Here is a 60,948-nt window from a genome sequence, read left to right as displayed (position 1 = left end):
ACATGAGCTACCTAGTCTGGGGTGTTTACCTGGACGAAGCTCCAATCGGGTAAGAAGTGTGTTTTCACTACAAGAGAACATGAGCTACCTAGTCTGGGGTGTTTACCTGGACGAAGCTCCAATCGGGTAAGAAGTGTGTTTTCACTACAAGAGAACATGAGGTACCTAGTCTGGGGTGTTTACCTGGACGAAGCTCCAATCGGGTAAGAAGTGTGTTTTCACTACAAGAGAACATGAGGTACCTAGTCTGGGGTGTTTACCTGGACGAAGCTCCAATCGGGTAAGAAGTGTGTTTTCACTACAAGAGAACATGAGCTACCTAGTCTGGGGTGTTTACCTGGACGAAGCTCCAATCGGGTAAGAAGTGTGTTTTCACTACAAGAGAACATGAGTTACCTAGTCTGGGGTGTTTACCTGGACGAAGCTCCAATCGGGTAAGAAGTGTGTTTTCACTACAAGAGAACATGAGGTACCTAGTCTGGGGTGTTTACCTGGACGAAGCTCCAATCGGGTAAGAAGTGTGTTTTCACTACAAGAGAACATGAGGTACCTAGTCTGGGGTGTTTACCTGGACGAAGCTCCAATCGGGTAAGAAGTGTGTTTTCACTACAAGAGAACATGAGTTACCTAGTCTGGGGTGTTTACCTGGACGAAGCTCCAATCGGGTAAGAAGTGTGTTTTCACTACAAGAGAACATGAGTTACCTAGTCTGGGGTGTTTACCTGGACGAAGCTCCAATCGGGTAAGAAGTGTGTTTTCACTACAAGAGAACATGAGCTACCTAGTCTGGGGTGTTTACCTGGACGAAGCTCCAATCGGGTAAGAAGTGTGTTTTCACTACAAGAGAACATGAGCTACCTAGTCTGGGGTGTTTACCTGGACGAAGCTCCAATCGGGTAAGAAGTGTGTTTTCACTACAAGAGAACATGAGCTACCTAGTCTGGGGTGTTTACCTGGACGAAGCTCCAATCGGGTAAGAAGTGTGTTTTCACTACAAGAGAACATGAGCTACCTAGTCTGGGGTGTTTACCTGGACGAAGCTCCAATCGGGTAAGAAGTGTGTTTTCACTACAAGAGAACATGAGCTACCTAGTCTGGGGTGTTTACCTGGACGAAGCTCCAATCGGGTAAGAAGTGTGTTTTCACTACAAGAGAACATGAGCTACCTAGTCTGGGGTGTTTACCTGGACGAAGCTCCAATCGGGTAAGAAGTGTGTTTTCACTACGAGAGAACATGAGCTACCTAGTCTGGGGTGTTTACCTGGACGAAGCTCCAATCGGGTAAGAAGTGTGTTTTCACTACGAGAGAACATGAGGTACCTAGTCTGGGGTGTTTACCTGGACGAAGCTCCAATCGGGTAAGAAGTGTGTTTTCACTACGAGAGAACATGAGGTACCTAGTCTGGGGTGTTTACCTGGACGAAGCTCCAATCGGGTAAGAAGTGTGTTTTCACTACAAGAGAACATGAGGTACCTAGTCTGGGGTGTTTACCTGGACGAAGCTCCAATCGGGTAAGAAGTGTGTTTTCACTACCAGAGAACATGAGGTACCTAGTCTGGGGTGTTTACCTGGACGAAGCTCCAATCGGGTAAGAAGTGTGTTTTCACTACAAGAGAACATGAGCTACCTAGTCTGGGGTGTTTACCTGGACGAAGCTCCAATCGGGTAAGAAGTGTGTTTTCACTACAAGAGAACATGAGCTACCTAGTCTGGGGTGTTTACCTGGACGAAGCTCCAATCGGGTAAGAAGTGTGTTTTCACTACAAGAGAACATACAAGAGAACATGAGCTACCTAGTCTGGGGTGTTTACCTGGACGAAGCTCCAATCGGGTAAGAAGTGTGTTTTCACTACAAGAGAACATGAGCTACCTAGTCTGGGGTGTTTACCTGGACGAAGCTCCAATCGGGTAAGAAGTGTGTTTTCACTACAAGAGAACATGAGCTACCTAGTCTGGGGTGTTTACCTGGACGAAGCTCCAATCGGGTAAGAAGTGTGTTTTCACTACAAGAGAACATGAGCTACCTAGTCTGGGGTGTTTACCTGGACGAAGCTCCAATCGGGTAAGAAGTGTGTTTTCACTACAAGAGAACATGAGTTACCTAGTCTGGGGTGTTTACCTGGACGAAGCTCCAATCGGGTAAGAAGTGTGTTTTCACTACAAGAGAACATGAGGTACCTAGTCTGGGGTGTTTACCTGGACGAAGCTCCAATCGGGTAAGAAGTGTGTTTTCACTACAAGAGAACATGAGCTACCTAGTCTGTGGTGTTTACCTGGACGAAGCTCCAATCGGGTAAGAAGTGTGTTTTCACTACAAGAGAACATGTGTTGTGGCTGGACGTAACCCGGTGGTAAAGCGCTCGTTTGATGTTTGGATTTGATATCCGTCGGCGGACCCATTGGGCTATTTCTAGTTCCAGCCAGTTCACCACGACTGGCATATCAAAGTCTGTAGTATGTGCTATCCTGTCTGAGGGATGGTGCATATAAGAGATCCCTTGCTACTAATGAAACAAAATGTAGCGGGTTTGCTCTCTAAGACTATATGTCAAAATTACCTGTTTGACATCTACTAGTGGATGATTGATAAATCAATGTGCTCTAGTGGTGTCGTTAAACACAACAAACTTTTATTTCTTGTGCTGGAGTGTCGTTAAACATATATTCATTGTTAATCCCTTACCGGTGTAAGAAATGTAGCTTGAAAACAAAAGTGGCTCGGATCGACATTTTCGGTTTTTGGAGTGGATGAGGTTTTTAAAAAAGAGGTTTGTTTTGTTGCGGAAGTGACTATTTTGACGGGCCGACCATGGACAATCGATCTTACACCTTAACTACAAAGTGTAAGGGGGAAAACGTCACTGCTGATACGTAAACCACTAGTGTTGCTACATTTATTTGAAAAACATAAACACACAACCCCTAAAAAAACAAAAAACAAAAAACAAAACAAAACAAAAAACAACAACAACAACAAATAAAAACAAACAAACAAACAAACCACCCATAACAACAACAACTAAACAAATCAAAACAAAAACAAAACAAAACAAGTCAAAACAAAACAAAAACAAATCAAAACCAACAAAAACAAAAACAAAACGAATCTAAACAAACAAAAACAGAAAACAACAAAACAAAACAAAACAAAACAAAACAACCAATCACATAATACGCACAGATCGTGAATCAGTTGCACAGACTGATAACCGTCCAATAGGTAAAACTATGGCTGTCGTTCAACCTATTGCACCCGAGGGGGACCCTTTATCATTGCCCGTATCGTCGACTCCACACTCGCACAAACTATTCTATAGGATCCGCTACATTTGAATTTCGCCCCAAGTTGTGTACTGATATCAGAGTTGTAAGTAGCTAGAAGCTACAAGTTAGGCGAGATGCGATCGCATTTTGATAACAATGGATATTAGCTTATACGAGTACTGGTATATTACTTACGTGTACATACAGTTACAAGTGTTTTAAAAATAGAGGTATTTCACCCTCATAAAAAGATGGCTGATTTTTTTTTTTTACAAACACAATGATCATTATGTGTTATATAAAATGTTTAAAGTGCGTAACATAATCCATAACATACATGAATATTACAAATCTTTCCTTAGCATATTCAATACGGTATTTCGGCTCTAGACTGGTTCCAAAAGAAACAATAATTGAGGGTATGCCAGCAGACGATAACTGGGATTGACCACGATATATGGTTCGAACGTCGGTCTAAAACCTTTCGACAGCTTTCATAAATAAATACACAGAAGTCTGAATGCTCACACGGATGGATATTACACTATTTTAAGCAAAGAACTTAAACTATTTTACAGATATGCTTGCTGAAGTATCTTTAATTAGAGAACAAACAACGCTCACCTCTGCGGAACCGCTGTAAACATTTGTATTGGTAGAAGGGGCAGTGACCAGAGTTTAATATCATAGAGGGTACTAGACGAGCTACTATATATATTAAGCTTATGTCCCGAACAACTTAACGTTGTCGAGAACTTTACAGAATGACAAATGAAACTTATTTCACGAGGGACTTGCACTTGATAATACGAATTTGATATTCTATTTATTACTCCCAGCCTGGATGCGTTTATTATTATATTTTTTTTTTTAAATTGCCCTGGTTATGAGTTCCCGCTGGGGTAATAAAATGCTGTATTATTCCAACTTAATTATCACACATAAGAATCACCTTTTCTCTATGGCAGCAACAATGTTTCCTTGAGGGAGAAAGGAGAAGTCATTATAATATGTATCCATAGTCATATCCTCTTATATATATAAAAAGGAAGGAAATATTTTATTTAACAACGCACTCAGCACATTTTATTTACGGTTATATGGCGTCAGACATATAGTTAAGGACCACACAGATATTGAGGGAGGAAACCCGCTGTCGCCACTTCATGCCCTACTCTTTTCGATTAGTAGCAAGGGATCTTTTATATGCATCATCCCACAGACAGGGTAGTACACACCACGGCCTTTGATATACCAGTAGTGGTGTACTGGCTGGAACGAAAAATAGTCCAATGGGCCTATGGTATTTTTTATTATTATTTTTTTTTTTTTGGGGGTTGGGTTTTTTTTTTGGTCGTTGGGGGTTTTTGTTTGTTTTGGGGTTTTTTTTGTTTGTTTTTTTGTGTTTTTTTGTGGGGGGGGGGGGGGGGGATGTAGTGGCGAGACGTGGCCCAGTGGTAAAGTGCTCGTTTGGTGCATGGCCGGTTTAGGATCGATTCCCGTCAGCGGGCCCATTGGGCTATTTCTCGCTCCAAACAGTGCACCACGACTGGTACACCAAAAGTCGTGGTATGTGCTATTCTGTCTATGGGATGGTGCATATAAAAGATCCCTTGCTGTTAATCGAAAAGAGTAGCCCATGACGTGTCGACAGCGGGTTTTCTCCCTAAATATCTGTGTAGTCTTTAACCATATGTCCGACGCCATATAACCGTAAATAAAATATGTTGAGTGCGTCGTTAAATAAAACATTTCCTTCTTTTTTGGATTTATACGACACCTCCATAGCAAATTGATTAATAATCATCGGCTACTGGACGTCAAACGATAAATCTGACATGTAGTCTTCAGATGAAATCCACTATCTTTTTCGTTTCGTGGCAAAGGATTTTGTTTATAATATTATACACTTTCATGCAGATAGACACCTACCAGGGCCTTTGATACACCAGTTCTGTGTCATTGGTTAGGACGGGAATATAAAAGACAGAGCATGGATTTGAAGTGTACCCATTTCGGACTGCAATAAGTAAAGAAAATGAATATTTGTATAAAACACCCGCAGCATATTTTAAGCTATAGCCATTTTGGTTTAGGCCAAATATCGAAATAAACATAATTATTACGTTTATTTTTACATTTGGCCTAGATAGTTAGAAAAAGAAACCTGTCCCAAATTCAGCCAGCACACGTTTCGCTAACGATCGCGAACTATTTGATTGGTTCGCGAAGTGGTAGTTTGGTTTACTGTGCAGCGTAAAAATCAGTCTAGTGAACGTTAGCGAGAAGCGGTTGACTGAACTTACGCATGCAGCACGCAGGCTAATGTTACTCGATAAATCATTATTTATATTTATTCACTCACCCAAATTTTAAAAATTATTTTCATTTGTTCCGCCGACAAATACAACCCTTTTTCTTTAAATGTGCGTTCTTCTATATGGAAATTCAAAAGAACCCCTTAGATATTGTTGTCTAGATACGGACCACCTGGGGCTTTAACTCGAAGCAGTCGTAAATATTTTGGTGTTACATGTTCGTCACGACATCACTTCGACAGTCGTGGGGAAAGTTTAGTAGTATAACCCGAAATACACGTAGCTTTGGCGTAAAGCATACGTTAAGCTAGAAAAACACAACTGTAACTCAACAGTCTAAAACACTTACGACAAGGGGATTCCCCTGCTGGCATCAATGATACCCACTGAAAATGTCTGTAGCGTTTACTGACAACAAATGGGTGGGTGTAGTTCAGTGGTAGAGTGCTCACTTGATGTTCGATGGGTGAATGCAGAATCAATCGCCATCGGTGTACTTGTCTTTTTTCCTATTCAATTTGTGTCCCATGACTGATATTTCGAAGACTTTTTGAAAGGCAGCAGCGACCCAGTGCCCCCTCTCCTACCCCCCCCCCCCCCATCGCGTCCATAAGTGTCGAAATAACCATGTTATATATCACATAGTAATTTAACAAATATGCTGAAGTGTTGTTAAGTAAATTACAAATCATCTTTTAACATTGCACACACTTCAGTAATGATTGGGCTATATAATGATATAGGGTTTTGTTTAAAAGGTTTAACCCCAGAAACAAGTTTGGTAGTGTCAGGGTTAGAGGGCCTGATATCACTACCTTACAGTCATGTTATAGGTTATAGGTTCGCCTTTTTAATCACACAAACTAATGTTACGTCCATGCTACGACTGGTCTGGGATACAACTGAAAAATTTCGTAAATCTGGAAATTTACGCCTGTCCTAGATAAGGACTAAAATTGCGAGTGGTTCGTGTTACACACCTAACCTTTTAGTATTGCTCTCCGACTACCGTAAGTTTAGTAGGCCCTTCCGACTGCTTCGAGTTACAAGCCCCTAGAAAACTAGCAACGCTTCACGAAATATGCTCTGAAAACATCGGCTACTCCATTTGTCCTCTGGCAATAGTCTAGCCTACTTATTAGCAGGGCAGGAGCGGATCCAATGAGAGGGTGTTGGGAGTGCGCACCTCCAGAAATTAGAAGTGATAAAAAAAAAAAAAAAAAGTTTAGTAAATGAATATAATGTATTTATTCGTTTTTAGATGGAAACATAACATTGGGCAGTTTGATATTTCTGTGGAAGATTAATAACTATTTTTTAAAGGCGTACAACCTATTTCCAGCCTTAGAAAAGGACATTAAGTTTATTTAACATACAAAATTGCAACACATTTGGATAATGTTATAAGAGAGAGAGAAGCAAAAATATGTGATGTTTAAACTGGGAAATATCGTCTAAAAATAACTAGAGCTCGTCTCGATAACGACTATTTCTCAAACGTTCAAAAATGGCTTTAATAGTGAAAAATGGTTCGTAGTGTTTAAAAAGTAGGGTCTGTCACTTTAATAGCATTATATTATAGCTTTAGTAGTGCTGGTACATGCTACTGTATTTTTTAATACTAGAGGTATTCTCTTTTAAATCTTGCACCCAGTCCCTCCTTAAAAACATATTGCATCCGCCCCTGCAGGATAGAAGCAGATACCCCACCCTGTATATAAAATATAGCTGCATTTATTAAAAAAATCTATAAATCAATTCAATCGATTTGTTCTTTTTTAAACTACACCACACATTCGTGATTACAATCGCTTGTAACAGCCCGGAGGTTTACCTACAACTTAAGTATGATGTCACATAATGGCGGGCCTCGGGCACTATGACATTTGGAGAGTGCTCAATGTAATGTCTACATTTTACACGAAAGGCCAACAATGAGGGTCGTGAGACTTCATAGGATAAAGGTAAAAACTGTGTTGTTTGCCGTCTTCTTTTGTACGGGATTATGTTTCGTATACAACAGCTGGTCTTTAGTAAGTGGCTTTGAGTCGTCAGGGAGTCTGTCGGACAGTCATTTGACTTTACGATTCAAGAGATTTGCTGAATATCGGCGAACGGAGAAGCAAAGAACGGGTCCCGGCGAACATGGTGAGCCAGTTCATTTGGAGGGTGAGGAAAAAGAAAAGGCCATGCGTCTCATGTCAGTTGAAGCCTTCAACAGGATCGCCAGTGACAAGATATCTTTAGAACGAGCGGTACGAGATATGCGCGACCCGAGGTCAGTACAGTAGGAGTTTCCGTGTTTGTTATTTTTAAGGATATAGTACAGGCGTATCGAGTTTTCACCGTCCTGATTTAAAACAAAATTATGGGGTATATTCAATACATAGTGCAACGAATTTCCCTGCCACTCCAGTGGCGGATCCAATGTCAAACTAAACAGGGGTGATAACGAAGTTGTGATGCTGGCGGATGACGAAGGGTGGGTGGTAGTAATTTAAAGATAAATAAATAAAAATCCCAGGTAGGGGCTGGTGGTTTTCTAGGGAGGGGGTGTAACGCTTAAGAAGGGCACCCACAGTATTCTGAAGTACATGTTTTATCTAACTGGTAATCTATCACAGAAATATCAAGCTGACCAAATTTAAACACGTTCCCCAGTGGCGGATCTAAGGGGGGCCGGGGCCCTCCTAAATTTTTTAACAGTTATGCTTTTATTGTATTTTTTGGAACGTTTATAGCTTTCGGCCACATGTTATTGCCTCCCTTCCCCCGAAATAGATTTTCTGGATCCGCCACTGTTCCCAACTAAAAACAATCAAGTGCATTATGTTTATCATCTATAAACTGGATTTTTTTTTTTTTTTTTGGGGGGGGGGGGGCACATCGAATTTTGGAGGAGGCGGTCACACTCTCGAATGGAGTTCTTGCTATTAAATTAATTAAACTCAAATGAACTGAACTAATTAACCTAACAATAATGCTTTGTACGGTCTAATTAATATGCTGTAGCGTAATCGTGTGTGTGTGTGTGTGGGGGGGGGGGCATGACCAACCTCAGTCACACACACACACACACACACACACACACGCACACACATTCATACGGCGAGAGAGAGAGAGAGAGAGAGAGAGAGAGAGAGAGAGAGAGAGAGAGAGAGAGAGAGAGAGAGAGAGAGAGAGAGAGATAATGTCGGTGGACCCTCTGTATAAAATCTTGGCTACCTCAACGAACGGTTCTGATAAATTAACAAACAACTAAACAAAGACACACCTACCTTTATTTACATTATACTACTATCCATTCAAAACTTGTAGAAAACATTGCAACTGAACATCGCAGTAGTTCCAGGTCGTCATAATTATGTTTTCGTTTGACGGCCTCAGTGTAATGAAATAGTTTAGATCCATGCACATTTTATATTTACACACATTCAAACTAAATATGCTTATAGATTTCAAACAGCGATTCTGTTCGCACGTTTTTGAGGTTAAATAAATTTCAGAAGAATACACATGTTATCGCTTTGACAATAAGCATATTAAAATGCTAAAGCATTGTTAACGTCACGTCAGAGTAATATTGACGTTTACATGGTAACATGTTCGGCCATTTTCGTAACTTAACGGCGACAGCGGCTTTCCTCTCTCAATATCTGGTGGTCCTTAACCATATGTCCGACGCCATATAACCGTAAATAAAATGTGTTGAGTGCGTCGTTAATTAAAACAATTCCTTCCTACGATAATACTAAATGTTGGCTATTAATACTCTTTATAAGTCACCGACAAAAATGTATTCTTGTCCATTTAAAAATCGATAAGCATGCTGCTTTTTAATGGTTTTCGTCTACATGTGTGAGTGTCTTTGACTATTGGAATGTACAAAAAAAAAAAAAAAAAAAAAGAGTAGATTTAATACACTTTTAATGGGATTCCTAATTTGGGTGCTTGATCATATTGCTGAGCCAAGAATAATATAATCAAAATAGTTTGGTTTACAGCAGGCTTCTAACCTCTAATTGTTTTCCAAAGGTAGGGTTACGGGACCCGTGTGACCTAACCGCGCCTGCACTCGGTGACACAAACAAGTTCAATAGAGGGGCAGTAGAAAATAAGAATTCTTCAAACGCCATACTATGACCAACTCTTATTAATTCGCAGCCGCGGATTGGGAGAGGTAATACGGAGAGAGTGCATACCCACTTAAATTTCGACGTGCCCAGAAATATCTCACGTTAACAACCGATTACAATATACATTTTTAATAAGGGAGCCGTTTTAAAATGTTGCACCCACTTCCTAGTAAAAATCCTGAATCCGTCCCTGATTTGCCGTTCCGTGTTATGGTTGAACTATATTTAGTTTTCCTATTCAAATGTAATAATACAAGTATTAACAATAGGCTACTATTTAGAAACAGTTATTATTTATTTATTTATTTATGTATTTATTTATTGTTAGCATCTGTATGAATCAGAAAGTATGTTGGACAAATAGTGAATGTTATTATCATTTATTACTGTCACAAACTAGAGTAACCACAAATGATAGCTAAACAATTTAACATTTATTCATAAACAACACACACACACACACACACACACACACACACACACACATATACACACACACACACACACCGGTCATCCGCGAACACCCATTTCCACACAAATGCCCATTCCATGCTACTGATTCAAGGTAGGAAGGTGTCAAAAGGTGTATGTGTGGGGAGCTGGGAGGGGGGGCTCCCCTGGGAGGGGGGGGCACACATACATATACATGTATAGATATATAAAAACCGTTGCTGCTGCCACACACACCCCACACACGCACCTCTTCCTACGCCAGTGCTGCACAAATCATTCAAAAGTTCAATGTAAACCGTTTGCGCAAAGAATGTCACGTTTAAGGAAAAACAAACAACCTAATCATAAAATTTCCGTCAGTGCACCGTTCAAAACAATAAAGTTATTTGAGTTTATATAAAAACCCAGGCCACTACACAAATCCAACACAACTACACTCCGTCTTCACTCATGCCTGACTCATGCGTAGGAAACACACACACACACACACACACATTTGACACACGGTTGACCACTGGTTTCCAGTCCAGGTAGCTATTACACAGGTTGTCCATAAGGTCGGCTAACCATGAATAAAAATGTCGCCACCAGCATCAGCTGTTGTCCGGAACCATAACTTCTTTGGTATCACCCACAGATACATTCATGTTAATGTGAACTTTTCGCCGAGTGAGAAATCCATTCCACTGCCCACAGTCACTAAAATCACATATTTCAATACACATAATTATTGTGGATCTATACATTACCTGCACTGCAGCACTCCACATTCCTGTACTCGGTAATAACAATGTGAAACATTTTGTCTACACAAATCAATTATATACGTACTTTTGACCTTCTTACTAAAGTACTTAGTCAATTCCACAAATATTTGGCCAATACAAAATACATACCTGAATTTGTTTTTCGCTCCAATTTGTGCGCCACAACTGGCCGTGGTGTGTGTTTTCCTGTTTGTGGGAAAGTGCATATAAAATATCCCTTACTGCATTAGAAAAAAAATGTAGCGGGTTTCCTCTGATGACTACGTGTCAGAATTACCAAATGTTTGACATCCAATAGCCGATGATTAATTAATTAATTAATGTACTCCAGTGGTGTCGTTAAACAAAACACACTATTTCTTTCTCTCTCTTTTTTAATTTTTATTTTTTGTTTTGCTAATCGAAAAGAGTAGCCCATGAAGTGGCGACAGCGGGTTTCCTCTCTCCATATCTGTGTGGTCCTTAGCCAATCTAATTAAAATTAGCTCCACTATTACATGTGGATCTAACACCAGCCAGTTGGGGCTCATGTCCACCAATCAAAACCTTACTTGCAGAATCCTGCCAGTGATTTAAAAATAATTTGAAAACATTCCGAATTATCCTGAGGGTATACGACATGTTTCGTGTGAATTACGAATGCCTTATTTAGACCAGTAGAACTAATTTTAATCGGATTGCTAACAACACTGCGTAGTCCCCAATGTCCAGGTAACATTTCGTCTGTAAATAATAATTTAAATATTGACCAATCACACTTCGCCTTTTATAACGTTATTTGGGAGCATACAAATTCTAAAAATATCGGGCGAGTCTATTTTAGTGGCCGCAAGTACAGCGAAACATACCAATACGTGATGGGTTATCAGTCTTCAATTTTACATTAAACATTATTTATTTATTTATTAAAAAAACAAAAAAAAAAACAGTCTTCAGTTTTACATTACAAATTATTTATTTTATAAAATAAAACATGTTTTAAGGCATTCGTAATTCATACGAAACATGTATACCCTCAGGATAATTCGGAATGTTTTCAAATTATTTTTAAATCACTGGCAGGATTCTGCAAGTAAGGTTTTGATTGGTGGACATGAGCTCCAGCTGGCTGGTGTTAGATCCACATGTAATAGTGGAGCTAATTTTAATTAGATTGGTCCTTAACCATATGTCTTACGCCATATAACCGTAAATAAAATGTGTTGAGTGCGCCGTTAAAGTTACATTCTCTGGTTACCATATTATAACATCATGTACAAATGTGAAATACAAGCTCAAATGCACTTTTAAAAAAGTCGTGTGTGTTCGCTATGAACGGATATCGTCAAACGTATACGCTTGATTCGTCGCCTGTGCCACCATAGCTTGGCAAAGCACAGACGACAGCCTGTTGTCAGTTTTAGTTAACACGTGCGTTTGCCGATTTCAAATTGTAGGGTTCGTCTCAAAAAATTAAAAGAGAAATCTTGCGCTGTACGAAGAACGTTAGGTTGAGGATACGGTAGCCTATTAGTCTTTAGGCCACCGCAGACCTTTGCAACAAGGTGCAATTTTGTTGCATGCAAAAACAATCGTACGTCGTTGCATCGTGTGCGCTAGCCTGCGATGCAATTTTTGTTGCATGCAACTGAAATTGCTCCGATCAAACATGTTTGATTTAATTGCATGTAATTGCATCTTAATTGCACGCTGTCGCAAACGTGTGCGCCTTCCATGCAACAAAACGTTAACGTAATAATTTAAACTGCCAATGAACGGATAGATATTGATCACATGACTCAAAATGGCAGCCTCCAGCAGCATGTGGTCTACAGAAAAAGAGGATGAATTAGTGGTGATGTGGCAGACAATGCCATGTCTTTTTGACACAACATCCCCTGAATATATACAGCAGGGCTAAAAGGGAAATGTGTCTTGCAGAGATGGAATCTGCGCTTGGAATATCAGGTATGTTTATACAGGTTTTCTACACAAATTGTATGGTTATATCCTAAAGGACCAAAAAGCATGTGGGACGAATTCAGTGCAACTTCAGTCTTGTACGTCATAACAAATATATTGTAGAAAATATCTCGATGACCACCATCGAAACAAATACGGGGAAAAAACGCCATTTTGACTGTCACGTGATCATTGTCAGACTAAAATTGCTGGTTGTCGCATGTGTGTGCGGATCAGATTCAGTGCAACGAGAAAAAAAGTTGCTTTGCAATCATGCAATTTCAGTTGCATGCGACAAAGTTGCAAATGTCTGCGGTGGCCTTTTAGTTAAAACCGGTTTGATCTTGACAACGTATTATCGACAGTCGTACCTTCCTATTTCAGAACTGATATTTTATAAAGTGTTAGTAGAACTTTCAAAGTTTAGTTTGTATACTAGTAGGCTAACACATTAATCATGTATATATTTTTAAAATAAAATATACTAAAGTAGACAATGAACGTTTTACGTGTTAAAATCGACAAATTCAAATAAATATTATTTCGTTTGGAAAGGGTAAAGTTGGGGGTGGGGGGGGGGGGTTAACGACATCAAAGATAAAGCATATTAATTTAATAATCATCCGACCCCATACAACCGTAAATAAAATGTGTTGAGTGCGTCGTTAAATAAAACATATCCTATCATTCCTTCCATCTGCTGTTGGATGTCTTAACATTTGGTAATTTTGACATATAATCTTAGAGAGGAATCGGGTGCATGTGCAGGGGGAGGGTATTGGAGGTCAAAACCCTTACTTGCCCAAGCTTAAAAAAAAATGAAATGTATTTTTGGCGGGAGCATGGCCCCATATAAATTTCACTCAACACAGTCTATAACCCCAATCCCGCAAGGGATCGTTTATATGTACCATCCCACAGACAGGATATCACATACCATGGTCTTTTTGTATACCCGCCGATGGGGATCGATCCTAGACTGACCGCGCATTTCCAAAAAACACCTTTTTAGGTCTAAGTAATGAATAAAAATAACATAGTCTTGAAAAATGTTACGTAAATCGAACACAGTACCCTCTTCCTCTTCCCCTAGAGCGCTACGTAATTAGTAACACCCCCTTACATGTAACGTGTATGCCAACAGCTGGCCAATGTCAAAATTTCAAGGCAAATCCCCCACTCACCGACCCCTGGATATAAATATGTTTTGGAGATATGAGACGACCCCTCAATCAAGACAGTTAAATTTATTCAAAAATTGCGAAATCTCACGTGATCTCTTGTTGGGGAATTCTATACTTGTGATAAGCCAGGTACGAGCCCGTCAAAAGTGTCCCACTTTCAAAATACTGGCTTTGTTTTTGACCTGGATAAGCCAGCGTAGTGAAACCAATGCGGAGTGCGGCGTCATATATGCACCAAATGTAATTGGATTTTCTGTTCTATATGCTTAAATAATAAAAAATATTCCAGGGAATGTTGTTTTAAATAAAACGTTTCCTTCTTCTTCCTTCTCTTTTTTTCAGATGTAAAGACCTAAAGTACCCGAAGGAGTTGCCGTCCGCCAGCGTGGTCATCATCTACCACAACGAGGCGTGGTCGCCGCTGCTGCGCACGGTGCACAGTGTCATCAATCGGTCGCCGCCGCAGTATCTACACGAGGTTGTCCTGCTTGATGACTTCAGCGACAAACGTAAGATTCCATTAACGGGGTGGGAGTGTGGGGGGGGGGGGGGTAAATAAATCCTGCAATTATGTCTGTGTCTTTCTTTCTTTCTTTCTTTCGTTCCTTTGTTAGTTATTTTTGTGTTTATATCCAATTAAGGTTCAAGCAAGCACACACCTCAGCTGTCTCTCCAGGATAGCGGGTTAGTGGTTAGTGAGAGAAGTCGGTCTAGTGGTCTTACACCTGCCTATTGAATCGTTAAAACTTGCTAGGGTCGAAACCTGTTAAAGGTGCTGTCAAAGTTGCAATAATGGAGGTTCCCGCCCCCCCCCCCCCCCCCCCAAAAAAAATTAAAATAAATATATATGTATATTTTGGTTTGAAACATACCTTCAGCTCTATGCGTACAAAAGATTATAAAAAGATAATTACATTTATAAGTAGATTTAAAAAAAAAAAATTATGAGACATCTTGAGAGTGTGTAGCATGCATTAACCAGTGACACACTAAGTTTACTCAGAATTCTTTGCAGTAAGCTGACAAAAGAACCAATGATGGTGGCCATGCTATATTTAGCCAAACATTATTTGGGGAAACCCCTCTTGTCATCCACTGCAATACTTTTTAATATTATTATTTTAGAGTGAATTATGGAAAGATTATTTGTGGGATCGATTAGTTTGTAGTTATTTATTTACACATACATGTGAATATAACGAAATATTGAAGTTTCAGCTTTAACAATGGTCCTTTAAGGCATGGCTTGCACGATTGTATGCTTATCTTGTTTCAGCCCACCTCGGACAGAAGTTAAAAGACTACGTAACTTCCACATGGCCAGATGGCATAGTGAAAATGGCGAGAACAACAGAACGAAGCGGTCTAATTCGCGCCAAGATAGAGGGAGCCAAGGTGGCTACTGGTGACGTCATAATATTCCTCGACTCTCACTGTGAGGCAAACAACGGGTGGTACTGTGACTTCTTTTTTTTAAACATTTACATCAATAAAAACAACAATAACGTCATCATCATCATAAGTGTTTGTGCACCTCCTCCAATGATACACGGTACACCATCTGACCCCAAATGCCCTTCGTCACTTGTATTCTTCCATCTTTTACTTATTTTCATGCTTACATCTAATAAAGGTTCAAACACGCCGTCCTGGGCACACATCTCTGCTATCTGGGCTTTCTTTTAGGACAGTGGGTTAGTGGGCTGCGAAGCCAGTACCTACCAACCTTATGTCCGATTTGTTAACCTCGACACCACCAAGACCGGTGTTGCTTTTATTGTATAGTAAGCTTTTTATGCTATCTTACAGCAGCCCTCCCCAAATTTTCCCTGTGTAAAAGTAGAGAAATAAATAAATAAACAAAAATTAAAAATTATTAATGAATTAACATTTAAAAAATTAAAAAGTCAAAATACAGTTTTATTGTAGAAAAATGAGACCTGCAATGAATGTATTATAAGTTTCCTAATATATTTTAGCGTATGTTTTTAATTTTTCAGGTTGGAACCCATTCTTGCCAGAATCAAAGAAAATCGCAAGACAATCATTTGCCCAATTATTGATTCGATAAACGATAATACATTGGAGTATTCTAAAAATGGTGGATACAATATTGGCGGGTTTTCTTGGAGCATGCATTTCACGTGGCGCGACATACCACAAAGGTTGCAGGCCAATCGGAAATACACCGATCCAATAGAGTAAGTTGTAATGTGATATTTTAATGCTGTATATTAATTTCGGTTACATGAAAATACAAGTGATAATGCTTTAAAAGCCACAATGTCGCCTTTGTGATTTATAGATCTATATACACATGTAGTTACGGTTTAAAGAACCTCTTGTTAAAATATTATGTGGGTTATTTCTTAATACAGGGACGACCCACCCCACCCCACTGAGGTTAAAACTATGCTATTCATATAGGTGTCTAGAGGAAAGGTAGGCAAACTGGTCCGCTAGGTTCATTATCGGTCCCTGCCCCCTCGCAGGTACAGAACAAGGTACGCCCCTGTTGCGCAGTATGTTCATTTTTGTATGTACACAACCTAGTGCTCGATAATATTGATGGTTTGTTTACATTTTTATAAACATGACAGTTGAAAATGACCGTAAAAGACAGCAAGTTTTATTTTAACTTTCTGTCGATAAAATATTCAATATCCAATTTGTCTTTGTGTAGCAATTCCACCTTTTGTTTCATTCGAAAACCCTTTTTCACCTGGTCTACCGTACTAAATCGAGATCTTGTTCTTTTGTTATTTTATGAACACACTTTAATTTGCAGGTCACCAACGATGGCAGGGGGCCTTCTTGCAGTTGACAGAAAATATTTCTTTGAGATCGGCACTTACGATCCAGGAATGGAAGTATGGGGTGGGGAAAACCTGGAGATTTCTTTTAGAGTAAGTAGATTAGCCAAAATACATCAGACACGTGTGGGTTCCTTTTTGGGAATGTTAGTAGCGGTCAAAGAGATCGAAGTCACAGTAGGGGAAATGAAGGCCCCCCCCCCCACCCCCCACCATCCCCAGCTTCCAACCACAATAATTATGGTACTGGGTCATCTTGTTTGTGTTATCTCCCAAACCATAGTTTGTTTATGTATATACAAATATATATATATGTGTGTGTGTGTGTGTTTTAAATAAATTAAAATAATCATATAAAGTTATATATGCACATTGGTTCCTAGTCCAGTAAATAAATATGTGGTTGCCAGTGTTTGTATGCTGATTTTGTTTTAAAGAGTTAACTGTAATTTTAGTCTTAGACAACAAGAGTTATTGCCCTTTGTCTGGTGAAGGCGTGAGAATTCTAGTATCTACAATGCGCGTTTGTGGTTATCCTATAGGCGAGACACTGAACAGAGAGTCATGGAATCAACCACTATTTTGCAAAATGCCAATTCGACTCTTACATTGTTGAGTGGGGTAGGGGGTCATAGAGATGGGCATGCCAATGAATTTTTACTCTTATTAAAATGGTGCATTCTTGGGCATTGTGGAATAAAAGTAACTTCAGGACCATACCCTGATCAAAATCCTGGGGGGGGGGGGGGGGGGGGGGGGGGGGGGGGGGGGGGGGCACTATTTTTTATAAACAAATGAAACACTATACCAATTAAACCCTGAGATTAAACCCTGTGTATGCTATTTTCTGGAGTAAAAAAAGGTGAGATTCTCAGGGGGGCAACTGCACCCCCCTGCCCAGAACTTTTCTAATAAAAAGAGAGAAAGAGAGAGGGCATGATTTTCAATTCCCAGAATCCGTCAGAATCGCCCAATATTATATCGCGATCAACATCGTTAGTTTATGACAAATAACAATGCAGGAATTCCACTTTGAAACGTAATTAAGTAACTACCAACAGGGTTTTATCAGTGATGTTTCTAGACTCCACCATTAAGTAACTACCAACAGGGTTTTATCACCGATGTTTCTAGACTCCACCATTAAGTAACTACCAACAGGGTTTTATCAGTGATGTTTCTAGACTCCACCATTAAGTAACTACCAACAGGGTTTTATCACCGATGTTTCTAGACTCCACCATTAAGTAACTACCAACAGGGTTTTATCAGTGATGTTTCTAGACTCCACCATTAAGTAACTACCAACAGGGTTTTATCACCGATGTTTCTAGACTCCACCATTAAGTAACTACCAACAGGGTTTTATCAGTGATGTTTCTAGACTCCACCATTAAGTAACTACCAACAGGGTTTTATCAGTGATGTTTCTAGACTCCACCATTAAGTAACTACCAACAGGGTTTTATCAGTGATGTTTCTAGACTCCACCATTAAGTAACTACCAACAGGGTTTTATCACCGATGTTTCTAGACTCCACCATTAAGTAACTACCAACAGGGTTTTATCACCGATGTTTCTAGACTCCACCATTAAGTAACTACCAACAGGGTTTTATCAGTGATGTTTCTAGACTCCACCATTAAGTAACTACCAACAGGGTTTTATCACCGATGTTTCTAGACTCCACCATTAAGTAACTACCAACAGGGTTTTATCACCGATGTTTCTAGACTCCACCATTAAGTAACTACCAACAGGGTTTTATCAGTGATGTTTCAGTGATGTTTCTAGACTCCACCATTAAGTAACTACCAACAGGGTTTTATCAGTGATGTTTCTAGACTCCACCATTAAGTAACTACCAACAGGGTTTTATCACCGATGTTTCTAGACTCCACCATTAAGTAACTACCAACAGGGTTTTATCACCGATGTTTCTAGACTCCACCATTAAGTAACTACCAACAGGGTTTTATCAGTGATGTTTCTAGACTCCACCATTAAGTAACTACCAACAGGGTTTTATCAGTGATGTTTCTAGACTCCACCATTAAGTAACTACCAACAGGGTTTTATCACCGATGTTTCTAGACTCCACCATTAAGTAACTACCAACAGGGTTTTATCAGTGATGTTTCTAGACTCCACCATTCTACAGAGGCTATGTTGTTTTTTATTGCCCATTTTGGAGTAAAAAATTCCCAATCGGAATGTAAATCTCATTCACTTGACAAACCTTCCCTCCCCAATAACGTTTTTGTAATGCACAATAGATACATTTATTTGAATAAACACAAGTTCATGTATATACATATATATAGCATTACTTTTTTAATTCTAACTTGGCTTAAAGGGACATTCCTGAGTTTGCTGCATTGTAAGATGTTTCCGACTAATAAAATATTTCTACGATTAAACTTACATATTAAATATATTTTCTTGCTTGGAATATCAGTGTCTATATATTCAGTGTGTTTCTGGTCATCTTAATATTTGTAAGAAGCCCAAACTGGATTTTGTCTTCAAATAATTTCGTATGTACGAAAAAATAATAATTTAGAAAATAAAATGAAATTTAACCTATTACAAATATTAGAACGATCAGAAAAACGTTTAATATGCAGCCACTAATATTTTATGCAGAAAAATATATTTGATATGTAATTACAACCGTTAAAAAGTCTCTGTTAGTCGATAATATCTTTAAAATTGCAGCAAACTCAGGAATGTCCCTTTAATAAGGTGTTTTTGAAATGAAACTGAACATTCCCAATTTTTGGTAAAACAACGCTAAAAGTCCCAATTTCAAAGCCATTGGTGTCAAGTCAAATTTTACAAATAAAAGCCTGCTACCAATTTAAGCATCATGTTGAATGTTTTAATTCAGGTTTGGATGTGTGGAGGAAGGATGGAATTTTTACCATGTTCCAGAGTTGGACACATTTACCGATCAAGTCATCCGTACACCTTTCCAGGTACGATAATTAGTTTAATGTTTGTTGACTGCCTCATATGCTTGTTTATTCCAGTCTTATTACTGACGATTTTATAAATGTTAATAAACGTTAAGTAATGTTTGTATTGTTCATTTACGTCACAAGATCACATTGATTAGTTAGTCATCGGCTATTTGGTATCAAACAATGGTTAATAAATGCAGTATCACGCTAGTCGGAGCAGTATGTTGAGAACACCAGTAGAATATAAAATGTACTAGGTATGTGTTAACCGACTAAACCGTATTGAAGCTGTTCAATACAGTTTAGATGGTTAACACAGTAGTTACATCTGGTAGTTGGATTCTTGATCTATACCTTGTCGCCATTTCGATTAAAATTGTTTGGCTTGCCTTACAATAAGCAACAGTATTATGGATATAACATAAGTGTTCTGCTTTGGTGTGAAATTGGGGGTGGGTGGGTGGGGGGTGTGGAATATATTTGTCCAGATAAAAATAAAACAGCAATACTTTCCGAACTATTAGTAAGGAAAGTCGTCTGCTTCTTGAAGACTGAATATATAGTTGTTGACTTTGCCCCTGCGCGTGCTGTAACCTCACTGTGGTGCAGGGGTGTAACATTCTCTTTGAGAATGACCAATACAGCACAAATTGAAATTTTGAGTAAAAGTCCGTATTTATCTGTGATATTTGTATTTTTGCACAGTTCTTTACACTGTTTTTATTTAAATCTTGAATTTATATACTGATGTTGATCATCACCTTATTTGTTTACATTACCATAGTGTGACACCCTTTAGCCGATGTATTTTTCGTGCTGGGGTGTCGTTAAACATTCATTCATTCATTCATTCATTGTCCTACAAAACACTCTTTTTAAGTTTTCTTTTTCTTCACCTCTCTATAGTATTAATAGAATCTACCATCGTTGTGAGGTATAGATAGGGCAATTCCAAACCGAGGGACAAAATGTTTGTGAGGGCCGACGTTTACCGAGGAACTTACAAAAACATTTTGTCCCAAGGGTTGGAATTGCCTTATCTATACCTCACAACTGTGATTGATTCTTTTTCTTTCCCATTTAATTACAGTAACAAAACATTAATTTTGTAAGCTACGTACGGTTTGTTTATTGTTGAACGATTCATAAACATTTCACCTACAAACAATGAAACTCATTTAATCATACGCTGAAAAAATATAGTCCAACTTATGCAACGACATAAAAATGCAACAACTTTACAATAAATAGAAAGTTGAAAATATTAATTTTATTTAAATATTTTTAAAACAATGATACAACGTGAAATGGCAAACAGAATTTTAAAACCATGAGCTATGAAGTCACGCGTATGCAGAAATCGTCTAGCTCTTGGGTCAGACAGATTTATCTAGCCCTAGGGTCAGATAGATTTTTCTAGCACCGTGCAAAAGCTGAATAACCCTGTCCTGTGGTCAAGAAATATAGTTGTAGACCCGTTGTGTTAACTAGTAGGACAGACTATTATTTCAGATGACATTCTTGAGTAGGTTCTGGCCAAAGGCTATCCTCATCTAATATTGAAAAGTTATGGCAATAAAAACAGAATGGCAAGGCTGAACAGTCAATAGGTCCCCTTAGCGAGTTACTCTCGACATACTAAATTCAAAAACATATGTAGCTCCCTCTTTTATTTTTCAGCGGACCGTTCACAATTGCACCTAATTTCCTTCATACAAACTGCGCACCCTTTCCCTTTGGCTTTAATACTACGGGACATTCCAGATTCCATAACACCCATAACCACCCTCCGCCTGTTACCGATCCCGGTTTGGCTGCTGGTGCTTCCTTGCACCTGCTCAGTGTTCGAGATTAAATATTTTGGGCAGCATCCCAGTTGGATACTAACATTTCAAAATCTGGTATCCCATCTGAGAATTTAGTATCCCACTTAAATGAAATTCATAAATAACATCGTAACAAACATGGATGACACTGTTACTTAACTTCACCAGTAAATGACGACTTTCATTGTTTCAGCGAAAAATTAAAACATAGGATTAAAACTCCCCACCCAAAAAAAAAAACTACATTATATGGTATCCCAGAGGGATACTGGGTTATTGAAGTCTGGTATCCAAAATTAAATTCTGGTATTCCCGGGATATCAGGATACCATTAATCTCGAACACTGCTGCTAGTGCAGGCGGTTCCCCTCTCCACCCCACCCACCCTCTCCTGTCCTGGGCAGAGGAGCCGACAGAGGCTGGCACCTGTGCCCAGGACAGGCGTGCGCTCCAACAGCTTGTTCTGTCACTCTGACCTGACCTGATCTGAATAGTCGTCTCCATACACATTCAGGACGTAGCCCAATGGTGAAGCGGTCGCTTGATGCGCGGTTGATCTTGCATCAATCCCAGTCGGTGAGCCCATTGCGTTATTTCTCGTTCCAGCCAGAGCACCATGACTGGTATATCAAACGCCGTGATATGTGCTATCCTGTCTGTGGGATGGTGCATATAAAAGATCCCTTGCTACTAATGGAAAAATATAGCGGGTTTCCTTTCTAAGACTATATGTCAAAATTACCAAATGTTTGACATCCAATAGCCGATGATTAATAAATGAATTTGCTCTAGTGGTGTCGTTAAACAAATCAAACACCTCCAGGAAATGTCATCTAGCTCAGTTGTAGAGCTCTCGCTTGAGGTGTGGTGGGTCCCAGGATTTATCCTCTTTGGTAGACCTAGTTAGTTTTTTTCATAGTGCTTCACAGTGCTTCACAGTTGATGTATCAATGGCCATATACGTCGTATCCTGTCTATAAAAACGTGGCTAAAAATGGCATGTATCGGTGGCTATTCAGTTTCCTTTTGCTATACAGACAATGTGACCCCTAGAGGCTACTGCAACTATGCATCAAAGTTCTGGACTAGGTTTTCCCATTACAAAATATAAGGAAGGAATGAAGGAAGGGAATGTTTTATTTAACGACGCACTAAACACATTTTATTTACGGTTATACGCATCGGATACAAAATATAAGGGACGGTGTTTATTTCACATTCGACTACGTCCTTGTGATAGGTAATTCCTGGTAAGTCCAGACTTGCTAGGGTTTTCGATAAATACTAATAGGCTCATCTTGTTTTGGATCCTCTAGGTAACAAGGACACTCACGGACTGAACTCTCGTAGAGTCGCCGAGGTGTGGATGGATGACTATAAGAGACTGTTTTACAGTAATCGCAAAGACTTGCTTGTGAGTTATTCTGTTCCGTAATTTCTGATTTTATCAACATATTTTCAATGCTAAATAATGCTATGCTGAGATACGGTTGCTGTAATACTGAGGATTGAAGTCACATATACGTAATTTAGCTGAAAGCTGCAATCTCAAGTACATCGCAGTTCTTCTACTTTCTTTAGATATCATTTCTGCAATCGATGTCACAGTTAAAGGCAGTTTTAGTGAAATTGACATCTTGTATCATTGCTGTTATCGCAGTGTGCCATGAACAGACAAGTCCGGAAATGTATTTCTGGACTTGCCCCCATTGTGCTGTTATCCAACCTCAGGAGATAAAATATTTCGTCAATAATATAATTTAATTTAGCGTCGATATTAATTGCAAATGATACAACTGTTGACATTTAAACATGAGGACCGGACCTGTAATTTGTGGAGTTCATGATATCCGACATACTAGGATGTATTTATTGTGTATAGCAATATTAATATATCATAGTCAAAGAAAAGAAAATTCTAAGAGTATTATTAACATTTAAGTAATAATATCTATAAATATTCTCTAACCAAGCAAACTCATAAAAACAGCCATGATTCCAGAAGGTTTGTTTTTTCTTCTATTGTTTCAATGTAATATTTGAAAAATAAAATAAATTACTGAAACAGTAGAATGGGGGTTGAGTTACAGCAAACAATAGGCTAACGATGACATTGTCACACTTTATTAGTTTTTTGATTTGTAGGACAAAGACTATGGTGACATTTCGGAGAGAAAAGCACTAAGAAAGAAACTCGGCTGCAAAGATTTTAAATGGTTTTTAGACAACGTGTATCCTGAGAAGTTTGTAGTGGATGAAAATGTCAAAGCCTGGGGAATGGTAAGCCGTTTCTAGTACTCTTTCTTCGTTTACTGGAGAGCTAGCATGGGGTTCCGAACAGTGACATATTAAAAGCAATGTACTTTTCAGTTTATCATAGATATAGCTTTCAGTGTGTATTGTGAGTTAAAAATTGATTTTTGCAACAATGTCTGATGCCTAATATATAAGTTTGACACACCAGGGCCCTGTTTAACGCTGCGATCTTAGCGCCAAGATCACTCTAAGTGCATAGTAGTCATACATCTAGTTTAAAAGTGCACTTTCTGTTTAGTCGGAGAAGATCCTATAATACTATGCCCTGATTCTTTGTCTACTATATTCTAGTTCAGTTGTTTACGGTTACACACCACCATTAATTACTCCATGCAGTTCAATATAATTTCTATATCAGAATATATTCTGTGAAAAATACAACACTGTCTAGAGGGTCATGTGACTACTAATTTTAGGGAGTGTTCTCGACTGACAAGTACCATGTACAAAAAATCAACATAGCTCGATCACGAAATATTTCAGTTAATGACCCTTATGCCTGACCACCGCCTCGTATTGCTGTTATACAAGTGGCACCATACCACTTGCACAGTTGTTATCAGTTAGTACTACATATAACAAGTTACTTCAAACCAATCGGTTATTTAAATACTATAGAGGTCAACATGTAATTATCAAAGAAAGATTTCAAAAAAACATCAGAATTTTGAAGTATTTGGTTTATGTGGAACTATTACTTAAACGGGACTATATTAAGCTGCTGCAGCAAGTAACGACACTACGGATGGTGGTGTGTTGCCTTTAGGCTAGAGGACTACCCCCTATAGTAGAGCCTGAAGTGAGCAACCTTGGCAGATCCACTGTTTTTTCCCGTCCCAACAAGCGCCCTACGACTGGTACATCAAAGGCGTTAGTACATGCATGTGCTGTACTGTGCATACTATGAAAGATCCACTGTTGCTAACGGGAAAATGTAGAAGGAATCTTCTGAAGACTTTGAAAGAAAGAAATGTTTTATTTAACGACGCACTAACACATTTTATTTACGGTTATATGGCTTCAGACATATGGTTAAGGACCACACAGATTTGGAGAGGAAACCAGCTGTCGCCACATAGGCTACTCTTTTATGACAGGCAGCAAGGGATCTTTTATTTGCGCTTCCCACAGGCAGGATAGCACAAACCATGCCCCTTGTTGAACCAGTTATAGATCACTGGTCGGTGCAAGTGGTTTACACCTACCCATTGAGCCTTGCGGAGCACTCACTCAGGGTTTGGAGTCGGTATCTGGATTAAAAACCCCATGCCTCGACTGGGATCCGAACCCAGTACCTACCAGCCTGTAGACCGATGACTAACCACGACGCCACCGAGGCCGGTAAAGACTGTTTGAAGACTGTGACATAGACTCAGTTACCAGATGTTTGACAGCCAGTAGCCGTTGATTAATAAATCAATGTGCTCTAGTGGTGTCGTTAAACAAAACAAACTTCTTGTTCTTTGTTAAACTTTCATTCATTCATTCATTCATTCATTCATCCATCCATCCGTTCATTGTATAGTTTAATTAGACACTTAGTTATACTAATGGTGCAGCCACGCTTTTAGAGAATATAAAATGTGGTGATACTACACAAAAGGAAAGGAAATATCACAGAGCATGTAGGCTAAACTAAGGCTAGTTCGTTCTTTATAACTTGATTATTCCGATACTAAGTATTGGTATGACAGAGGATAGACACTGCCGCTACATAAGCTAAGAATATTTCATTTTGTATTTTTTATATAGCCGGGATAGCAATACAATACATTTGTATCAGTTGTAGAACACTGGTTGGGACAGGGTGGGAGAATCTGACGAGCTCGTTGAGGGCTCTATCACCGAGCTACATCGACCCCCATGCTGTCTTGGCTTACCAAAGAAGCAATACGTGAAAATCACGTACATCCGAAATGTTTGTGATCATCCTGGTGTTACTAATACCATAAAATAAATTTTTCTGTAATTTTTTTTTTTTTTTAAACGCACGTCCTTCTGCGAAGTAATTGTTATGGGGACGAGCTCTAGACTATTTTTAAGAGTGTTTCCCCAATTTAACGTCACAGACTCTTCTTTCACTCTATTGTAACTTTATCAGGATGTGTTATAGTTTGTAGGTTATAACCACATTTAATTTACTGACCATTATGACGGTTTGAAACAAGGGTCTGCAACTTTAAAGTTGTTTATTCAAAGTCACCACTTAAGGCTTATGTCATTTGCTTCAGCATGACAGCATGGTGATATTATGGTGATACTTTCAGGTTCAGAACAGACCCAGCAGCCTGTGTTTCGACTCTCTACACCGAGATGACAAGATAGAGTATGATGTCGGTTTGTACTATTGTCAGGGCGGAAACAGCATGAACCAGGTGAGTCTGACGGTGCATTAGTCGTAATTCTGTACACCACTGGGAAAGGAAAGTAGAGGAATATGTTGTTTAATGACACCCGTGACTTCAGTCTTTAGTGACGTCTCACGCATACAATTAGTATGGCGTTGTCATGACATTAAAGACGCTGACACTATTAGAGTCGGGGGCGGGACCTAGCTCAGTGGTACAGCGCTCGTCTGATGCGCGATCAATCTAGGATTGATCCTCGTCGGTGGGCCCATTGGGCAGTTCTCATTCCAGCCAGTGCTCCACAACTGGTGTAACAAAGGCCATGGTATGTACTATGCTGTCTGTTGGATGGTGCATATAAAAGATCCCTAAGGCATTGCTGCTAATCCAAAAGAGTAGTCCATGAAGTGGCGATAGCGGGGTTCATTGCTAAATATCTGTGTGGTCCTTAACCATATGTCTGACGCCATATAACCGTAAATAAAATGTGTTGAGTGCGTTGTTAAATAAAACATTTCCTTCCTTTCTATTAGTGTCTTGAGTCTAGACTCTATAAGTTATATACCAGGCCAGGATATATTTTACATGTCGGCTGTTTGTTATCTAGTATATGTTTGTTTCCGGATATAGTCCGAGCGGAAACCCGCTGCCTCCACATTGGCTGGTCCTACTAAATAATAATAATTTAGTGTGACATTCCCACAAACAGGAGAGTACATCCCATAACGTTTGATTTACCAGTCATGGTGGGACGAGAGAAACAGAGGTTGGTCGGTCCTATCCACAACACTTACGTCATCACTGTAGTGCTGAGCTACATGCGACCCCCTGGAAACACTGAGGTCATTGTGAATTTTATGAACAAAATCAAGCACACCCCTGACAATTAAGAAAATGGCCACGGCAAAACGAAGGCAGTTTTGCAATTAATCTGTAAAAGAGGAGTTTAATGTGACAGTAAAGTGACGTAAAATTGAAATACTGCGAAGAATTAAAAACACTGTAGCAATTTCCATAACGTTGCCGATTGCCGTGGCTAATTGCCTGAGTTGAAGCAGTATAAAGAATAATTCAAATATGATTTTATATTGGCATAAGCTACTAGTAGAATTCAAACTCTAGGGAGAATTGATGCCTGTGCTTCAAGAACCCTAAGTCCACACCTGACACTACAGTCTGTCTCTTAGACTAAGATACACACTAAGTGGATAAGTCATACAATATTTACCATAATGTGCGTGTGGATTTTTAAACACTAGTACATTTTTGTAACCAGAAACATATTTAGTTTGCTATACTCTGAGAGCGCATCCAGGATTTTACTTAGAGATAGTACTTTTTTTCTATCTTGAGAGGTGGTGGTTATTTTGCTGCTGCTTTGGGTGGTGGTTGGTGGTAACATATCTAATTCTGGACATATGTTTCTGACAGAAACTGGTATTTTGGGTAACGGTGAGAGATGGGTGTGTTACGCACATTCATTTCAACTTATTCCTGTGCTTATATCCAATTAAGGTTCAAGCACGCTGGTTACTTGTTAATTGTTAGTTGTTAGTGGTTAGTAAGCTAGAAGAGGGTTTAGTGGTCTTACACCTACCCATTGTGTCGTTAAAACCGGGCTGCGAGCCATGTACCTACCAGCCTTATGTCCGATGGCTTAACCACGACACCACCGAGGACGGTGTTACGCACATCCTACAGAGACATACCATCGCGTTATTGTTCTCCTTGTTTTACCTTTTGCTTCATCTTTTCAATCTGATTTTTGTTTGAACATTTTAATAGTGGTGTAGCCAAGTATCTAACTTATGCCATCCTGGGAATCTAAAATAGTTATTACTATATATAATTTGTTTAATTTTGTCCTTGTAGGTATTTTCTTACAGTACAAATGACGAATTACGTAGGGAGGAAGTGTGTCTGAATGCAGGAGCTGAAAATGGCACTGTAGCCCGGATGTTGACCTGTGATAAAGATAAACCAACCATGAAATGGAACTACAATAAGGTACCTGTATGCAACTCACAGTTTTACAACATAGCACTGTACATACGGGGAATGAGCAATACAATTTATTATATCATTTATTTTTCATTGATAGACAAGTTGATATTGTTCTTCACCAAAATGTTAAAAGTTTGTTTGGTTTAACGACACCATTAGAGCACATTGGATGTGAAGCATTTGGTAATTTTTACATATAGTCTTAGAGAGCATTAGTAACAAGGGTTCTCGTTCAAGCTAGTGCACCACGACTGGTATATCAAAAGCTGTGGTATGTGCTCTCCTGAATATAGGATGGCACATATAAAATATCCCTTGCTATTAATAGAAAAATGAAGCTGGTTTTCTCTCTAAGACTATATGTCAAAATTAACAACTGTGTGACATCCAATGTCTGATGATTAATAAACCAATGTGCTCAAGTGCTGTCGTTAAAGAAAACAAACTATAGTAGCAAGGGATCATTTAAATACACCACCACACAGGCAGGATAGCACATACCAATAATATACCATGGCCTTTGATATGCCAGTCATGGTGCACTGGCTATAACGCGAAATAGTTATTTAGTTATTTTTGGTAACATCAAATATACATGTATATTGTATTTATACCTATTCGAATTCTTAGGAAGGGTTGAATTATAAAAAATTTCTAAAAAGGTCAATTACCAGACTGTCATTTTTTTATACCTTTGTTGTACACTGTGGCTGTCTTATAGAGTGAAATTCTACAGAACATCTACAGAACCGGACCCCCCCCCCCCCCCCCCCCCCCCCCACACCCCTCCTCCACACTCAGACACATCTACTCAGGATCTGCTACAGATTATACATCTGATGTTTGTTTTGATAGTGAGAGATGATAATTATTTGCTAAATCAATATTAAGCTATCCTTTTCAGTTAGATTAAACATGAACTTTAACCACTTTCCCCCGCAGACAGGTAATTACATACCATGACCTTCGGTGTATCAGTCGCTGAGCAGTCACTAGGATTGGAAATTATCAGCTGACTCTGATGCACGGTCGGTCAAGGATCGATCCGCGCTGGTGAGCTCATTGGACTATTTGTAATTCCAGCCAGTGCACGGCGATTAGTATATCAAAGGTCGTGGTATGTTTCATCCTCTCTCTGGGATGGCGCGTATAAAAAAAATATCGCTTGCTACTTGGAAAAATGTAGAGGGTTTCCTCTCTAAGATTAGATGTCAAATTTACCAAATGTTTGACATCCAATAACCGATTATTAACAAATCAGTGTGCTCTAGTGGCGTCGTTAAATAAAATAAACTTTAAACTGTATCTAAATGGTCAAAATGCAAAGGCGCCATCATATATTTATCAAAGTCGCAGACTCTATTTTAAACCCATTGAAACAGGACACTAAGTTTGGTTAATCAGCAAATCTATAAAAATCTGAATAACGATGGAATAGGGCGAGTCCGTGTCGTTGGAATTCACTCTTAAAAATACACTAGAGCTCGTCTCTACAACCGTTACTTCTCAGATACACGTGCGGTTTTTTTTATAGATTTATGACAAAATACATTTCGTGGCATTACTAACACCAGGATGACTATCAACATCTCAGTTTTACGGACATGGATAATGTAATCAATAAAATTGAAGTAATGTCCGATTTCAGTTATGAAAAACGGCTTTAATAGTAATATAAAAAATACGCTGGCTGTAGTGTTTAAACACTAGGGTCTGTTACTATTCGTGAATATCAGCAATCAGTCTTGTACGTGGACTTTGGACACAAACCACGAATATCGTAGAAGTACTTGAAAGGATGTGGGAAAACTGACCAAGGCCTTCAAACTTTTTCATAGCGGATTGGCTAATGCGCGAACTAAATGTTGGCTACGATATAGAATTTTGGTGCATATTATCTAATTTAATGTAATAATGAAGACAGTTATTGGCGCATCAAATGCACACTATCATTGCCTATACGTGCGTTTTAAAATCGCTTCACATCGATCCGGTATTCTGGAACAATGTGAGAATGTGGTGTAGGGAACTCACGTACAGCTGCTGAAGTAAATCGAAGTGTTTAAAACGAACCAGTAATATAGGGCAAGATTTTAACATACGCAAAATTCTTATTAGACGGTGATTCCGATACACTTACGATTTTGTTGAATAGGTAAGTATTCATCACAAATGTATGTGTATTGGTGTAAAAAAACAAACATATTCGCGCATTACGCTAACCTATGTGACGTAGGTTGAACGGCTTGCAGACGTAACGGCGATTGGAAAGCAATCGATCCTATGAACTACCATCGATTAGTAAAGTTTGTTCGTTTTGTTTAACGACACCACTAGAGCACATTGATTTATTAACGATCGGCTATTGGATGTCAAACATTTGGTAATTTTGACATATTAACATATAGTCTTACAGAGAAAACCCGCTACATTTTTCCATTAGTAGCACGCAATCTTTTATATGCACCACCCCAAAGACATACCACGGCCTTTGATATACAAGTCGTGTTGCACTGGGTGGAACAAGAAATAGCCCAGTGGACCCACTTACGGATATTGATCCTAGACCGACCGTGCATCAAGCAAGCGCTTTACCACTGCAACACGTCCCTCCCAGTACCGTCGATTAGAGTCGGCGTAGTACCATTGAGCAGCATCCCGCCCACAGAGTTAGCAGAAGTACGTGGTTCAGTGGCCGCTAAGGACCCCAGATAATAGATCACAGACAGACGTTTGAAATGGAAGGAGGGGGAGGTCATAATCGTCTATATTTCTCATACTGATAACAGACCGCAAATGAATTAGGGTAATATGGTGGAACAAGATGGGTACGCACCATTCCATTTAGAAAAATAGTTTTTATTTTTATAAAAATCACCGTAATTCTAATAATAATATCACTTAAAGTCGCAGACTCTAGTTTTAAATCGTCAAAACGGTTACAAAGTTTACTTATCTACAAACATGTAATTCATTTGGATAATGTTACACCAGCGAGAAACAAGAATCTGTGACGTTGAAATGGGGAAATACCCTTAAAAATAGACTAGAGCTCGTCTCCATAACCTTTATTGCTCAGAGGTACGTGCGTTTAAAAAAAAAATATATATATATATAATTAATTTTGCGGTATTAGAAACACAAATATGACCAGAAACACTTCGGATGTACAAAAATAGATAATCTAAACAATCAAATCTAGGTAAGTCTGATTTCAATGATTAAAAACGGCTCTAATGATGAAAAATACGCCGTAATGTTTAAAAACGGGTGTCTGTTACTTTAAACAAAAATAATATATACAATATAACATGTATACATGTATTACATGAACGTCCACTTTTCTTTAGGAAATTAATATAATAATTAATTTTTAAAAACACAAAAGAACACACACAAACTACTAAATATATATATTTTTAAAACACGCTAAAATACACACACACACACACACACACACACAACCCACATTTAAAACCCCACAAAAGAAACCCACAATGCATATCCTACGTAAACGTACGCCCTGGTTACGACCACGTGGACCATGTTCCCCTGTTAAGTGTTTGCATCGTCAATGCTTTCGATGTCATTTGAAATGTTTTTCATTATAACAAAAATAATATAACATGTATACATGTATTACATGAACGTCCACTTTTCTTTAGGAAATTAATATAATAATTAATTTTTAAAAACACAAAAGAACACACACAAACTACTAAATATGTATATTTTTAAAACACGCTAAAATATATACACACACACACACACACACACACACACACAAAACCCACATTTAAAACCCCACAAAAGAAACCCACAATGTATATCCTACGTAAACGTACGCCCTGGTTACGACCACGTGGACCATGTTCCCCTGTTAAGTGTTTGCATCGTCAATGCTTTCGATGTCATTTGAAATGTTTTTCATTATAATGATTTTGAAACGTGTGTGAGGAAAGGTAGAACGTTGGAGGGGCTTGCTTTTTCATTATAATGATTTTAAAACTGGTGTGAGGAAAGGTAGAAAGTTGAAGGGGCTTGCTTTTTCATTATAATGATTTTAAAACTGATGTGAGGAAAGGTAGAAAGTTGGAGGGGCTTGCTTTTTCATTATAATGATTTTAAAACTGGTGTGAGGAAAGGTAGAAAGTTGAAGGGGCTTGCTTTCAGAAAAGGAGGAAGGAATGTTTTATTTAAAGGCGCGGACCCTAGTTTTAGCCTGTGAATATGGACACTAAGTTTAGATAGTATACAAATCTGCAACACATTTGAGTAAAGCTACAACAGAGTGAAACAAGAGTCTGTATCGTTGGACTCCGTAACCGCTTCTTCTCAGACGCACGTGTGTTTTTAAAAATGCGAAACATGCATTTTGTGATATTAAAAATACCAGGATAACCAGAAACACTTCGGATGTACTGAAATGGACAAACTAAACAATAAAACTTTAGTAACGACTAATTTCAGATATCAAAACCGGCTCTAATAGTAAAACATATGCCTATAGTGTTTAAAAACAAGGGGTTGTCACTTTAACGACGCACTGAACACAATCATTTTAATTACAGAACGGTCAAAATGCCAACGGTTTAAATGTCAATGGTCAAAATGTCAACGGTTAAAATGTCAGTGGAAAAAATCAGTGGTCAAAATGTCAACGGAATCGACCCGAGGGCTAGACGATTTCTACATACTCGTGACGTCATAACTCATGTTATACAACGATTGACGTCATATCTCATGGTTTTCAAAATTCTGTTTGCCATTTCACGTTGTATCATTGTTTAAAAAATATTTAAATAAATTAATATTTTCAACTTTATATTTATTAAGTTGTTGCATTTTTATGTCGTTGCATAAGTTGGACTATATTTTTCAGCGTATGATTAAATGAGTTTCATTGTTTGTAGGTGAAATGTTTACGAATCGTTCTACAATAAACAAACCGTACGTAGCTTACAAAATTAATGATTTGTTACTGTAATTGAATGGGCAAGAAATAGAATCCATCACCGTTGAGAGGTATAGGTTGAAAGAATCCTTTATATGTGCCCATGTGGGACAGGGCTATTCCACCTGAGGGTACATAATTTGTTGTCAGGGACTCGGCAAGCCTCGTCCCTGACATCATATTATGTAGTTCATCAAGATAAACGTCTCCGGCACGATATTTATTATTGTGAATAAGAATAAGAATAATTTATTTGCATAACACCCGCAGAGCAAAAATAACAATATAATATACATTTATCTGCAGTAACAGTAACATAAATATACATTAATTACATGAACAAACATCTGAATCAACAAATGCATATGTAATTTAAGCCTTATTACTAGTGATATTAATATTTAGGTAAAAGCAAATATTGTCAGAAGTGTAGAGCCATAAAAAACCATCAATTATGGCGTTCGTGAATTATTTTTCACGAATCCACACACCCTCGTACATTCTCCATTAGTTTATACAGACGTGAAATGCAAACAATTTGAAATTACTTCCAATTCATATGCTTTCACGCAACTTAAAGCATCTCTTTACAAAATTGCAAATGATAGGGCATAATTCCGGAATATTGTTGCGTGTAAGAAATAAGAATTTTTCATTATTAGTCAAAAAAGAAAAATGTGATTCTTGTTTTATTATTTTATGATGTAAATCATTTCTAAAAGCATTATATATAGGGCACGTCATAATGAAATGATATTCGTCTTCAACTTCTAGGGGACAGTTGGGACAATATCTCTCATTCGCAGGGACAGGTGGTTTCTTGTATCTTCCCTTTTCAATCATAAGTGAATGTGAACTCAAACGAAGCCTACTAAAAGCTTTTCTGCTTTCTTTGGTATGTAATAAATAGGACTCAACTGAACTCGAAATTTGTTTGAATGACATATATGTGCGCATTTTATTACCATATTTGTTAGAATTTTTGTTTGATGTTAGCTGTGTCGTAATATACTGCAAAAAGTACTGCTCGCATTTAATTACGATTTCACCTAAAGTGCATGCAGTCGGTAATTCTGGAGTTGAAGATAGATGCGTAGGAATTCCAATTAGGTTTGCAGCATTAATAAGTTTAGCTACCCACGACGGTTTGTTGTTCTGAGCTGACTTTGAGCTATCAATAAACGCAGCAGTTATTAACAGTGGGTTGTTTGAAGTCTGGATATGTAATACATATTTAAAGGCATTAATAATTATATCATACGTCAGTGGCAAGCTTCCTAATTCTGCTAATGTTGCAGCATTACTGGTATATTTATTGACCCCCAAAATCCATTTACAGAATTTTATGTGTACTTTTTCTACATCAAGAGTAAAATAATTTGTGTTACAAACTTGTGGTCCCCAAATTTCACTCCCATATAACAACACTTTAATTAATGTATTGAATAGTTTAATGCAAATATTGATAGGTGGATTGTGTTTGAGAATTGATTTTAATAAGTGATTTAAAGATTTAAGTCCTTTGTTTTTTAAACACTTTACACCAATGTTGAATTTACCATGGCTGTCTATAGTGATACCCAAATATGTGTAGTCATTAGATATGTTAATTTTGGAGGACCCTATGGTAAAGTTAAGATGATCTGGGTTCATTTTACGCTTATTGAAGACAATAATGTTCGATTTTTCAACATTAATGGGAAGATCATTACATATAGCATATTGATTGACAGCATCCAGCGTACTTTGGAGCCCTGACGCTGAAGGGGACAGAAGCACCAAATAATCTGCGAATAAGAGATGATTGATTTTCAAATTATTCACATCAATAGGTTCACATCGTGCATCAAAATACATAACAATATCATCTATAAAGATATTAAAAAGCAAAGGGGATAAATTACAACCCTGTCGTACACCACGACTGGGATGGAACATGGGTGATGTACCTGCTGACGTTTTAATTTGATATGAGTCACCTATATACATAGAGTGAATTAATTTTACAAAGTTACCAGTGATCATCTGTGATGTTTATTGCTGTGCCGTAACGTTTATCCATTGGGTCGAATTTTCCATTTGCAATCACGATTTAATCAAATCAGGCATATGTGCTTTATTTAAGAGCCTCAACACATACAACAACATATTTTAATAAATTTTAGACTAAAATATTAATTACAATACCTTTGGTGACCTTTCCAGGATTAGATGTTTGAAGACACATTTTCACATTTAAAAGTTATTTTTATCCTGGCACATCGAAAATGCGGAATGAAAATATGGCGGAACGACAATTATTCGTATCAAACATTTTACGTACAAAAATAAATATTTCGGAACTGTTTCTATATATGTGCTTTGCAGGCCCGTACGCAGGATTTTTAATGGGTGGGTGCGAATTGCTTGTGATGGGACCAATCAACATAAGAATAACCCCTCAAAACAACAACGATTACGTAACGTTATTTAAAGTCGACCTTTAGTAATTTGGGGGGGGGGGGGGGGGGGGGGGGGGGGCGTACACACTCGTCGCCCCCCCCCCCCCCCCCCCGCGTACGGGTCTGCTTTGTGTGGGTTGCATTATATGCATCATTTATATTTATGCCATTAAAAGCTTCACTTGAACAGCAGACAGGATCTGATGGATAATGATGTTGATCTTGCTGTGTTCTGCTTATCTGCTGCAGTGAATAAATATGAACTGATGTTTTCTACCATTCCTGACTTGTCCCTTTTGGTAGCCGACAATATATTGACGCACGAGGGTCAAAATTGACGCGCGCGCTGACTAGAGATCAGGGCCCATATTTTCGAAGCTCTCTTAGTGCTACGAAATAGTAAAACCATCGTAGGGTGTGACGTCACTACAGCACACGCCATAGTGACGTCATAGCTTACGATAATTTTACGATTTCGTAGGATAAGATTGCTTCGAAAATGTGGGCCCAGAAATGTATTTTGTTTGGCCTAACACTAAATAAGACCAATTACCAATTTAAAGTGACGTCATTAGATATGACATAGCCTGACATTGCTATACCAATGGGATGACGTTAAATTGTAATGAATGTAACAGAAATTTAATTATAGCCATTTATATGTTCAATGCAATGTAGTTTTTAGTACGTTTGTTATGTGAATTTTGGCGATTTTGGCCATACAACGACTTCGTAATATCTCGTCTTATTTATGTCTGAATAAATTTCCTACCACACCTTGACGCATGCTATTTTGTTTTGAAATATGTGATCCAAGGCAAAAGTTCATTAAGGAATGATTGGATTGCATAACTATTGGTACCAGGGTGCCTCCAGGATTTTAAAGGGGGTTCGCAATGTTTTCAAACGGGCGAATGCATGTATTTAAAACAGATTGATAAGCAACCTAGAAATAATTAGCAGAAAAGAATTCTTCGTTTCGTATCTAAATTTCAAATTTGCCTTGGGAACATTGTTCCAGACCCTCACAAAATGTGTGTGCTTTTCTCCAATTTATGTTTTAATTAGTGTCTTTTTTGTCCAGCACCCCCTTACAAAACGTTTGCACCTGCTCCTAATTGCTTCAGATGGTAATTTTTCTTGTAAATCATTAATTGTATTTTGGAAGTGGTCATTTACCTTCCGATAGTGAATGCATTCAGCCTTTAGTAATTAATCTTTTTCAAACTGTGTTAAGCCATATAATATCCGTGTTGGTAAATTTTCAGATTTCACACCGAATGAATGAATGAATGAATGAATGAATTTTTAACGACACCCTAGCACGAAAAATACATCGGCTATTGGGTGTCAGACTCGTAATGCAAACAAATAAGGTGATGATCAACATCAATATAAACATTCAAGATTTAAATAAAAACAGTGTAAAGAACTGTGCAAAAATACAAATATCACAGATAGATACTGACCTTTACTCAGAATTTCAATTTGTGCTGTATTGGCCATTCTCAGAGATAATGTTACACCCCTGCACCACGGTGAGGTTACAGCACACGCAGGAGATTGGTGGGGTTTGTTTGTTGTTGTTTTTTGTTGGGGGTTTTTGTTGGGATATTATTCTTTTTTATTATTATATAAAATATATATATATATATTGTCAGTACAGGGGCCCTATTTTCGAAGCCATCTTAGCGCTATGAAATGGTAAAACCGTCGTAGGTTGTGACGTCACTACAGCGCACGCCATAGTGACGTCATAGCTTACGATGATTTCACGATTTCGTAGGCTAAGATAGCTTCGAAAATATGGGCCCAGGGCCCATATTTTCGAAGCCATCTTAGCCCTACGAAATCGTAAAACCATCGTAGGGTGTGACGTCACTACAACACACGCCATAGTGACGTCATAGCTTACGATGATTTTACGATTTCGTGGGCTAAGATTGCTTCGAAAATACGGGCCCTGGTCATTACTTCTTTTAAGGCTTTCATTTATTTACTTTTTTAAAACTTATTATTTCCTTTAGAATTTTTTTAAATATTATTATTATAGGTCATTGGTTACATGTGTTTGAAAGGTTTTTCTCTCTTTAAAAAAAAAAAAAAAAATTATTATTGCAGGTCATTAGTTATTTTAAGGGTTTTATTTATTTATTTATTTATTTATTTATTATTAATTTTTGCTCTTTTTTGTTTTAATTTTTTTAGTTATAATTACTGGTTATTGGAACTTATTTTAAGGTTTTTATTCAATTTAAAAAAAAATATTATTATAAATATTTTTTAATAAACCTGCACAACCCCCAACCCCACAACCTAAAAATCTTTGATTATAATAGTTTCATTAGTCGTTCATAATATTTCTATTCATCTTTTATAGCAAGTTCTGGGAAAAGGTGTGCGTGTGCGTATGCGTGCGTGCATGTGTGTGTGTGTGTGTGTGCGTGTGTGTGAAGGAAACATTTATAAATGAAGAAAGCACATTTTTATTTAGTTAATAATTTAATTAATTAATTTATTATTATTATTATTATTATTATTATTATTATTAAATCAATAATTTATTTATTGTTATTTTATTATTTATCAATTAAGTATTCATTAATTTTATGATATTATTTAGTTTTTATTATTAATATTATTAATTATAAATTAACTGATTTTAATTTTTTTTTTAATTAATTAGTTTATTTATTATTATTTATTTTATATTATTATTATTGTTGTTGTTATTAAACGTGATATTCCATTAAATGTCGTATATTGTGGAAGAAAATCGTGAACCAGAGACGAATAATTGTAAAAATAATCCTATACCGCCAACAGTTTTCAATCACATTTTTAATGTGCTTATAATGGCTGGCGGGAATATTCGAGATTTTGTTCGTAACTGAAAACTGGATTAATGCAGGATTACTATTTGCACTAACTGTCTATTTATGCGTAAAACGTAACTCGGGAAGTTTTCTTTATACAGTAAGTGTTTATATTTATTGGTACACCTCATATTTCGCCACGAAATAATTAATTCCATGATTGTATCGATTCCGCCTAAAATCTGGGCGGAAAGCGCACGCTTGTTTTTACTGTTAAACTTGTAAACATCGGAGGTCCAATCAAAATGTCAAAATGTTAAAAAAAAAACCGGACCGTAGATGTTTACCTTGGTGAACTACATATTATGTACCCGAGGGTGGAATAGCCCTGTCCCACATGGATACATAATGCAAGATTATTTTTCTCCCATCCAGTAGATGAAAAACAAGCATTTTGGGAAAACGTGAAAAACCTACATTTTTAATGTTTTAATCTTACAATAAAATAATCATAACCATTGAAAAGATCGTACCCAAAAATGGTTTATACTAAAAGTATAAACCCAAAATGATAGTATAATTTCATTATGACAGCAGGTTTCTTTGTTTTTATGAAATATAAAAAGCATTTCTTGCGTTATTTTGCCGTTTACCCACCCAATGTTAATATCAGCTCAAACAACAGAAGTCACGTGGTCATGCAAGACAGATTTATTCCGCATGGGCTGACGTCATGGAAAACGCCTGTCTTGCATGGCTATGGATGGGAGAAATGGAATTGCCTTATCTATACCTCACAACGGTGATAGATTCTGTTAGTCTCAAACACCTCCGTAACCGATTTCAGACGGCTGTGGAAACGGCGCGTCAGGTTGTAGGCATTCATGGTCGCCCAGTGTTTCCACGAACGGTTAGGAATCGGTTGCTGGGAGTCACGACATCCCTACGTTGGTTGGCAACTTTCACCCAGGCGACATCAACGTCGATTCTCATAGTGTGAAAACACCTCTCGTTGTCATCTAGGGAATCTGGGCCCCGTTCCACGAAAGAATTGTAGCTAAGGTTAATTGTAGTGACTTACGGTGAGTTTTACAGCTGGCACCGTAAACTTTTCAGCCGTTCCACAAAGCAACCTTACGGTAGTCGTAAGTGCCCCTTTAATGATTAATATATTCTTTGCAAAGAAGTGCAAATTAGTTAAATATTAAATTGGTTACCGACTTTTCGAATCATCTTGGATGTATTCATTGGTATCTGACATCCATGAAGTAACTTTGTCAGTTTGTGTGCTAAGCGAAAATTGCCGAATGCATAAGAAAAGAGTTATTTCCCGTATTTTCGTGTGACGGTTGTTTGGCCTAGAATGTTTTTCATGGAACGCCGAATTTCATAAAAGGTATTTGGTATGTATTAGATCTATTTTTACACAATAAGTTAGTATTTTTCTTAGAAAATTATCAAATCATCATCCAACTGCCATTTGACATCTACGTTAGTGACTTACAACTGCCTGGTACCTATTGTAAATTTTCACAGTAATGTACGACGATGGTGAGCTACGACGTGTGGTGGAACGAGCTGACGATCGTAGACAAAAATGAAGGTCGCGATGGTAGGTATTTACGGCGATAGTAGTGCTAAGATCGCTTCGTGGAACGGGGTCTCACGTCATTCCACTTATCCATGCGCGTAACGTTATGTCCTAGTGCTCGCTTGGCCACCCTACAGTCCAGATTTGAACCCGATCGAGCATTTATGGGACGAGTTTGTGGGACGAGCTGGACAGGAAGGTCATGAAACGCGTCAACGTCTTAAACAATGTCGCTCAGCTCACGCAGGCCCTTGTTCATGATTGGAATAACATCTCATAAAAGCTCAAAAACAGCTTGATTGGGTCAGTGGTAAGGAGAGTTAGAGCAGCGACTGCAGCCCTGGTTGGGCACACACGCTATTGATGTGGACCAAGAAATGGCGTAGGGTACATTATGCAAACGCCGTCTTTGATAACACAACAAAACTTGTCAAAATTTATTCAGTAATGAAGACATAACCTAAAAATCCAAAGAATAAAATAATCATTATTAAAACAGTTGAAATATTTACCACAAAAAAACACACCTTCCGTTTAAGTTTTCCGTCAGTACACACACACACACACACACACACACACACACACACACATAAGATAATTCCACTCTCTTTGTTTGCAGGCAAAAGGAGCACTGATCAATAAGGTGACCGGGAAGTGTTTGGACAGGGGCAGTGTGGGAAGTGGTGGGTTGGTCGTCGTCAACACTTGCACAGGCGCAGATTCTCAGAGATGGACATTTCAACACGTCGTTAGCTGATCACGGCTCCTTCATTTAAATTATTTAAATTTATGCAAGCCACGTGTACGTATTTATATAATATACAATGGTAGTTTGGTTCGTTTACGGATTGTCAGAGATGGACATTTCAACACTTTGCTTGTTAATTCATAATCATGAGATCATGTTTTATGCTGATTGACAGGCTCTGGTGCACATCTGATAATATATTTGAAAACCAATACCATACCACGACACAGCTGTTCATTTTCATCTCAACATTGCATAATAACTAAAATATTTATTATTTTTCTTGTGAAATGTATACCTTGAATTGCACGCCCACAACAATTAGATTCAAATAATTTCGTTTGTTACTGTTTTAAAACTTGAAAAACTCAACAATTTGTGATCAACAGTGTTGGAAGTTTAAAGGATCTTCAAAAGAGGGGCACGAAGCCAAGTTACTTTCTGTCAGTTTTCTCAGACAAAACGTTATTTCACCCAGGTGCTTGGCTTTTAGCCTATGTATTTTGTTGGACACGGGCGTGTTTTTATAATATAATTAAATAATTTTACTTCTTACAAATACATCATGGGAGGGCATGGAGGCAAACCAGGTTGCGCAACACGGCTTTTTTTCATTCGGGGCACAATGACAGGATTTTGAAAAATATATTGATTTTTTCACTAATTGCTATTTTCTAAATTCTGCCCATTTTCAACTCTAACCGCCCACCCATCTCTTCTGTCCCGGACCCAGTCACTGGCGAAGTCAGAGATTATGCCCGGGAGAGACGTGCTTGAAGCTTAATTGGATGTAGGCACGTTAAAGGCATATTGTCACATACTACTGACCTATTTAATGGTCTAACAAAGTATTACCTGAACAAAAATAATTTGATTTGTTCCTAAATATACTTTATTGAACCATCTTCATAACCACCATACTCCATTTTTTAATGACATTTTGTAAAAATAATTTAATTATGGCAATAGTCCATAATTCAAAAACTAAAATTGCCGAGAGGGATGACATGGATTCCACTCTATCATGGTTCAGTTAAGGTGATGCGATAGCTAGATTTGGTTTCCAACAATTAATGTAATTTTTATTTATTATCCATTTTTAGAGAAATAAGGTCCTTAAATCCGTGACAGTATGCCTTTAATATGTTATTCAATCCAAGTCAGGTAATAAAATGTTTAAACTCGAACACCTGGGACCTTTTGTTCAAAGAGAACTTAGCCCTAAGATGACCTTAAATGCATAGCTACCGTATGCGCTTAAGCTGATCTCAGCGCTAAGATTGTTTCGTAAAACGAGGCCCTGGGCCCAACTGTTCAAAGCACAGTTAAGTTAACCATGGATAAGTTCAGTGTTTTCCTGTTCAAAGCACAGTTAAGTTAACCATGGATAAGTTTAATGTTTTCCTGTTCCTTATTTTTGCACAAATACAAAATAAAGTTTAGATTTGGATTGTGTATGCATACCTTTGATTGTCTTAAATCAAGTTTTAACACTGTTTTCAATTACTATTTGTATTGACTCAATCCTATATTTTAAAATGTTCTGTTAACCTCTGGGTAAGATAACTAACGTTTGAACAATGGGCTCCTTAGGTAACAATTTTAATTTGAATTGCACCTTATCTCCACATTGACAAATAGCTGCTTATTGGATTAATAGATACTCATACGCAATGAATATTTTCTATGTAGTTTTTGTTTTTCGTCAACAGTTACCTAGGCAACTATTGCTTACGCCGACTTGCAACACATTACAATTATGATATTCTCGAGTTAATGATTATATGTAAAATATATTAATTTGTAGTTATAACTCACGAAAACAAGTGGAAATTAGCGTATTTGTTGACGTATCATTGCACTTACAATCGCTCATTAAATTATACACGTTCATGGTTAACATCTTGTGGGTATTTTTGTATAATTTTGAAGTTTATGGTTTATATTGTCAAGATATTTTTTTACAATATGTTTTTCAGTTTTGTATTTTATTATTATGTTTAATAAAAATATTGTTTCAGTCAAGAATTATGATACAAAATATATTGATTGTTAACAATTAAAGCTGCAGTTTCCGTTTTATTATGTCTCTTTTTCTCTCTATTTCTCATTATCTGTCCCTCTCATTATCAATCTGTGTGTATGTATGTGTGTCTGCGTCTCTGTCTCTGTCTCTGTCTCTCTCTCTCTCTCTCTCTCTCTCTCTCTCTCTCTCTCTCTCTCTTCTCTCTCTCTCTCTCTCTCTCTCTGTCTCTCTCCCCTCCCCTCCCCTGCATGCTCCAGGACTTCATTATAATTAGCAAACGTTTTGAGAGGACTTAACCATTCACTAACACCCATTCTCTCGCTCGCTCTCGCTCGCTCGCTCTCTCTCTCTCTCTCTCTCTCTCTCTCTCTCTCTCTCTCTCTCTCTCTCTCTCTCTCTCTCTCTCTCTCTCTCTCTCTCTCCCCACCTCCTGCATGCTCTCTTTTCAAACTGAGTGTGGAAAGCCGACCAACGTCCAGTTTTTAGTTGTTCTATGTCTGTGGTTGGTTGGTTTGTTTTGTTCACTTTGTTATTGAAGATGTGGTCATTGTGTGACGAATACTTAGTTAATTACTCCCCACCTACACTGCTATCCTTCGCAGCCTAAGGGCACTGAAGCCCCACGGAATGTTGTCATGGTTCAAAATCCCTGGACAAGTGCAATTTGATCCAACTGAGTGTAACTGTAATGAATCATCTCAGTCACTTTAAAGGTTTCCTCGTCATGTGTCACCTCACCGGTCACTACCCTGGTTTGACATTAAACGTTGGGTAGATCACGTAGTAAGTTTTCTTTCCAAACACTAAGCATTTTTAACATGCCCACGTCCTTTAAAATTTTAGACATGTCACCACCCTCTTCCACCCACCTGGGCCCTCCTTCCGACAAGGGCAATGCTTTGGTCTACTGTAGAAGGGTAATATTGATAGGGTAAATTTTGAAAGATTTGTAATGGGGGTAGACGGAAAAACAAAACAAATTAACGTCGTCCAAAACTTGTATTTAAGTGATATTATCTTTACATATTTAACTTGAAGCCTTTTTTAGAACGGGTCTCCAAATGTTAAAACAAAACAACACTAATTATACCTTTATATTTATTTATAATTGCCCTGCAAGGTCGCGTTTTAAGAAGCGAACTTAGCGCTAAGATCACGTTAAGTGCAATGCTACCATACGAGTATGTACTTGAGGTGATCTTAGCGCTATGATCGCTTCGTGGAACGGGTCCCTTGGGGATGATTGGTTGAGGTTTAAAAAATATGTTTTCTTTTTGAAAGTGACAGTTATAGATAACTTTAAATTGAGTCAATGTAATAACAGGAGAACAATTTTGGAACTAGAACAAAATATCATACCTTACTCCTATGATAACTGATAAGGGGATAAAGTTTAAAACTACATGTATGAAAAGAAAAAGCCAATAACGTCCAATGCTTACCCTCTTTTCATTGAAAATGTTCTTGTTGTCAGCGCGCCACCCCCCCCCCCCATTTTTGTTAGAAAATGTTGGATCCGACCCTGTAAAAGTGATAACATTCGCTAAACCTTTTGACCACAGTTTTAAGATTTTTAAATATATATACTCTTCAAAAGAAGAAACGCAAAACCACATTGTCGTAACATTTGGAGAATTGATTTAATTATTGAATGGTGAGTCCGATAATTACCAAATGTTGCAGGATTGTTCACAATTCACTCTAGTCCATTGGAGTAAGTGATAGGACACACCACCAAGGTCAAGGTCATCTGGAGTCAATACCGGGTGTGGCCTCCGCGTGTGTTGACAACTGCCTGGCACCGCCTGCCCATTGAAGCAACCAGAGTACGGATGACGTCCCGGGGGATGGTGGCCCACTCGGCCTGCAAGGCTGCTGCCAGCTCGGGCAGGGTCTGGGGCTGTGGTTGTCGCTGTCGGAGGCGTCGGTCCAACTCGTCCCATAGATGCTCAATTGGGTTCAAATCCGGTGATATCGATGGCCAAGGAAGGACATTAATGTTGTTGTTCTGTAGGAAAGCCGTTGTGAGACGTGCTGTGTGAGGCCTGGCGTTGTCATGTTGGAACACTGCGTTGGCGTTGGCCATAACTGGAACGATGTGTGGCCGGAGGATCTGGTCAATGTAGCCCTGTGCATTCAGGTTGCCCTGCACGTGGACCAGGTCAGTTCTGCCAGTGTGTGAGATGGCTGCCCACACCATGACACTACCCCCGCCGAATCTGTCCACTTCCTGCACGCAGTTTGCCGCATAACGTTCACCACGACGCCTATACACGCGACATCTTCCATCATGACGTCGGAGCAGAAATCGGGACTCGTCACTGAACCACACCTGTCTCCATCGCAGTTGAGGCCATTGTCGATGAATCTGGCACCACTGCAGTCGGAGTCGACGGTGTTGTGGTGTTAAGATGACACCTCGAACTGGACGTCTGGCACGAATTCCTACCTCACGTAGGCGGTTCCGTACGGTCTGGTCGGATATCCTGCGCAAACCTGGTATTGCTGCGGCTGTGGAGGTGGCAGTAGTCAATCGTTCCCGAAGGTGGCGTACCCGGATTTAGCGGTCCTGCCCGGGGGTAGTGACCCGTGGTCGACCGGATCTAGGGAGGTCACGTGTTGATCCATGTTGCTGGTAACGGTCCCACAGTCTGGAGATGGTGCTTGGGGACACATGGAATGCCCTGACAACGGCCGTTCAGGATTCGCCTGCGTCTAGTCGGCCGATGGCATTGTTTCTCTGCGGTTCACTGAGACGTGGCATGTCCTGGATTGTCAACTGTCGGCCAGATACAGAGGCCAGGCAAGCGAACACCCTGCACTTTTATACTGTCGGTGTTCATGTTGCACGTGCAGACAACGCACGTGCAGTGGTGACATGGTTTGCACGTGGCTGCGTTTTTGCGAATATTCACATTTTGGAACTTTATTGTACAGTAGCTGCGTTTTATCGAATGTAACCGTGGGAATGTGTTTGGGACATGCAATGACCTTATATTCACAAAGCATGAACCGGTAGGAAACATAAAATCGGAGTTATAACCCATTTGTACCCTTTTGCGTTTCTTTTTTTGAAGAGTATATAAATATATATATATATAAAATGAAATTTAGTCAGGTGAATGTTTTCAAGACAACTTTAAAGTCATGTGGGCCATAACAAGCGGAAATTTGAATTTTTAAGTGAACTGTTGAGTTGTGTTTTTATCACACGCGTCCGTGCATGTGTGTTTGTGTGTCTGTCTGTCTGTCTGTCTGTCTGTCTCTCTCTCTCTCTCTCTCTCTCTCTCTCTCTCTCTCTCTCTCTCTCTCTCTCTCTCTCTCTCTCTCTCTCTCTCTCTCATTTTTTAAATAAACTAGTTGAAATGTTTTTTTAATTATAAATAACTCCGAGACATTTACAGTTAATGATACTATTCATGAAGACATGCATTGATTTTTAGGCCCACGTATATTTTTCTTGGGGACGTTCATATTAGACTTATTATTCATTCCCTTATAACAGTGTTCGCAAATTTGACGAAAAACGTCCGTCTGTTATAGTATGTAATTAGGTAATCGTTTTAAAGAACACCACATAATTACTGTACAGTGATACACAAATGGGGTTTACAAACAATATATATTAACACAGCGTCGTTTTGATAATAATTTTCGCATACAAATCCATATATAGTTTTCCCAAATTATTATTTTTAAATCAAGAAAGAAATGTTTTATTTAACGACGCACTCAACACATTTTATTTACGGTTATATGGCGTCAGACATATGGTTAAGGACCTCACAGATTTTGAGAGGAAACCCGCTGTCGCCACTATATGGGCTACTCTTCCGATTGGCAGCAAGGGATCTTTTATTTGCGCTTCCCACAGGCAGGATAGCACAAACCATGGCCTTTGTTGAACCAGTTACGGATCACTGGTCGGTGCAAGTGGTTTACACCTACCCATTGAGCCTTGCGGAGCACTCACTCAAGGTTTGGAGTCGGTATCTGGATTAAAAATCCCATGCCTCGACTGGGATCCGAACCCAGTACCTACCAGCCTGTAGACCGATGGCCTGCCACGACGCCACCGAGGCCGGTTTTTAAATCAAGATGCATGCCTTGATTTACAAACGTATATTTGCTAATTTCTCTGGCGATTTGTATTTCAAATTCGAGAGTTAAGCTCAGATAAAATATTAACATCAAAGGAAGGTTAAAATCATGATTAACAGTTTTATGTTTATTTGTGTTTGTTGGTTTGAATGTTTGGGGATTTTTTTGTTTGTTTTTTGTTGTTGTGGGGTTGTTGTTGTTTTGGGTTTTTTGGGGGGTGTCCTTTTAGTGCGTTCTACAACGCGTTCTAAAACAACTAGTCAGGTGAAACTGAATTGTGAGATTTTTATCACCTTCTAATTCGTCTATCATTCCATAACTGTACATTTCACGTCTTCCCTAAAAATGGTTGATAGCATCTTTCCATTACCAATTGACGATATTCTTACTAAACACTATAATGGTGTATTTTTAAAAGGTATACACAGAAACCCAGTTATTTCAAGAGAGAGAGAGAGAGAGAGAGAGAGAGAGAGAGAGAGAGAGAGAGAGAGAGAGAGACAGAGACAGAGACAGAGAGACAGGCAGAGAGACGGAGACAGAAAGAGGGAGAAACAGGCAGACAGACAGACATAGATGGAGCGTGCGAGCATTGCGCCTATGAATAATGACTAAATTATACAACTTTAAATCATTTCTCAGTTCAGTTTTATAATTAGTTGTAATAAAGAGAGTGTTCGAAAAGGGACAAAAAGATGCTTCTTATAAGAAATGACCCTTGAGTTTATGTAGACAGGATACTATGAAACAGGAATATTCTAAGAAAGGATCTATAAGTTTCAGCCAGAAACTTTCAGCCAGTCCATTGTTTTTTAGAGGAACACGTGCCTTGAGGAGCGTACTTCGTTTTAATTATTTTTTAAACAATCATTTAAAAAAATAAATATGGAAAGTTCCTAAAATAAATCAAAGCTTCAACATGTCACGATGAACAGACATACAAATATAGTTTTTGACTTCTTGCAATATCGGTTTTTTTTTAATCAACGGCCAAATTACTTGAGAAGCCATGACCACGTCGAGTATTACGCAATGAAAACAGACATCACGATGCGTGGAACACCTCGAAACACGTGAACGCCCAGTGCAAGCGGCGTGAAACATCTAAATTATTGCCCATGTAAGATCGACTGGCGGCGGAATCTCCTAATTTAAGTGACATTTATCGGCCGGCTGCAATCAATAGAGAGAGTGTCGTTTCTTTCATTAAGGCCGGCAGGAATATCTCTCTCTTTGTGGCAGAGGTCAACTCTCATTTGGACAGAGTTGAGTAGCACCCACGCACGCGAAGAACCGTCTTCTTTTCCGGGAAGCCAAAGCGTTGTTAAAAGAGTATCGATACTGTGGCCTCCCCGCCGATAATTACAACCGACACACACAATTCGTGTCGTTACTCTGTCAAGGGTAAAGACGCCTCTTGACATAATGTGCAGCTCGTCCTGTAGAGGTGATGGTCGTAGGAGTAAGCAGATTGGGTTTTTTTTAAAAGGGACATTCCCGAGTTTGCTGCAATTTTTAAGATGTTACCGACTAACATAGACTTTTTGACGACTGTAATTACATATCAAATATACTTTTCTGCATAAACTATTAGTGGCTGTATATCAAACGTGTTTCTGATAGTTCTAATATTTGTACTAGGTTAAATTTCATTTTATTTCCTAAAAAAGATGTTTTCGTACGTACGAAATTATTTGAAGACAAAATCCAGTTTGGGCTTGTTACAAATATTAAGACGACCAGAAACACATTGAATATACAGACACTGATATTCTAAACAAGAAAATATATTTAATATGTAAGTTTAATCGTAGAACTATTTTATTAGTCGGAAACATCTTACAATGCAGCAAACTCGGGAATGTCCCTTTAAGATGAAGGGGGAAAAAAACCCAGATTGTTATCGGTAAACATTGATGGCTTATTTTATTACTGATGAATTGATACACTGATGGATGGAAGCATTGTGGAAATATGGAGGGATGGATGGATGGATGGAAGCATTGTGAAGATATGGATGGATGGAAGCATTGTGAAGATATGGATGGATGGAAAGATGGATGGAAGCATTGTGAAGATATAGATGGATGGAAGCATTGTGAAGATATGGATGGATGGAAAGATGGATGGAAACATTGTGAAGATTTGGATGGATGGATGGAAGCATTGTGAAGATATGGATGGATGGATGGAAGCTTTGTGAAGATATGGATGGATGGATGGAAGCATTGTGCAGATATGGATGGATGGATGGAAGCACTGTGAAGATATGGATGAATGAATGTATGAAAGTGGATGGATAGATTGATGGATCGACGGATGGGTATTGGATGGATGGATGGATAAAAAGGTGGATGGACGAACGAATGGAGGGATGGATGGATTGATGCATTGGTAGATGGATGTATGGGAATGAGATGGATGTAAGGACGGGCGGATGAAGCAAAGACGTAATGAATAGATAGTCCAAGGACAGACAGATGGATTCATGGATGCACATCTTGAAATCTTCGAATTATGAAAATGTTTTTTTGCGACTCTCACGGGACAAAGGATATAAAACAACCAATCGAACGCTGAAGAAGAAGAAGACATTATTTCTATTTCCTTTTATAGAACATTATAAATCACCTTTTGGGAATTAAATCGCATCGGAAGTCAATTGCTAAAATACTGCAAATAATGCTTACGGTGTGAGTTATTAAATTTTGAATGGTTATTTGCTCATCTGTATCAGGAATTAACTTGGCGATAGTGACGCTGGATCGTCCGCCTGGGGTCCCTTTGTTTCGGTATGGCTCAGGGGGCGAGACGTAGCCCAGTGGTAAAGCGCTCGCTTGATGTGCAGTCGGTATGGGATCGAACCCTGTCAGTAGGCCCATTGAGCTATTTCTCGCTCCAGCCATTGCACCACGACTGGTATATCAAAGGCCATGGTATGTGCTAGCCTGTCTATGGGATGGTACATATAAAAGATCCCTTGTTGCTAATCGAAAAGAGTAGCCTATGAAGTGGCGACAGCGGGTTTCCTCTCTCAATATCTGTGTGGTCCTTAATCATATGTCCGACGCCATATAACCGTAAATAAAATGTGTTGAGTGCGTCGTTAAATAAACTTTTTCTTTCGGTATGGCTCGTCAAACTCATTTTGATTCATTTAATGTTTCAACTGTTGCTGCACGTTTCTTATGTCAGCGGCTGGGGGTACTTTTGTTCTAAATTTTGGAATATGTTGATAAAAGATGATAAGATGAATAAGAGTACCGCATTCGGCGGTTTTATGTTTCCAGATAATTTTTTCTTCATGGTCGCACATATGACAAGCTGTACAAACGATACATAACGGACCTTTTGCTGCCAGTAAAAAAAAGATTTAGATTTATCTCTCAAGAAACAACGGGTTAGATAAATAGCCACAGTTCACAATTTATGGTAGATACATATTAAATAATAAAGAAAAAAAGAAATGAATATTCATTGAAATGTTAAAGTTTGTTTTATTTTAACGACACCACTGGCATAAGCGTACGAGTCAGGGGGCGGGGGCAACTGCCCCCCCCCCCCCCCCCCCCCCCCCCAGCTCTGGAGCAAAACATCAAATTCGGGCAAAAAATATGTAGATATTCGGGCAAAATGTGCTAACCTGAGACCTTTTTAAAATGTATTTCCATCATTCTACCTTCAAAATTAGTTGTAATCATGTAAAAATGCGTAGTGATTCATTTGCAACCCTATATAGCTGTTTGATTACAATGTTAATATAAATAAATGCTGTTTTTCAGATTCGGGCATTTTCGTTTAATTCGGGCAAAAACAAGCCTCCCTTACAAAAATGGGAGCCCGTACGCCTATCAAGACTAGTAATTTTGACAATATATTCTTAAAGAGGAAACCCGCTACATTCTTCCATTAGTAGCAAGGGATATTTTATATGCACCATTCCACAGACAGGATAGCACATACCAGGGCCTTTAATATACCAGTCGTGGTGCACTGGCTAGAACGAGAAATAGCCCAATGGACCCACCGACGGAGATCGATCCTAAACCGACCACGCATCAAGCGAGCGCTTTACCACTGAGTCACGTCCCTCCCTGAATATTCATTGAATACAAACTGCGGTTATTTTGTGTCTAACATTATTTTTTTGTGATTTCAGCACTTACTCTAGAATAAGAGTTGACACTAGCTACCGCTACAGAAAGGGATCTTTAATAGCCATATGCTTATAATGCTTATAACCGGCCTCGGTGGTGTCGTGGTTGACCCATCGGAAATAAGGCTGGTAGGTACTGGGTTCGCAGCCTGATATCGGCTCCCACCCAGAGCAAGTTTTAACGACTCAATGGGTAGGTGTAAGACAACTACACCCTCTTCTGTCTCACTAGCTACTAACTGCTAACCCTCTGTGCTCAGGAGAGGTGTTCTTGAACCTTAATTGGATATAAGCACGAAAATAGCTTGAAATGAATGAATGAATAATGCTTATAAAAGTAAACGATAATCGTATGCATTATTCGTAGGACACTGATTGGAATCGTCGTTCCAGCCAATGCTCCACAATTGTGTAACAAAGGTCGTGGTATGGATTATCCTGTCTGTGGGATGGTGCATATAAAAGATCCCTTGCTGCTAATTGAAAAGAGTAGCCCATGAAGTGACGACAGCGGGTTTCCTCTATATATATCTGTGTGGTCCTTAACCATATGTCTGACACCATATAACCGTAAATAAAATGTGTTGAGTGCGTCGTTAAATAAAACACATCCTTTCTTTCTGATTGGAATCGGAAAAAACCCGGGCCCATACAATATAGTCCATTCTGTATCTGCCGGCTACCTTGCAACAGTTACCGGTCTACAACAAGCCCCATATTAAATCGTATTGTCCTGGGAACGGGGTGTAGTTCACATTTATAGAGAAAACAAATTGTAATTATATTCAAAACAGATTCCAAGATGAAACTGAAAAAAGGGTTTTGTTTTATTTAACGACACCACTAGAGCACGTTGATTAATTAATCGTCGGGTATAGGATGTCAAACATTTGGTAATTTTGACTCGTAGTCGACAGAGGAAACCCGCTACATTTTTCCTAATGCAGCATGAGATCTTTCATATGAACCTTCCCACAGACAGGAAAGCACATACTACGGCCTTTGACCAGTTGTGATGCACTGACTGGAACGAGAAACTACCTAATCAGTTGAACGGACCTACCGAGGTGGTTCGAGCCTTAGCTAAACCCTGCCCCAAAGTCACAGCGTGATTTCTGGCACGACATAGTCTTTATATTCAGAATCTACATAAAGCCACACAGGCATCCTTTGGCATTTTGAAATATTCAACATGACCGCCATTTTAGTATAACAAAAATATACAAATAATATAAATGTTATAGCAGAGCTTGTTGTTGTTCTTCTTCTTTTAGGAGGGGGGTCTCAATATATTATGTTAGCGCCCACACTCTCATACAGAATCATTGCCTAAAGTGTTGTAAAAATGTGCCGAAATGGCAACCATAATGGCTACAGTTGAAGTGAACTGGTTATGTCTAAGTATGTGTTGTAACTCCCGAGAAGTGTAATGAAATAATTAATTGTTGTAAGAAATATGATTATCATATTTTCAGTTTTACGCTACCTAGTGATTTGTGTTTTATTTCTTCTTCTAACTATAAGGATGTCAACGGCATGATTACATGAAGAATAGAAACAAGTTATTCCAACATGGCCTAAGTTATATATAGGCTTATATATATACAATGTGTGTGTGTGTGTGTGTATGTGTGTGTGATGTGTGTGAATGTGTGTGTGTATGTATGTGTGTGTGTGATGTGTGTGTATGTGTGTGTGTGATGTATGTGTGTGTGTGATGTATGTGTGATGTGTGTGTAGGTGTGTGTGATGTGTGTGTTTGTATGTGTGTGTGTGTGTGTGATGTGTGTGTATGTGTGTGTGTGATGTGTGTGTATGTGTGGGTGATGTGTGGTGTGTGTATCTGTGTGTGTGATGTGTGTGTATGTGTGTGTGATGTGTGTGTGTGATGTGTGTGTATGTGTGTGTGTCTGTGTGTGTATGTGTGTGATGTGTGTGTGTATGTGTATGTGTGTATATGTGTGTGTGTATGTGTGTGTATATGTGTGTGTGTGTGATGTGTGTATGTGTGTATGTGTGTGTATGTGTGTGATGTGTATGTGTGTGTATGTGTGTGTGTGTCTGTCTCTGTGTGTATGTGTGTGTGTATGTGTGTGTGTATGTGTGTGTGTATGTGTGTGTGTTTGTATGTATGTGTGTGTGTGTATGTGTGTGTGTGTGTGCATGTGTGTGTGTGATGTGTATGTGTGTGTGTATGGGTGTGTGTATGTTTGTGTATGCGTGTGTGTTTGTCTGTGTGTGTGTGTTTGTGTGTGATGTATGTGTGTGTGTGCGCGCGTATGTGTGCGTATGTGTGTGTGTATGTGTGTGTATGTATGTTTGTGTATGTGTGTATGTGTGTGTGTATGTGTGTGTATGTATGTATGTATGTGTTTGTTTATGTGTACGTGTGTTTAGAGAGAGAGAGAGAGAGAGAGAGAGAGAGAGAGAGAGAGAGAGAGAGAGAGAGAGAGAGAGAGAGAGAGAGAGAGAGAGAGAGAGAGAGGGTGGGGGAGAGAAAAAGAGAGATACTACTACATAAGAGGCCGTTAGATACCGTTTATCTTACGAATTGTTTAAACACGTATGCATTACATACATACATACATACATATATACATATATACTTATTTATCACTTGGCAACTTATTATCAAAACAAATTATCGCATATTACAGAGTGAGGGTACTTGCTCCCCGCCTGCACCACATTATTTATAACAATTAACTCTTATGCATTAAAAATAAGAAACGAAAAACAAAATCCTGGAATAATATCATTCTGATCCCGCCCATATTCCAGGGGCGTAACCATAATACAATATGTAATTGCTTATCATCAAAACGATAGCCATATTATAGTTATTTCTATAATAATAAATTTTTAAAAATCCTGTTGAATTCGTTACAACTAATTAAACACTAGTTACACGCCTGCCCTCAAAGATAACATTTCTGGCACCGCCCTCGGGTAATTCGCAGCCTCCTCCACACGATCCGTCCCTGTGTGAGAATCAATTCTGTTCGAAGCGTGATTATCTCACCATCCTATCGACGTCAAAGTGAAATCAGCGAGTTAAGGGCTTTAGTGCCATTGTTGAGCGAACGGCAGACCGACAGAGATCGCCTGGCCATCGACACGTGTCAGTTGACAGTGCTTACCTTTAACTCTGTACTATGCCAGGTGCTGGCCCTTACCCGTTCCAGACGTCACACAGAGGAATACCTGTCAAAGAGCTTTAGGTACGAGACGCCAAGATATATATATATATCTGTGACCGAGAAAGACGATTCTTTGTTGAAGACAACACCGCAACTGCTAACAGGTAAGTAACGAGGGCTTTCTAGTTATATTGTGTATAGAATGAATGAATGAATGAATGAATGACAGATGACAGAATGAATGTTTAATGACACCCCAGCACGAAAAATACAACGGCTATTGGGTGACAAACTATGGTAAAGGCAAAACTTAATGCTATTATGTATCGAATAGAGTAACTTAATCACATACGGGGTTTTTTCTTTCCTTCTTTTTACATTATATTTATTATTTATATATACAGTTTTAATATGTTTTCTTTTTGGTTTGAAGAACGCAATAGTAATAATAATAATAATTTGTATGTACAATAAATACATGTGTAGTATCAAATACATACATTTCAGTTAAGCATATATTCATTCATTCATTCATTCGTTCACTTATTTATTTATTACTTCATTCATTCATTCATTCATTGTACTAGTGAAACCCGACATATCTATATATATGTGTCCATCTATACACATATATTCACACATCCATACATACAAAACAAAACGTTTTCGGCCGAACTTCTCCGGTGCTAGTTTTGATTTAGTGGCAGTACTCGTTTTGGCGGTGCAAGAGGGTGGAATCTCCAGTAAAGTATCTTCTCGGGAGTGGCTGTTTTCCTATATCGAATCAACCACTATTTTGCCAAATATCCATTCGACTCTGCATTGTGCAGAAATACGGCCAGGCCATGTATTACGGTTTTGTCGTTCAGTTATATTGGAAGGATTCGTTGGAATGATATTACTTTACAAGACCGACGACCAACCACACATTCCAGTTCGTACCTTATCAAATTAAGTAAGATATGTGTGCAAGGTTCGCACTGCGTTTAACTGGCTATGAGACTAGCAACGTTGCAACTAAATTTAAAGATTTAAAGGCGAATTTTCATATGAACTTGAATTACTTTGGAAAAGATCTTGATAGTACTGACCTGGACTCTTTTCTTTACAAACATTTAACACAGAGACAAAGACATTTTTAGTTGTTTGGACATTACAAACATGGTAATGATGAGACGAATGGTGAAGCCGCAGTATTTCCATTTCGGTATGGAACTACTTGACAGGTCCGTGTTCCACGCTTACTGTCAGTTGACCTATCTCGGTATCACCCCAGCCCGGAGTACACGGAACCTGCAGTACATGCCGGGTAATCATCCCTCATGTGGGGTCATACTCTCGGGAGACACACCCATATTTGCACCCGTGAAGTGGGTTAAACTCGATGTGTGTGGCCTTACACCTACCCACTGAGCCTAGCGGTGTACCCACTCTAGGTTGGAGCCGGTACTGGCATGAAAAATCCCCCATTGCCTCAGGTGGGATACGAACCCAGTACTTACCAGCCTGAATTCCGATGGCATAACCACGACACCACTGAGGCCAAGAACAGTGTCTTGTGCAGATGTTCAAACATGGACCATCATGCAGTTAACTGGGTGAACTAAGGTTTGTTTTCTCCCAAAATAGCAAGAGCTATCATTGATCTTAGGTCTGCATTATATTATTTGTATACCGATATAGTATGATGCACCCTACCTGTACCAATACTTTGGTAATGACTGTATATCATTTTCATTGGCAATAAACTTAAAACTTGGTATCATGGATTTTTAAATTATGTTACGCGCCTTCCTTGAAATCGGTTGAAGGTGCTGTAAATAATACATTATGATACGTATTATGACACAGGAAAGCCATATCGCTCTACATCACAATACAATATTTGTCATAACATTCATCCTTCATTATTTACGTCCAGCAAGCCATGCAACAAATGATCATACACTAACGGTGTTCTATAGATTATAGATATAACATAATATCCACACAGATGTATACAGTGAATATGACAAAAAATATCTAACTGCATGAAAAACAAAGTAGTTAAGGATATTTAGCTAAAAATCAAATATATGTGACTGATAATCAGACATACTTGTATGAAACTTTCAAAAGGAACCTGAGGACATACTAAGTATCAAAAAGAGGAGAAGAAATACAATCTAAGTTTTAAGTAAATTGTAACAAATTGACCAAAATGTGGTGAATTTATCATAATTGAACGCAGAAAAGCTGCTGCTTTTATAACTTAATAGTATTCGGTCAACTCTTTTTGGATCCATTTCAAAATGGGTACAGGTGCATTGAAATGACTTTTAAATATTAAGTGTTTTGTAACAAGTACAATGGCATTAATGGGATCATTATTTCTGGTTATAAAGCCACAGATTATATTTTCTTTATTTCTTTATGTTGCTGCTCGTTTTTACATGAATCCAGTTCTGAATATCAGTTCAAATTGAGTTGATTAAAGTGCATTCCCAAAATAAATGGAGAATTGTACCAAGTTCTAAATTACAAAAAAACAAAAAACAAACAAACTTCGGATAAGAAATATGACCAATTTTATATAAATTTATATTAACTGAAACCAGCGCAATTCACTACTATCAGTAGTGATATAAAAGAATTATATTTACATTTGTTCCAATCAGAATCTGAAAAAGTACAGTTAAAAATGTTTTCCCATTTTAAGTTGTATGCCGATTTTGAGAACGACGAATTTAGTAAAGTATTATAGTAATGTGTACTTCCTATAACAGTTGTATTTAAGTTTCTAATATTATATGGAAGCTTATTTTTCAGTTCAACTTTACACAATTTGAAATATTGTTTTACCGCATTAATTACACCTTGATAAGTTAAAAAATTAGTACTGATATTAAAAACCAGCTTACATTCATTATAAATTAAAAATTTACCTCTATCGTGAAATAAATCATAAATACATTTTATCCCTCCTTCGAACCAATCTCTATAGAATATTGAATTTCAATTTATTTTTATGTCATTATTATTTCAAATATATTCTGACAATATATCTCTTCAAATACCGAGTTTGATTTGCATTAAGTTATGTTCCCCACGCCATTACTATTTCTTTCCAAAAATAATTATAAATATATTGACAGTTTTCCTATTTCTTCAGTCAAAAACCATTATATGAGCTAAATATTTATACCCGAAAATCTTGCATAAATCGCCAATGCATTTAGAACTGCATGGAGGCTTTATTCTGTTCCATCTAAAATTACCGCTGAGTCGTCTGCAAATTGAGTTAACAAAAATTATATATTTCCAATTGTTAAACCTTTTATATTATTTTTAGTTGTTAGCTTCCTATTAAAAATTTCACCACAAATGAGAAATATATATGGAGATATCGGATCCCCTTGACGGCAACCTTTTTTTAATTTATAAAAGGATGAAGCAAAATTATTACCAAGAACAATAGATTGAGAATCTTTATGAAAAATAGAAATCCATTTTTGTATTGAAGGACCAAAACCAAAGTATTTCAGAACATTAGAAATAAATCCCCAGTCTACAGAGTGAAATGCCTTTTCAAAGTCAATTAATAATAAGCCAGGAATTTGTTGATTTTCTATATACTCCTTGATGTCATATATTAGTCTTGTTATCTCACCTATATATCGTCCTGACATGAAACGTTTTTGTTCTTCGCTAATTAGGCAACACTAATTTTATGCTTTGTGCTATAGCAGCTGATGCAATTTTATATGAAACGTTTAACAATGAGATTGGCCTCCATTTTAAAAAAAAATTGTTTAGGCTTATTTCCCTGTTGTCTGTTTGATATGCATAATTCAATGATCCTAATAAATAATTATTCAAGTCACGCCAATTTTTTTTAAGAATTCTGTGGTAAATCCATCAGGTCCTGGACTCTTTTCATTTTTAATCTTTTTAATGCTATTAGTATTTCATCATATGTCAATTCACCTTCAAGTTTTTCAGCATCTTTTTGATTAAGTTTAGAAAACACTGTATTAATGGCACTATTCCAGACCCTAGGTGCTTTGGATTCGAATATTGTGAATTACCAACGATTCTGACACAAACTTATGATATTGTGTCATTCTGATAAAAACTGTAGCTACTTGGTAACCGTTGACCCCATATTTAACCATGAAGTTTAACTAGCGTCACGTACGTTTCTCAGATATCCCTTTGCTTTTTTTATTATTGGTAGATGTTGATATTTTACCAAATAGAACATTATTCCTGTAAGTTCTGGAGAGTTCGAATATTTTGTCTTTTTACCAAAAATCTAGTAATTTTTGGATTTTGGTCAAAAGTGAAAATGCCCGCCAGGGGATTAATATTTTAAATTGTTCAAAGGTTATGATTTCAGGAAAGCCATATCGCTATAAATCTAGTAATGTTTGGATTTTGGTCAAAAGTGCAAATGTCCACCAGGGGATTAATATGTCAAATTGTTCAAAGGTTATGATTTTAAAAACGTACCTAGGATGTCTTCGTTCAGAAAAGCTATATAACCATGTGTATGTTTATTCTGAAATTTTGTAGGTCCATTACAATTGGGGAGGGGGGGGGGGGGGATCGTGAAATTTAAACACCTTGACATCACAATTTGACCCATACCAACATAAACACGGATTTCCTCGATCAATATATTACGTGTTCCTTAACCATATGTCTGACGTCATATAACCGTAAATAAAATGTGTTGAGTGTGTCGTTAAATAAAACATTTCCTTCCTAGTCGTTAGGAAAGACAGATGGGATCTGTTTAAATTCCCAATAATATTATATGAAGCATATTTCATTTCATTCTATACCAAAACCAAAAATTAAACAAAACATATATAAATTTATATTTCATATTATTATTCATAAACATATTTGGAACAATTAGTTAACTTAAAAATATCATTTGTCTTTATTCTGGTTGAGAAATAGTCAATTTAGTGAGTACTTCATTGTCTTTGGGTAGTGGCTGACAGAGGAAACAATTTCGACATACCATTAAAAACATGCACATTCCCAGCTAACGCACAGGTTTATTTTTGTATAACTTCTATACCAATGCAAATTATAATAGGCTGTCAGTTTGTATGCGTTGTAGAGCCAGTTATCTACATAGAGTATCTAGAAGAATGTATCTCGTGAAATTAATACTGTAAAATAAATGGATTTCCCAGTTAACATGCAGATTATACTGACCAATTAGATACATTTAATAATCAAAAGTAAACATTTAATAGCACTTTCTGGAACGAACCTAGACTTACATATAAAAATGATTTAAACATTTCGATTTTGACCCCAACTAGCTTCTAAAATAAAACCCTAAAGGTCAAAATGGCATGAATACCTACCTTTACCATAAACCATACTCTACATAGATCTCAATAAAGATCAATTTGGCGTGGTTACCTACCCTCACCATAAACCTTTCCCTGTACAGATCTCAATAAGCATGGGTACCATTAATGTTTTAAAAGACATGTTTTAGACACTTATAAACACATTGTTTCGAGATAAATTGATTTTAATATCAAGATTCCCCATATTATACCGTGGCATGTGTTATCCTGTCCGTGGGATGGTGCATATAAAAGATCCCTGGCTACTAATGTAATCATATTTATGAAGAGTGAACCTTATGTAGCATATTTGTAAAAAGCCCTACCCTCAAAGTTGTGAAAAATGTAAAAACGTAATTTTCCCTAATTTGACCCTAAACGACCTTAAATGACCCCCAAATGACCTTTAAAGGTCACTTTTGCATGGGTACCTACCCTCACCATACACCGCATCCATCCTCACCATAAACCATATCCTGTACAGACATCAGAAAGCATTGGTACTCATTTCTAATAAACCATGCCCCAAAATATGGACGTACACTTTTCCTAAACATCTCTCGGGCAGAAGAAGAGGTGGACGGAGAGGAAACGCGCGCCAGAGGCGGCACAGAGGAGGGTGGGGTGAGGGGGGGGGGGCAAAACTGGCGGCCCAAGCGCCAGCGGCGGTCCCTTCTGCGACACTGCCCCCAGTCCAGCCTACGTCGAAAAGACCAGCGAATCCGGCCCCGCTGACCACTCCACGGGTTGACCTCAACGCTCCGGTGTGTGAGATCCCTGGCGAGGACCCTCCAGCACCTCTCTCTCTCCGGCTCCCGGAGACTGCCCCCACCCCCACCCCCTCACCGGTATCCCGGACGTAGTCACAGACGATGTCCGAGGCTAAGCTCGTGATGGGCATGCTTGAAACCTTCGTGCTATATGAGCATGTAAAAAACAGTTCATAGTCATAATCCAGCGGAATTAAATGTCTCTCCTGCCATAAGTTGTTTCGAGACAAATAAACCCACCCAGACAGCACACCATGGTTGGCCCAACGTTGGCTCAACGTAAACCGTACCGTTGGCCCTCACGTAGACTGGCGACGTTGGTACACGGTCATTTTGTCCGTTGAGCCAACGTTGGCTCAATGATGGTAATTCCACGTTGCACCAATGGTGTACTAACGTTGCGCCAACATTTTCATACAGCGTTATATAGTTGGCCCAACGTTGTGCCAACATTGGGCCAATGTAGTTAAGAATAACAAAAACACATTTATTATGGAACTACATATCAATCTTGTT

At 38.3% G+C, this 60,948-nt stretch overlaps 2 protein-coding genes across 4 annotated transcripts in view; both read left to right on the top strand.

The window, feature by feature from the left end:
- The first annotated feature begins 7,040 nt into the window (after positions 1-7,040).
- LOC121380807 (probable N-acetylgalactosaminyltransferase 9) lies at positions 7,041-41,644 on the top strand. Of its 3 annotated transcripts, XR_005959007.1 has the most exons (12): positions 7,043-7,861; positions 14,407-14,573; positions 15,341-15,518; positions 16,065-16,265; positions 16,853-16,970; positions 19,769-19,856; positions 22,984-23,081; positions 23,813-23,947; positions 26,251-26,358; positions 28,204-28,338; positions 40,083-40,158; positions 40,757-40,887. XR_005959007.1 is itself a non-coding variant. In XM_041509786.1 (11 exons), exons 1-11 carry the CDS (start codon positions 7,518-7,520, stop codon positions 32,958-32,960), a joined length of 1,626 nt encoding a protein of 541 aa, XP_041365720.1. In that variant the 5' UTR covers positions 7,041-7,517; the 3' UTR covers positions 32,961-33,090. The 3 variants fall into 3 exon arrangements, 2 of the variants coding, with proteins under 2 accessions (XP_041365720.1, XP_041365719.1); XM_041509786.1 differs by lacking the exons at positions 40,083-40,158; positions 40,757-40,887 and adding an exon at positions 32,907-33,090 and having other exon boundaries at positions 7,041-7,861; XM_041509785.1 differs by lacking the exon at positions 40,083-40,158 and having other exon boundaries at positions 7,048-7,861; positions 40,757-41,644.
- A 13,825-nt stretch (positions 41,645-55,469) lies between these two features.
- Positions 55,470-60,948, top strand: part of LOC121381716 (partner of bursicon-like) — a 29,883-nt gene continuing 24,404 nt past the window's right edge. Inside the window, exon 1 of the mRNA XM_041511063.1 lies at positions 55,470-55,606. Within this exon, the coding sequence (XP_041366997.1) occupies positions 55,470-55,606 (137 nt within the window). The remainder of the gene's footprint in view (positions 55,607-60,948) is intronic.

The sequence above is a fragment of the Gigantopelta aegis genome, chromosome 9, assembly GCF_016097555.1.
Source record: "Gigantopelta aegis isolate Gae_Host chromosome 9, Gae_host_genome, whole genome shotgun sequence".
NCBI lineage: Eukaryota > Metazoa > Mollusca > Gastropoda > Neomphalida > Peltospiridae > Gigantopelta > Gigantopelta aegis.
This window is presented reverse-complemented; position numbering and strand designations above follow the sequence as displayed.

Excerpts from the sequence above, each read along its gene's own strand:
- LOC121380807 (XM_041509785.1), top strand. The coding sequence starts at position 7,518 with ATGAGGGTCGTGAGACTTCATAGGATAAAGGTAAAAACTGTGTTGTTT. Across the intron at positions 7,862-14,406 it reads CGAGATATGCGCGACCCGAG|ATGTAAAGACCTAAAGTACC; the intron begins GTCAGTACAGTA and ends TCTTTTTTTCAG. Across the intron at positions 16,266-16,852 it reads AAATACACCGATCCAATAGA|GTCACCAACGATGGCAGGGG; the intron begins GTAAGTTGTAAT and ends TTTAATTTGCAG.